The sequence below is a fragment of the Mytilus edulis genome, chromosome 9 (assembly GCF_963676685.1).
Source record: "Mytilus edulis chromosome 9, xbMytEdul2.2, whole genome shotgun sequence".
NCBI classification, from domain to species: Eukaryota; Metazoa; Mollusca; class Bivalvia; order Mytilida; family Mytilidae; genus Mytilus; species Mytilus edulis.
Window position 1 is genome coordinate 48,323,940 of NC_092352.1, and position 72,089 is coordinate 48,396,028.

The window sequence follows — 72,089 nt, forward strand, 5'->3', positions numbered from 1 at the left end:
ACAAAAGTTGCAGGCTCGACAAAAATGATCAAGACAATTTTTTTTTAACTAATCATTTATTAAGAGAAAAAACTTGCATACATGTACTTACTATACATCTTTTTCTAAAATAAAATTTTACCCTGCTAGGTAGAGAATAGGTAGGTAGATTATGTTGGACATTGTTAAACTTTGAACCCCTTAACTAAGAAACATTGACTATGAAGATTACCTCAGTACCATAGTATTAGTGTGTTAAAATATGGCCACAATAAAAAATCCTCAATTCTCATCCCCTCCCATATTGATTTTTCGAGTCTCAAAAAAACAAAATTTAGATTTTTAGCCAATTTTATGTGATTTTGTTTTAAATTGACATCTCTTTCCATTAAAATAGTTGACTGCTAAGCATTGTACAACTGACCACTTCAAAATGCCAAACCAATCTACAGCATTTAAGCTAAGAAAAGTGTTACGAAAATTTTAACATTTTATAGTATCGGCAAACAAGATGAAGTTTGTTGATCATGCCAAAAGCACTTATACTTTACAACTTGTCACAACAAAGCTGAAGTAATCTTCATACCAAATATTAAATCAATCTGATGCAAAGTAGCTGAGAAAATCTCAGTTTTCAAAGCCATGACGGCCATGTTTTTAGACAAAATAGAAAATAAAACACAAACTTTATTTTATACACCCTACTAATCATTCAGTTGAAGTTTGGTTGAATTTGGTTGAGTAGTTTTAGAGGAGAAGATTTTTTAAAGTTACCAAATATGATGAACAAATTGTAAAAAAATTGTCATTAAAGGACAATAACCCCTTAAGGGGTCAATTGACAATTTTGGTCATATTTAACTTGTTTGTAGATCTTACTTTGCTGATCATTTCTGCTGTTTACAGTTTATCTTTATCTATAATGATATTCAAGATAATGACCAAAAACTGCAAAATTTCCTTAAAATTACCAATTAAGTGGCAGCAACCCAACAATGGTTTGTTTGATTCGTCTGAAAATTTCTGGGCTGATAGATTTTGACCTAATGAACATTTTTACCCCATGTCAGATTTGCTCTAAATGCTTACGTTTTTGAGATATAAGCCAAAAACTGCATTTGACTCCTATGTTCTATTTAAAGTAACGGCGGCCATGTTTTTTGACGGATCAAAAATCGAAGCACACACTTTGTGCAAGATAATCTAAGGAACTATCATGCTAAGTTTCATCCAAATCCATTCAGTAGTTTCAGAGGAGAAGATTTTTTAAAGTTAGCAAATATGATGAACAAATTGTGAAAAATTGTCATTAAAGGACATTTACCCCTTAAGGGGTCAATTGACAATTTTGGTCATATTAACCTATTTGTAGATCTTACTTTGCTGATCATTTTTGCTGTTTACAGTTTATCTTCATCTATAATAATATTCAAGATAATGACCAAAAACTGCAAAACTTCCTTAAAATTACCAATTAAGTGGCAGCAACCCAACAATGGTTTGTTTGATTCGTCTGAAAATTTCTGGGCTGATAGATTTTGACCTAATGAACATTTTTACCCCATGTCAGATTTGCTCTAAATGCTTCCGTTTTTGAGATATAAGCCAAAAACTGCATTTGACCCCTATGTTCTATTTTAAGTAACGGCGGCCATGTTTTTTGACGGATCAAAAATCGAAGCACACACTTTGTGCAGGATAAACTAAGGAACAATCATTTTAAGTTTCATTTAAATCCATTCGGTAGTTTCAGAGGAGAAGATGTTTGAAAAATTGTTAACGACGACAGACGACGACGACGACGACGACGGACGCCAAGTGATGAGAAAAGCTCACATGGCCTTTTAGGCCAGGTGAGCTAAAAAGGCGTTTTGTTTATCAACAATCAATATCAATGTCATTCAAAGATTCTTGTGTCCAACATTCTCTTGGTGAAATTGGCCGTCCATATCCATTTTCATTAACATCAACTGGTGGCTCTGAAATGTTTTCGACTTCGTCTTCCTCTATTGGGTTTTCAAGAGAAAACGAATAGCTTACTCGAGCGGTTGAATTCTCACATACATTAAATTCAAATGATTTGTTATCATAATTGTGGGTAGACTTTCTGAAATGAAGGAATAAATAATATCAATTTCAATTGAAAATTCAGTATAATGTAATTATTGATATTGCCGTACACATTTTTTTCATACTTGTCATTAGATGAGATATATTAATGACAGAAAAACATACAAAACGGGTTGGAGCATTGAGAGTTGTCTTATTGGAAATCATACAACATCTTTTTTATAGAGCTATAAGTTTTTGAAAATTTATAGTTACAGACAATTCAAAAACACGACTGACGCCATATCTTAGAAAAATAATTGTTTACTACAAATGTATATCTTACGATAATATACAAAAGAAAATAGAAAAAAATATTGTTTCTGTAACATGGAGTTAGGTCTATACTAAACATCAAAACATAGTGGAATATGAAATGGAAAAATTAGAAAAAAAATCTTTTTACTTCATGACGTTAAAATATAAGAAGTTTAACATGGTTACAATTTATGAGTTTAGCCAAATTCTTTAGACTTTCAAAGAGATTTTAAAAAGCCTTTTAAGTATATTGCTGAAAAAACAAACATCCCAAGGGCGGACAAATTTTAAAACCTTTTTCCATACTAGCAGGTGCACAATTTGAAAATATGTGCAATTTTTCTGGGAAGTTTCCAGAACATAGGTTAAAAACTGTCAGAACAGTTGATAGCACAAATTAGGAACCCTCTTCCATGAATTTTAATGAAAAGATTAATATCTAATTTGTGGAAAAATGAAGGAAGAAAAAAAATTATAAGCAGGTGCGCAAATGCAACATATGTGCAATCTACGTGTAGAGTATCAACGACCTTTGTTAAAAACTGTAGGAGGTTTTATCGTAGGACGTCCATGTACTCTTTGGAGCAAATGCTCGTAAAAGTAGAATTCATGTATATCAGAGAAGTGTTTATTTCGGATTGTAGAAAAGCCAGAACACTCAAGTAGGAACTTTTCAATATATACATTAACGCATTTGGAAGGGCGTATGACATTTGCGCCGATTTTATAAAGTTTTGATCTTTTATTTGCGCCAATTTGATTCTTTCATTCGCGCCGATACGATTCGTTCATTTGCGCCGATTGTGCACAGGTGAATTACAGGTGAATGTTATCATTATAAACCTCTTCCGTTAGACAGTTGTACATATTTGTTATGAATTGTCAATTATAACATGTATATAACTGTTGTTCTCTGCAAATAGATTGTTGTTTTCTGGCTCAGAAGAGGTTTATAATGATGAATTAGAAATAATATTCACCTGTAATCTACCTGTACACAATCGGCACAAATGAGAGAAAAAATCGGCGCGAGTGAAAACAAATAGTGGACGCAAATGCAAAACGCCGATTTGGCAACTTGAACTCTCACTAAGATTCATCATATATTTGACATGGTTCACAGGTAAACAGTTTGTTCGTGTAATATCGCTACTTTTTAAGAACCCAAAGGAGAATATCATCGTGTTTTAACCAAATATGAGCAACACACCAGGTGTCAAGAGAAGAGCATGAACTATCCACGCATTAGTTCTCACTCTGTGTTTAGATGGGGTCGTGTTGATCATCCTTAGGATGAAAGAGTCTGTAAGAGTTTCGTTTTCGTCATGATATTTTTGTTCAAATTTTTGATATATTACTGCCTACATCGGTTCAACGAAACCATTTTTTTCTTAAAATGTCCTGTACATACCAAGTCGATTCGTTTCCCTCCGTTTTATTTTATAAATCGGATTTGCTTTTGTTTCAATTGATTTATGTCTTTTGAACAACGGTATAAAATAAAATCACAAAAATACTGAACTTAGAGCAAAATCTAATCGGAAAGTCCATATAATAATCATATGGCAAAATCAAATATCAAAACACATCAAAAACGAATAGACAAGAACTGTCATATTCCTGACTTGGTACGGGCATTTTCAAATGTAGAAAATGGTAGTTAAACCTGGTTTTATAGCGCTAAACCTTTCACTTTGATGACAGTCGCATCACATTCCGTTATATTTACAATGATGTGGGAACTAATCAGACATAATAAATGAAATAGTCAAAATATGGGTACAGCAGTCATAGTCGTGTAAACACAATTTAACAGAACACATTAACATATATCTACAAACACAATCATTGATTCGTGTGTCTGACGTCACATAAAATCACACGTCATAAAATTTTATACGTCACATATATTTGTCGTTCAATGTATATACTTACAATTTTAAAATTTCACATGGACAATGTTAGCATACAGGGTTAAAAAATCAAAAGTATGTAAAAATTAATTTAAGAAATAGACCGAGATTTAAAATAGTCCAAAAGTTATATAGAATTTATAAGAATCCACAAATAGTTCATTCCACTACGCGATTGAATAATTTTGACGTTTGTGGTTGAACGTATTTTGTAATTCATAATAGAAATATATCATAATGACATATAATAGAACAATAGCATACTCACGGAATCTTTTAAAGTACAGAGTCACGTTATTGGAACCAAAGAAACACAAAAAGTCGCATATACAAAACACACCAGCAAAAAATGAAAGATAATACACATTATCTAAGATCAAGATCTAAACACATTGACGGGCCACGTTAAAAAGATATCACATAAAACAATCCAAAAGTAATATAAATAATAGAAAAACACCAGATGAAAGAACAATATAACACGTTGTTAAGATGATAAACAACATCAGTACGCAGAATCTATACATCAAGACCATCATGTATTATTTGTCAAGTTGATACGGAATATTTATCAACAATACTACTGTTGCCCTTATTTATTCTCTTTTTCATTTAATAATGTATATGTGAAAAACATCTGATGTTAACGTTGTTACTTACATTGTTTTGGTGTCCAGTCGAGGCTTGCGTACTCTATCACAGTTAATATTGAGTGTGTCACTTTTATTGTGTTTGTACTTTTTCCCATGCGACTTAAAATGACTGGAAAAAGGAAAAATATTGAGTGATTAAACAATGACAAACATGCAGTTTACTATATAATATTTTCAAGTACAATCTTATTGTTATCAAATACATAATTTGACTAACACTGCATGTGGCCACGCATAACTTTCTTGTAATGTTTTATGCAGGGCAACATATGTGATCTACGACAAATATCAAATGTCTCTTGTAAAAAATCGCCGGGTTTCTGTTTGCATATGGAAAGCGTATCTTGAAAAATCGAAATAGTCAAGTGATTTGGAAATTTAAAAACAATAGGAAACAAAATTGAATAAAAAATGCGAAGACAATGTAACTATATGAAAATTCGTGATTGTATGTAGTATGAAATCTAACTAAAAGTATTCACACATTACATCTCTAACTGTGAAACGCCAAAGATCAGAAAAGTAAGCTTTATAAACTAAACAGACATACATTAGATGTATGTACTGCAAATCTAACAAAATGTGTTGAAACGATATGAAAACCAGCAGAGCTGAAGGAAACATAAACTTGATATAACTCATCATGGTAGTCTCACATACAAACAATAGAAAAAAGGTCAGTATCTCTTTGATCTTCAAATCTCAAGGCAAAGTCAAATCACCATAATTTCGTCAAAAATCAGCATATTGATTGAAACATAAGCTCGATCTGTAACGCATCATGGTTAAACCAATTACCAAAAGTCAGCCTAACATCTGAAGGTGTTTAGAAATAAGTATGGACAATTGTTATTTACAACAATTTATCAAAGTCTTGAAAAGCAGGAAAAAATAAGCAAAGCGGATCGAAGCGTAATCTTGAGCTATAACTGATCATGGTTACCTCACATATATACCCCCCCCCCCCCCCCCCCCCCAAAAAAAAAAAAATCAGCCCAATATCTAAAGGCGTATATGGAAAATTCACATGACCGTGATTTTTTACAATTTATCAAATTCCATAGTCCGTAATTTCGGCAAAATTAGAAGAGCAAAACGAAACTTAAATGTATCTGTAACTCATTGCAGTTAACTCACAAACCAAAAAATAACCCAATATCTGAAGCAGTTAAGAAAAATCGTCCGTATAACTGTAAATTTCAACAATTTATCAAAGTCAAAAGCCCTTGATTTCGACAAAAAATAATAGAGCGGAACGAAACTTAGGTACTAGCTACGAGATATATAAAAAATCTAAAATATGATTTCATGTTGCTCAATCATTAATGAAAGTGAAATAGTGAAATAATACTTCCCTTTTAGCGACTAGTATGGTTCAATATAAAAGCTAAGAAACATTGATGATGTAAGATACACTTACAAGTGAATAATTCAACCTCATTGAATCAGTATTTATGTTTACTTCAATTTAACCCCTTAGCTAGAGATGATTAACGCATGTAATGTGCGTCTTGACCCAATGTTTCTGTCAATTGTTTATTTTAGACTGTCATACATGTTTTAACTCGTTTTAAATGAAATATGAGAATTTGAGTCAACACCAACATGAATTTGACAGATAGGGCCCCTTTAACATTGTGTCTAAACCACACCGGCAAAATTTGTTCGGACTCGATGGTATCTAACATCCGGCACAATGACGGAACATTAATAGACAGAAGAAAGCTAGGTTTCTCCTTATTTTCTTATTTTTTTATGATATCGAAGAATATATATACATATACAACTATTTTCTATTGTGATATGCAATATTTTCTACAACCGTTCTATATTAACGGAGAAATAAGTAAAAATGCACGTCAAAATGACGAATTGAGTGAACCTTGCCTCGAAATTGCTTAATTTCTCGTTAAATTGTTCACATTGTACGGAAAGAAAGGTACGAGAAGATAGATACTGACACGGAGATTGCAAAACTTGTTTTTATGAACATCTCAATACTTGTATTTCTGAGTATGGAACGAAAGAAATTGGTCATGTCAAAATGGAACTGGCCGGTTTCGTCAATGTTTACCACCCGGTTTGGTCATAGATTTTACAATGCATAACCCGGTTTGGTCAAATAAAAAAAAATCATAATCGCATTGCATTATAATTGATAATTTAACTTCAGTGTTAAAAAGGAGTTTTGTGACTGGGTCGTTAGAAAACAAGTTCTTTCACAGGACAACGGCTTATCATTTATATGATTAGTCTCAGATTCAAATAAATAATAAGCAAACACTAGAATTCCTACTCTTATACAACACAAATAATTTTAATTTTACTTTGCATTCAAAAAATTTTAACAGCAGAATACATATTTATAAATGAAGGTTATAACGCAAATTGAGGTTAAAGCTCTCAAATATGCGTTTCTATATGAATTATGGAAAATATGTTTAAACTTGAAATTAGAGTTAAACTTTACGGTCTTAAAAAATCGAAACACACAATTGATATCGGATTTTCTCGTACAATAGGATGGACACCTTTATAAGTAATCTAATCATTCTATGTATGTAATCTTTTCTAGGATCGTTAAAAGTAAATCTTCTTAAGGATAAACGTTGATGATAAGACAAATGTATATATGCATGCATAATAGACATGGAAAATGAATGTTTATAGGAAGAAAAGAAGAAAAGGATTACAACTACCATGCATCAAAGGTGGGGTCGGGGGGGGGGGGGGGGGGGGGTGCAATCTATACGTCTTCTAGATTCGCCACTTATCTTTTTAAGTGTATACCGAATTAAAATATTGTAAGAAATAAGAAAACAGGGACACCCGCGAAATCGGATTATGTGAGTTTGATTATGTTTATTATAAACATTCTCATTGATATTTTTAAACAAGCGACACTAAGTGATTCGAATTCATAGAGTTTTGAACTATTTGTATAAAGCTGCATATGTCAAAAGTTAGATGGTTTGACTGTAACATATACAAGTATGGAACGCAGATCTAACGATTTTTTTCCTATTTGCCATATGTCCATTGTCCTTGCCCTTGACCTCATTTCTATATTATTTTTCCTTCGGCCACAGACCTTCACCATAAATTGAATTGTCAGTGCGTACACTTAAATATAAATAATATGTCTTATTTTTTTATTGAAAAAAAAAACGTCAGTGAAGTTGTTTGCTATGTCCGATCCGGTTCGTGAAATTTGAAATTTTCAGTTGTTACACATTTTTTTTTTTAATTCAAGAACGGTGTAATTTCGTTTGGAATTCTTGATTGTTTTTAGCTCACTTGACCCAATAGGAAAAGTTTTTTTTTTCATCACTTGGCACCGGTCGACCGTCGTTCATTATCTTTCAATACAATTTTTTACATAAATGTTCACATCTAAAATTACTAGGCTGCATTTAACAAACCTTATTTAAAATCATATGTCTTTTTTAATTATAATTAGGGTATCTAGTTTTAAAAAATTTACTGTGACCCGGCTTGTCAACCAAGATGGCCTTCATGGCTAAGAAATAAACAAAGGGGGGCATGCAAGTGCATGATGTCAATTTTTTAAAACCAGCCGTAGACATAGACAATTCGAAAGGGCCAGATGATTATCTTCAAAATCTTGAGCTCTACCATTTGTCCATTTACTATAAAATTCTCACATTAGTTCTTAAAGGAGTTATTGCATTGCCCTTAAATAACAAATTTGAAGTTCTTTTTATCAATTTCTATCTATTATTTTCAAACATATATATAAAAGTCATATAGCAAAAATGACTTAGGAAGTCAAGAAGATATACAAATAAATCGACTTGGCCGATATCCTAATAAAACGTATTGACCTTTAATTAAGAGTTTTTATTTCATTTCATTGCGTTTTTACACGCCCGTCACAATTTTGACAGGACGTATTATTGCATACATTCGTCCGTCCGTCTTTCCTTCCTTCCATCCGTCCGTTCCTCCATCTATCTGTCATTCTGTCCGTCCGTCCGTCTGGCTATCCGTCTATCCTTCCGTCCAGCGTAAACATGTCGCACCGTTACGTGATAACAGCTTACATGTATCTAGTTTTCATGAAACTTAACAAAGTTATTTCTTGAAATGGTCAAACGATCTGTAAACCTTTTAGTGAAAATCAAATGAAATATTTTTGAGTTACAGAACATTGTAAAAAAAACAGGAGTGTGTTTTTTTTAACATGTCGCGCCATATCTCAAAACGATTTATCATTATTGCATCAATCTTTACACACTTCTTAGTAATATAATCTTAACTTCTGCATACTTGTTGGTGATGTTTTAAATTTTGTTTATTAAGCGTTATTTAGGTTTTTTTTGTTAAAAAAAAAAAGGGGGTCACATATTGCGATGTATCTCAAAATAATAAAAAATAATATATAAAAAAATATCATAATGTTAATGTTAAAAAAATAATTAGATATCAGTGTTTGCTATTGAATATGTATATTCCATTTAAAATTAGTTTGAAAATCAGTGAAATAACGGATACGTCTTTCATTAGGAAAATGTGTAGTACTATAATTACCTATGTAAATAAATGTAAACACGCCAAGTTTACTTTATAATAAATATATATTTAAATTCTTTCGAAAGACAATGTTCAGATCCGTGTTAACGTTGCTTTTCATAAATTGTTGGTTTTAAAAAAATATAAAAAAACCGGGTGATATATATAGACGAAACCGGGTGATTGTGTAGTAAACAACAATGACGAAACCGGTGTATTTTTATTTGACATGACCCATTTCTTTCGTTCCATACTCAGAGATACAAGTATTGAGATGTTCATAAAAACAAGTTTTGCAATCTCCGTGTCCGTATCTATCTTTTCGTACCTTTCTTTCCGTACAATGTGAACAATTTAACGAGAAATTAAACAATTTCGAGGCAAGGTTCACTCAATTCGTCATTTTGACGTGCATTTTTACTTATTTCTCCGTTAATATAGAACGGTTGTAGAAAATATTGCATATCACAATAGAAAATAGTTGTATATGTATGTATATTCTTCGATATCATAAAAAAAAATAAGAAAATAAGGAGAAACCTAGCTTTCTTCTGTCTATTAATGTTCCGTTATTGTGCCGGATGTTATATACCATCGAGTCCGAACAAATTTTGCCGGTGTGGTTTAGACACAGTGTTTAAACTCGATCCGATATCATGGTCAACCCATATACCATCAAAGCAGTCAAATATATGAAGGCGTATAGATTAAAACACCGTATAATGGTTAATGCGTAATGACGGAATTAATTTATTATATTGAGGCCGTATATTAAAATGTATCTTTTAAGATACATCAATATGTTAATTGTCTATGTTTATTATATCTCTTTAGGAGTCTGTTATAAAGTTTGGGATTTGAAGTGCCAATAGTGACCGTGGATGATAACTTCTACGCAAGTTGATCACTGATGGAAGATTTTCCTACCGGCAATCATTTAACAATTACTTTATTTATTTTTAATTTTATTCAGCTTTTACTATAGTTTTTATTTATCAGTTGCAGTTACATACGTGTATACGTGTATACGGATTGCAAATTACCTAAAGAAACTTCAAGTTCAAACAATAACTATTTTCCTTTAAAGCAATTGAAAGTCGGGGCAATATCTTCCTTATTCTACGATAATGACAAAGAAAGACGTCTGCTAGCTATTGCTTATAATAAACGAGATTATTTGAAATCTCAAAAAGTGAATTTTCCATTTTTCGATAGTAGCATATATTCTGTCCTATCTTATCTTTATACCTAAAATGAAGTATGACGCATGTGCTCACACTTTGGAAACTTTATTAACAGGAGTATGTATCTGACACAAAACTTTCAAAACAAATGTATTTAAACAAATAGCTGAATTAATCAGTTCACAAATATTAAAACGAGAAAAAATACTCGCAAGTTAGTGTATTAATTTGGTATCTTTCGCCTCTCCCTTATGAATATTTCAGTAAATCCTTCAATCAAAAGTCAATCTTATTCCTAAGATTTTGCTGTGAAAAGGAACATCTGACTCGGAATTGAACTATTGTATCTTTATAAAAAAATGTGACATTTAAACAGAATGTAGGTTCACGAGGAGGTTAATAAAAGCATGTCATGGAGATTCTAACTTGGTCAAATAACATGTCTCACGTCTTTTTGAGTTTATACGATTACCCAGTGTTCGTGATTTTTATGGTTCTTTATCATTTGCACATTATTATGAAAACTTATGTAGCCAAACATTTTTTATGTTTAGTTTATAACAGAATTATTATAAGTAGTTACGTCTGGAAGATTAGCAAATACCTTTCCCACAGTGATACAATTGTAAATACTACAAGATAACAATTTGTTACCTACCCTTTTTGTCTCCAAAATGCCACAGTAACAACCACTAAAATGACAAGGATTGGAATGCTAATACACACTCCTAAAATAATGCTTACTGAAATAGAATAGTAATAATCTGTTAATTTAAATATATTTTACTCTGCTCTGTCACGCATATTATACATTGTAACTTTAATAGAGACTTGTCTCGTTGGTTCTAATACCACAACTTCTTAATTATATAAAACAGATTTATTTAATTGCTATTTTGGACCAAATTTCATTATATATTATGGTTTTCTATCAATTGCAGTTTTTGTCAATAGTTATCATAGGTACCAGGCTTATAATTTAATACGTCAGACGCGCGTTTCATCTACATAAGACTCATCAGTGACGCTCAGCACAAAATAGTTATACAGCCAAACAAGTAGAAATTCAAATTATCCTGGAAACTGTTGTACACATACTTTGTGAAAGATTGATGAAACGAAAAGTTATAGATACAAAAAGAAAACTGAGGTGTTACATCATTCTTTTTTATAAAACAAATCAAAATTACATAGTGATTAAATTTGCTGGGAAAAATTATTCCCCTAAACATTTAAAATTTAAAGAAATTGTTCAAATTGGTTTTAGTCTTTGCTGCATGATTTGTTTTCATTAATTGGTTTTGCAGTAATACTCTCAAACTGCAGAGGCGGAAACATTTGGTTGATTATACAGGGAATCACTAAAGTATGACTGGAGCGGGACTCGTCTTAGGCAGTCAGTTGGCCAACACTTATGACCATTACTAGATCCGCAACTGAATCGTTCATTCATACTAAATTGAACTGTGAACATAACTTGTAATACATTTCTGTATTCCAATATTTGCTAACTGATTCAGTGCTATAAAACGTTTCACTATTTTTTACATGTACCATCTTTGATGAGAATTTAATATGACGAAATTTTTCACTTTTGTACTCGTACTGCTGACATCATTTTAACCCAGGTCAGAGTTGGTTTTATTTTAAACTGTTCCAACATCTTTTTCTTTTTTTTTTATTAATATTGTATTAATAGTGTCAAAGTTCATCGTTTTACCAGACAATATTTTGTTTAAATGTCTAAGAGTTTTAATCGAGTTTAGCCATTTCAATTGAAATTGTCTATTGCTTCTATTTATGTTTTAATGTAAAATTCCTTTCTCAGTTTACGGTGGAGGTTGGCGCTTGTTAAAACGTTAAAACCCGCTGCATTTATAGAATCTGTCTCAAGTTAGGAACCTATTGTTTAATTGTTGTATTTTGTTGGTGTTGTTCATATGTGTTTCTCGTTTCTCGTTTGTGTTTAAAATAAGACCGCTAGTGTTCCTGTTTGAATCCATTTACAGGTCAGTCTGAGGGCTCTTTATAGCTTGTTGTTCGATGTGATTCAAGGCTCCATGTCGAAGGCAATAATATGATCTATAATTATTAACGTCTATACATTGTGACATTGATAGAGACTTGTCTCGTTGGTTCTCATACCACATCTTCTTAATTATATTAACAAAATCGACAACAGAAATTCGATAATTTTTAAAATAATTAGAAATGACGATAAGAAAATCTTTTCAATCAATAAAAACAATGATAAATTTACACATTTATTACGTTGTCACTTTACAAATATTATATTAGTGGATAAAACCGTTACCATGATACAATTGTAGATAGGAACATACGATTATTTAACCTTTCTAAATCCTGTACACCTCTTTGTGATTGTAAAAACTTGTGTTTTGTCTTGTCAATTTTTTTTTGCGCGAACAAAAAGACGGATATAATGTGTTTACCGATCCAAAAATTAGAATGCATCATTCATCTTTGATAAAGAAAAAAAGCGTTAACGTAGAGGTGCATCTAAACGCCCTTATAATTGTTGTAATGGAATTTGTATGTGCCGACAAGAATTTTGTTTGGTGCCACATATTTGATAGTAATCGGAAATAAGGACAATACTTACAATTACTCTCCTTAGCAGATGTAGGTGTTGGCACTTTAATATGAAAAATATAGAAATACACTTTTTAATATGATACATTTTGCAGAATAGATCAAATGTTAATTTTAGATATCTGAGACAAACTACACTTTTTAGAGGCTTTTAACATTTGACTATATACCCATAGTTGGTGTTCTTAATAACCAAATCTATATTTCAAGGTATATTATTATATTCTTACGATCCTTACAGACCAACAGTTACGGTAACCAACTTAGCTTTAATAGAACATGAATAATTTCCTAAACATATTATAAAAGACGTTTGAGATGAACTCCAAATTGTTGATTAAATATAATCGATGTTTTATATACTATTCCATCTTTTTTTTAGCTCACCTCGCCAAATTGGCCAAGCAAACTTTTTCATCGTCCGTCGTCGTCCGTCAACTTTTACAAAAACTTTCTCCTCTGAAACTAATGGGACAAATTTAACCAAACTTGGCCACAGTCATCTTAAGGGTATCTAGTTAAAAAAGATATGCCTGATGACCCCGCATTTTTTTGTTATTATCTTCAATATTATTATAGATTAATAAATGACCCCTAATGGATTTAATGCTCTTTATAATCAATTTTAAATAATATTTCTTAAATGATAGTTAGTTTTAACAAAAATCTTCTGCAATTAATCCACCTTGTGAAACATAATTCAACTTTGCAACAATTTGCAATAGGCTATCTTAATTAAAAATGTATCCGAAGACCTTGATATCAAATCAACATGGCTGCCATGAACATAAGGGTTTAAAAAAGTTAAGTAATTGTTTTAATTGATTTCATTCTCTGATGCATGCATTTTTAGCATTATCTTTTTTTTTCACTAGCTTTCCGTTATACTCTCAAATCGAACATTTGATTAGGGACTTTCCTTTTTGAATGTTCCTCCTAGTTCTAGCCTCTGTATTTACTTTTTACTATTAAAGTTTATGGGGAAATTGTAAACAAAATAGTTCAACTAATCACAACTTGAAAACTAATTTAAATAATGATAAGTGATCTTCAGTAGCTAGATACAGGTAAGCGAAATAGGGGTTTTAGAGCCTCTAGTTTATACTACATGCACTCTTCTCTCGGAAATGCACATATATGTCATGAAGATAAAGAATGTAGAAAACCGTACTGATGTGCACAAACAAGACACAAACACCATTTAAGGACATGCATTTCTGCATTCATGGATTTCTTAGTGACTTTTATTAATCTATAAATATACCATTTATTCTGTAAAATACAAATGAAACTTATTTTAGAATTACATTATCTGTAATTTTATGATTTTTTCATTCTGTACTTCTTTCAAATTTGATTTTTGAGAGCTCATAACTAAGTTTTTTCATGTTCCTCAGTTATTCTTTATACTGTTGCACACCATTACCCCATTATTCTATTTTTATTATTCTAATTAGATCAATTCTGTATTCAATAGATGTTTCTGTTGTTATTCTGCATACTTTCATATTCACTAAGATCATAATATAATGAAAGTATATGTATACACTGATACATACCATTACAGTCACCAATAGATACAGAGTCCGTTCCTTCCGTTGTCATTCCATTGGGACATGAAAAACAGAACGTTTGACCTGTTTGGTCCTGGTAAGATCCTTTAGCACATGATAGGCATTCTTCATTTTTACAGAAGTGACCAATGCTACAAGGTACTGCAAAATAAGGGGAAGGAAATGAAAAAAAAATACTTCATTTACATGTTCATGTGCTTTCGTCTGATTACTCTAGTTTTATGATTGATATAAGAAAACGAAAAGCATCAGTCAAGTAGAAGATACAAACCACAATAGACCAAGGAAAGTTTCAGAAAAAAATCTGCTTTGCAGTGTTTTTGCCACTCTTGCTGCGTCAAACATTATATTTCATATAACATAAAATATAAGGGAATTGATCAATAGAAATACCAAGCTAATAAGATTATTACAATAAGCTTGATTTAAAAATATTTTAAATGCTTTAATGAAACATAATCCATAAAATCATGTATAAAAACGCGGGATCTGTTTTAAAAAAGACAACAACTTGAACAAGGAGAAGGAACACAGCCAAATGCCACTAATGTGTCTTCAACACAAGGCGAAAATCCCGCATCCGGAGGTAGGCTTCATCTGTCCCAGTATTTTATACACAAAACAAAATCAAATCTTTTCATTGAATTTCTACATACATGCTTATTGCATATATTGCATATTCGTTTAACATAATTTCTCTTTAAGATCAAAAGACTGATTGCCAGGTATTTAAGCACTTCATAGATAACAGTACATGTATGTAAAGGTAACAGTAGTATACAATTGTTCAAAAGTCATATGTAACCGATTGGCTATTGAGTTAATCAAACTTCATGTTTAAATTTGAAGGATATCATCATGTCTATACTAAATAATTACCACAGTATGCAATGAATGGTATTGTGCCTAATGGGCAATTTAGACTGCTGCTCGATGAAGAACTATTAGGTAAAATTGTATGTGTAATACTATTGTGTGGTATATCGAACTCATTTCCGTTTTCCATATCTATTAATTCTTTTATAGCATCTTCTAGTCCATAAAAACACGTCTCTGTACCGTCTATAAAAGTAAGTGATTCAAAAATATAACAGAGACATTCATGCAAATTCAATAAATGTTCTATATCACAATGATATATTACCATGTCTTGAAGTTGATCTATTGTGTTGGCAAGGAAAAATCTAAATCTATAGCCAAACATTCCATGTTTTTAAAGGTATGGAAAGACATAACATACAACCTAATCATTTCCATAGCTACATTTTGTACGAGTATTAACTTTTTAAAATAAATTCATCATAGATACCAGGCTTATCATTTTGTACCACATTTGTGCATTTCATCGACAAACGAATTATTAGTGATGCTCGAAACAGTAAGAAGTAAGATGTTAAAGAGCATTGAGAACCGAAATCCCAAATATTTTTGCCGAAAACAGCTACGGTCTGATTTCTTGTCCGAATGTGGCTTTACTTTTTGTCCCTTTTTTTGGTTAATAGCTTATCATTTTTTATGAGCTTTAGAATTTCCTATATGTTGGCATGGGGAATCACTGAAGTAACAATGATTGTCGAATTGCGCTTCTGGTACCGTTTACGTTATTTATTTCTGAGATATACAATCATAAGTATTTCTAAAAATTTTGTTTTTATAACAGTTTTTTTTTAAATTCGCTGTTCTGCGCTTTTCACCAATGTCTTCAGAAACTAAAATGACTAACTTACGTTTTAGTATATCACATGTAAATTTCACTGTAAAACCAACAAAAGTGCTATTATCTCGTTTCCTTCTTGAATTATCGCAATTGATAACCTTATTGCTTGACACTATGCAGATGTTGGACGTAACACATGTAAGTTTCTGTGTAGCGGACTCAATTCTAGTAGTTATCTTGTTTTTGATACCGGAACTGAGTAACGTACCACATCCCTCGAAGTCGTAATACGCTGAATGATCGACGTGGATTTTGGATGATTGGACAACTTCTGAAAATGTTCATACCGATCGATTAATCTTTTAAAGTATTAAGGAGAACAGTTATAGAAGTTAATCTTGTATACTGAAGACTTTTGTCATACATAATGCATGTAATGGTGGGCTATAAATAAATGTGCACAATTTTGACACAGAGTTTGTTGGAAAACCTTAACGTAATTAAAACCTTTATTTTGTTTAAAGAATAATTGAATACAATACTGTATAAAAGAGGGACGAAAGATACCACAGGGACAGTCAAACTCATAAATCGAAAATAAACTGACAACGCCATGGCTAAAAATGAAAAAAAAGACAAACAGACAAACAATAGTACACATGACATAACATAGAAAACTTAAGAATAAGCAACACGAACCCCACAAAAAACTAGGGGTGATCTCAGGTGCTCCGGCAGGGTAAGCAGATCCTGCTCCACATGTGGCATCCGTTGCTTATGTGATAACAAATACGGTCAATAGTCTAATTCGGTAGGTCACATTCATGAAAGGGAAGGGGATTGTAGTTACAACGTAAGGAACATATCCGATATAATTTCATTTACCCGTACATCTTTTTGAATTAACCTTTATCAGAAATGCTAAATGCCGAATAATTGAAAGCCAATGATTTAAAGGAAACCGATATAGTTGAAGAACTATTTAAACTAAAAGGAAACAAACATATAGTCAAATCCCTCTAAGATCAACTTTGCCTCAGGGAGTTAAAACTTCTTCAGTTTCTATATCATTTCAAATATTAATAAAATTGACATATTGCATATTTTCGACTTTTATGTATTTTTTTTTATTAGTTGTCAGTTACTGCGAGTATTCTCAAATCTGTACATAGTGTCTTTTTGTTGTTGGGATGTTCACGTACCCGGCCACGTCCACGATGTATGCTCACATTGAATTAAAATATTAGATTAAGAATAAAATTTTCGTTTTGGGCATGCATCCGTTTCTCTAAAAAGAAATAAAAATGAAAATGAAAAGAAATTTGATGACCATGGAAATCACATTTTTCGTAAATTGTCTGTTTCAACTAAGAAGCTAAAGATCATTTTGGTCAATTTGAATATTCGACTTTTAGCGTTCTTGATTAAGATTCATCAAGAAAATCGCTGGTGCATATAATTTGTCATGTATTATTATATGTATTTTTAACAAGGAGAATAAAAATATTTGTGTTCCCATTGATAAATGTTTAAAACTTATTGATGTATTGATTGTTCTAATTTTGATATGCAGGTGCATGTATTGATCAGAAATATCAGGTTTCTAAATATATAAAAAACTGACAGTAAGTTAACAGCTTATTACGATGCAGTGGACCACCCTTCATGTTAAAAACCGTTTATTTTGGATTTATAAGATGTTATAAAATTTGGATTTTTGATTGACAGTGCATCATGTATTAAAATATTTCTGAAAATGAAATTAAAAAAGCTTTGTAAGTCGGTTTTGTTTTGTCTGTAACAAGATACCGTGTGTAATTACCTAAAAAACTGTCGGATGGTTTACAAAAAGAAGTATTTACCAAGGGTTGAAAATTTAAATTGAATTTTTCTATTTGTAATTTCCATCTATTAAATAAAGGCAACAGTAGTATACCGCTGTTCAAAACTCATAAATCCATGGACAAAAAACAAAATCGGGGTAACAAACCAAAACCGAGCGAAAACATGTCACTTCAATCATATTTTTCTAGTCATATCAAATATGAATACTACCTGTACAGTGGGGTAGCCGACCGTACGGGTTATCGTTTGTCTGAAAATCCCAGTAGTAGTAAGTTTCATTTCCACATACATATTCTTCTTTCACATCGATGTCAAAGGCAAATCCGTCGTCGCAACTTAGTACACATGTTATTGTGTCACTGTTGTTTACACATGACAGTGAAGTGTTACTTGGTTCAATTAGCTCCTTGCATACTATACCAAAGGTAGAAATATGATCATTTTATCAATTAAATGAATAATTTCAGGACATCAAGACATTTTATCATTCATGTACAATCAACAACTAAGAATGCTATTAAAATGACCCTACTAATGAAAAAAATGGAAATACACAACATGCATACAAAATGGAATACACAACATGCATACAAAAAACTCATACTCAGCCAGGAATATTAGGAAACGTCAATAAAATGTTATTTTATTTTCGGTGTTAATAATTTCATATTAATAATGTTTTTGTTTATTTTAAAAATGTATTGTGACGACGTAAACATTTGGATGCTGTATGCTATTTGGTTAAAATCTCTTTCATTCTGTCCTGGCATTTCGGCTTCCTCCGCAAATAAATTGTCACCATTAAAAAAACACAACAAAAGTGCTTAAAGTCATGTTAAACACTTAGTAATTAATCAATCAACCAACGATTGAATAAGAAATGCTTACCAATATACTTTCTATTCAGAGAATTATTTTTAGTATTGAAAACCAGAAGAAACTGCTGAATATTTTTATTATCGTAATTTTTACGTTCTAAGGTGAAAAAGATCAGACAGTACCTCGACAAGGTTCTAGGCTGCATATGTCATTTTCTGTATCTGGCCCTTCACACACATGTCCTCCATTATCTGGGAGAGGGTTCGAGCATGACCGCTGACGTTGAATTGTTCCATTTCCGCAGCTTACAGAACATTCCGTCCAGTTATCCCAGTCCGACCAACTACCGTCAACTTTTAAAATGTTTAATTTATCATAAAAGGTCGCTGATCAAAATCATGCATTCATTACATTTTCTGACATATATGATCACATGATGTTTTACAAACCCATGAATATCAATCTATACAGTCCAAGAATAAAATTTTGATAATAACCAAGGCCTAAATATATAATAAAGAAATAAAAGAAATAAAGAATAAAAATCTATTACTTAAATTTACTTTTTTTTGTTGATATTACTGATATGTATGTATATTCAAATTATTTTCCCTCCCTGAAAAATGGATGTATAGCTTACAATATAGAAAAACATAGAGTCTATGAAAAAGTACTTACCCATTGCAATTTCACATAGCTCTCCTGTATCTCCATAGTCACACGAACACGAATAACTGTTTACTCCATCTATGCAAGTTGCATTATTTTGACAGACATGTGCAATGCAGTCATCAATATCTATTTGACAGTTGTTTCCGGTGAACCCAACAAAACAAGCACAATTATATCCCAAAAGTTTGTCAGTACAGCTTCCATTCACGCAAGGACTCATTTGACAATCATCATAATCTATAAGACAATAGCTAAATAATTCAATTAAATAAATAAAATGGCCTATATAAAAAATAACATGCAAATTTTTTTTTTACATCAGTGGACCATTTTATAACTTTACCACATCAACTAATTTATATTACTGATGTAATCATACGATACTTACTTGTTTCTGAAGAAATCATAAGCAATATTGCTTGACTTGCATAAACAACTACATGTTATACGCAATGTTTTATTACTTTTTATTTCAATTATTATATGGCCATTTTCCTTTTTTAAACAAAAAAGTGCTTGTGTGTGAAAACAAAATTTAAGTGAAAACATAAGGCTAATAATTTTGTGGCCAAGACGTGCATGTCGCCGAAAAAGGACACATCATTGATACTCCATTCAAAAAAGTTCTAATATCAAATCAAGTACGACGTTGAAGAGCATTGCAAATCCAATTTGCCGATACGTTTTGCCAAATACAACAAGTGTCATCTATTACTTGGGTTAAAAATATTTTGTATTTCGAACAATATAAAGCTTCGTAAAGTTTATTAAGGAATTATAGATGGTCAACACAGGAATACATTTTGTTCATTTTTAAAAACAGGCTTTGTTCGGATTATAAATGCAACGATTTTTTCAAAAGTTCCTTTGTTGTTTTAGCGTTACTAATAAACAATAACAAATAATTATGGTACTTACCATCGCATTTGGACGGTATGTTAATGTAAGCATTAATCAAATTGCTATGAGCGAATTCATTCCAGTTGGTAAATCCGACAGGCGCACCTTCACTGCCACATTTTGAATATAAATGCGTATTATTCAAATACACATGGAGTGGAACTATATTGAACTGTGAAATGGCGCCCATAAAATGCTTTCCTGTTATAAAAAGTAACGGATTTGGTAATGATAATAATCACCACCAACTAGTCAGTTGAACAAAAGAATATATCAATGTTGTTGTTTATAAATATTCAATATCATAAAACATAAATAGCAATTTAAAAATCTTTCTGACTGTAGAAGCGGCAAATGGCTTTATTGTGGCACTATTGAGAATGATACATACTAAAGCATTATTTAGATAAAATGACAATTTATTGATTTTAATTTGTTTACATGTGACTTTATTAGTTCTCTTCGGTCGCGAAGTCTTGGTTGTCAATACTTGTGGTATAGTTAAACATGAATACTTTTTGTGAAGATTCACATCGTTATAATAGTGTAATATTTATAAAATTTTCAAAATAAATTCATTATGCTTTAAAAGAAAGCGTAAGGTGTTACATTTTTTTCTCTTGTGTTTTATAATCAAAGTGAATGCATACATAAACGGGTATAAGCTGTTAAATTTTGTCCCCCCTTTTTGACCCAAATTAATAAAAAAAATCTTAAATAAACGGTATGTTTCAGGTTTCCTTTTTATTTTATTCTAGACTAGACGCCATCTAACTAATTATCGAGGTGACCTCCGAAGACAACAGTCGGCCATATAGTCCGATATAAACATAAACACAGATAAAAAAAATAGATTGCGAACTCGTGCAATCGAATTTTGTAGGTCTGTCTTATTTCATATTAAAGGTAAAAAAAATGTTAATAATCGTTTTATCCTGTGAAAGAATGAGTATTTCTAGTTCAAACCATTCAACAAATTGGGTTACCTTTGTTTCAATCTCAATATAATATGTTTCCTTTGATAACTGAACACGCCTAGTTCATGCATAACCCATCTCTTTCTATAGTGATCTATTAAAGTTTACATGAATACAGATTTAATGAGTTCGAAATATCCGCTTGCACGTGAATAATTCATAAGCGATGTTTCTGTGTTTATTTTGACAAATCTGAAAACAAACTGTCTGCTTGAAGCAAATATTTATTTCTTATTTCAATTTCATAATAATTGAACCCAAAAATAAGAACCATACTTTATTTTGATATCTTTATCTTATGGCTCTTTTAGACAGTACATAGCATTACAGGGAGATATCTCTGTAAAAATCAGCTGGGGGTTAAATAACATTCCATTGTTATGGAAATAGTAAGCTTCTCGATTATCAAAATTAGTGTTTGTCTAACGGCTATAAATCCAACATATTTTCATATTTTTGTCAAAGGGTCAAAGAAATTTATGAAAATTAAAAGAGTCGAAATATTTTTAGTCAAGGACCTTAGTCGATAAATTTCATATTTTTTTTAAATGTTTTTATATTTGCGGTAATTTCTCTGATTTGATTTATTTCGAAATATTCAATCTTGTCATTCTTTCCATTAGTTCAACTAATAAAATTAATGGACAATATTGGACTAACCTCCTAATGTTATATTTACGTCAGCAGCATCTGCAAAAAAGACTTCGTTCTTGTATAGTGCTTGTAATTCTCCATCGGCAAATAAGGAACTTTCAGTTTTGCTGATATGTATGGCAATGTGACACCACTTCTTTGAAAAATCAAGATTTTCCAAAATTTGATACACATGCCTATTAAGTTGAAGAAACATTATCACAGTTTAACATCTATTATATTGAAATAAGCACAAAAGACGTTTATTGAACTGGTCCACATTCGTTAAACGTTTTTAACCCAAAATAATATGAGTTTTTCACCCATTGAATCGGTGTCATTGTTGTTGAATATTTCGTCCGAAGTATATATCAACACTTGCGTTGACATGAAATACTACTATATATCAATTAGAAAATTTACATGTTAAATTACTTGAAAATGTCACTACCCCTCCGGCATATATGTACTTAGTCCTTTTGGCATAATGTTTTTTTTGGTTATAATACTCTTCAACTTCGTCTTTGTTATGAATGACCAACTTCTTTTCATTTGAAAACTTCTGATTAGTCGTGAACAGATACTGTTTAGCCTGCTTTTTCAATCCGATTGTAAATTATCATTCTCAATGCCAAATGCGTAATGCAATGCTTTAATTCAAGCTTTAAGTTCGACTTGTCTTAAAGCTTTGTTTTACTAAATATTAATAAATCAACTTTTTATAAATCATTGACGTTTAACCGTACAAATTCTTGGTCATTTTATTATTCAATATTATATATTAGATGCAAACATACGTGTTAATGATAAAAGAATTTGATGTCATTTCGAAATTCTCAGATGCAGAAGAAACCAGTCGAAAAAAGGTTCCTTGACAAGCAGGATGACAGTGGATATGGAAAGTCACAACAAATGGGGTTTGAAGTGGTATACCAGTCATTTTCAGTTCAGTATAAGAGTCAGTGCTACTAGAGAAAACAAGATCATAATCTGAAAAAAAGTAATTGCATTACACATAAAAGAAACTGTTCTCTCTGATTATTAATATTGAATTTCTTTGGAATTATAACTTGACACTTATTTTATGACTACCCAAAACAACATCAAACAAATTTAAATTTTTAATTCTTACCAAAACAATTGGATACATTGTCACTCCTCCCCGTCAATGTAATCCGATTCCCAGGACATCTTTTACAGTCTGTAGAACCGTAATTATTCTCGTAATAACCAACATCACATTCTTCGCATGGTGGGATCCCATTCCAGGACCAAGTACCAGGTCTACAGCCATCTACAATTTAGCAGCTTTGGTAAATTGTATTTGATAATATCATATCGTTCTTCTACACTACTCCAATTAAAACTAAACTCAAAAGTTAATAGTCTGTATGCCAACCTATTGAGTAAGCAATAACCCGTTGCACATCTATGTTTTCTTTTTTAACCTTTCTGGTTGTAACGAAAAAAAAATTACCAAATAAAATATTCATGTAAAAAAGAACCTGAAGATAATAGTAGATTAATTAAAGACTACGTGTACACATTATCAGCGGTTATTAAACGAAGGGAAAACAAGTGTTTTTAATTTGTTTTAACCGAAGCCTGCATCTTGAACATATCGGTGTCAATATAATGGCACTTGATGCAACTGTCATACAGGTGAGAGGTTTAGCTAACTATAATACCATATTTAATCCACCATTTCTACACGAGAAAATGTTTGTACCAAGTCTGAAATATAACAGTTGTTATCCATTCGTTTAAAAAGTTTGAGCCTTTGATTTTGCCATTTGATTAGGGATTTTCCATTTTGGATTTTTCTCTGCGTTCAGTATTTTTGTGATTGAATTTTGTTTTATAAACATAGTTAGAAATGCTCATATCCAAATTTTAAAAACCAGATATCCTGCATACTTCTTGCATTCTTGAGAAAAATTATTCAAAACATTATAGCTAATAGCCTGAGTGATTTGGAAATTAACAACTAACAATGAAACGCACGCTTGTCGACCTTCAAACCAAAAAAAACTGCTAATGCCCTCATATCCTTTTTTCGCTTTATTCATTACCTTCACATTCCAATACATCAGTTGCCCCCTTTCGTGCTGTTTTTTGATAATTGGGACAAGGAATACACTGATTCTGACCAAAATGTGTTTGGTAAGAACCCCTGGAACATGTACTACATGTTTTTGAACTGTCGTCATAGAAAGTGCCAGGTTGACATTGCACTGAAAATTAAAAAAAAAAAACCAAATACAAAAAACTATTTATTAAGGGAGACAAATATATTCCAAAATTTAATACATATGTAAGCTTGTCAAAGAGCATATAATTACATGATTTTAATAAGGGAATATCTGGAAAAAAGATATCACTACAGATTTTTACAAATTCATCAAAAAACGAAGTTCTTGAAACATTGTCATTTGTCAATATTTGCAACTACCATTAGTAAGAGGACAATTACCACGAGTGGGGCCGGATCTGTATTCTTCCAGTGTCTGGAAGACATGATATCTCCCCAGTTTTTTAGTGTTGCTATGTCATAAATGTTTTGTGTAGTTTTTTGCAACCTGTATATCTTTGCGACTTCTATCGAATTTCGAAAATTTATTGTCAAAATCTTTTTAAATTATTAGCTTTCAGTGTCTCTTTTGTATCTGCAATCTCTAAATAACTTACCACAGGAAATGATGTTGTTGTACACAGCAAGAGAGTTATCAGAACAATCTATTTGTATATCACTTGATGTCAGCTGGAGAAGATAAGTATGCTGACCATTTAAAACAAGAGAAAAGTTATCTGATTTCAAATCTGCTTCTAATGAATTAGTAAGCTCTATAATAGTATACATTTCAGTTTCATATTGATGTGATGTAAGTGTACCATTTCCGAACTCGAAAGAAATATCTGTATTCATTATCATGTTATTTGTTGACCTTTTCCTAGATTTTTCTGGACATATTACCTGTATTTAAAAACAAAAACAAGATCAATCAGAAATATCTGAAAAGAAAAAGTTACCTCCTATGAGTGAACGATAAAATTAAATTCTATTATATCATCTGTACCTAAAATAACAATTCAAAAAATTAAAACTTACCTTTTATACTTCGTGTAGAATGTACTGGATTTTTCTTAAATATTTACTTAAAATCTGTTTAGGCTAACTGTTTCCCATTAAATACTACGTAATTGAAAATAAGGATTTCAGTTATATGTAATTAAAATACCTGCACATTTCCAACATTGCATTCAGTTGTATTGCAATGTTTCGTTACTAGAAAATTTAAAGATCTTTCAATTGCAGTCATAAATGTCTTCTTTATCTCTGCCTGAGTTGCTGGATCGTTGCAGTTACCCGTGAAATAAAATTCAGCTGTCATCGACGTATGATATCTACCACTGTGGTACGTTTCTATAAAATGAGGTAATAGATTCTTAATTAATGAACAGAATAATGTTAAAATGATCAAAAGCCAAATATGTAAAAAAGCATATTTCATATTGTATATAATATATATTTCAGTCAGAAAGTCAAAATTATTAATCTATGTATTAAATCTTGTTGTTTTGAATTTTGAATTTTATTTGACTTATTCCTTTATAATTGTCAAAGCATTTTACTCATTTAGATTTTTTTGTAAAGCTTTTATTACCATAACAATCTGATATCTCATTGTGGTGTAACCAAATTCCATTAGATTGGCAAATCAGGAAATTTGGCAACTGATATAATACAGAATATCCCAGGGAACAAAAAGGATGACAAAATCTTCCGCCAACCCAAACGTCACATGCTATAGCTCCATGGGCCGGTGGTACTATATCTGGACAACCATTTGATACTGAAATTTGATTTCAAATGTTATTTCATATAGCAGAAAATTATTCTAAAATTAAAACAATCATAGATCAAAATTAATAAAAAGACTTACGTCGTTGTTTGTCAGATTTTCTTTTTAAATATGATTTTGATCTTGTGTGTAATACATTTTGTAATTCAGTGTCGGATCACATTATTACCTTTTGACTCCAAGCTAACTTGTTTAACTCAATAATTTATTTCAATTTGCATATATGATTTTATTTGAATAATAAAATGCAAGCTTGCATTCGTTTTACTATAGCAAATTCTTACCGTTACAAAATGGATAAAATTCCATAACCCATTTTGCGTAGGCATCTTCTTCATTTCTTTGGCAGAAAGTGTTTCTGTTACCGACTAATTCCATGTTGTATTGACATGAAAAAGAACATTCGGAACCACGTCTTGTCCCTGTACAGTTCAAGTTCATATAAGGCAGAGGGTATAATTTGGGACATCTTAATTCTGTAATGACCAATACAAAATCAAATTCATTCATTTGCTATTCTTGGTTTACTTTGACAAAAATGAAACCTTTTATACTGAACATTCGTGAAAAGAAATCATTTGGGTTAGTGAGAAAGTCAAAGAGTGAAAAGAGCAGCTGAATCTCTAATGGTTAAAGTTTATCGAAAACACAATGGGCAAACGAAAAGATGTTTAGCACTAGTTTAAGGAGCATACACATTTTACATCTTTCTAGGAGTTCACTATAAAAAAAAGAGATATGACTGATGATTGACAATAAGACCGATATCCATCAGAGTTCAAATAAAGTGGATGTAACCAATGAAATGAAACTTTGAAGCCTTCAACTAGAAAAGAAAACAAAACATTAACGTATAATGGCTATAAAGAGCTCAGTCTTTGAAAATTTCAAAAAATGCAAACGAGAAACTAACGGCATAATTTATAAAAAACACAACATACATGAACCAAACACAACCCGTGAACTACAGACTAATGTCTTCATTCAACACAAATAAAAACTAAAACATGACAAAATGGAAAGTTATGACTTTGGAAATTTTAATATTGAAAACAATAAAGTGGTTAATGCTCTCAGTAGACTCCTTACAATGTATATTGACAACAATTGATATGAAAATTTATTATGAGTAGCTTCTTACACTTGCACAATTGCAACAAAAAATAGCTTGATACATTGTATAAACTAGAAAACATTTACTGGACATACCCCACCTCATGCCTTAACCTCCAATGTTTAAGGTATGATAAGTTTTGAAGTTTGTGGTTCTTGAAATCAATGTGTCGTATGGTCATTCAGTCTTAATGAAAAATACCACTTTATAGATATTTGCATCCGAAGTGATTTTCGTAGTATTTTGACTTAAATGTACAAAAGGATAGAAAACTGCGTTCAATCATGGGAGCACTGTCAGATCATGAAAACAGACACAAAGAATTAGAAACCATCTCTAAATATGTTGCCTAGTTGTAAATCTTTTATATATTGCATATTGGATTTTCTCAAATATAGTAAAACAAAAGACACTACTGAAAGGAAACAATTATCCAGATTTGGCTTTTTAAACAACCCTAGAAATATAATAAAAAAATGCATTTTAATCAAATACTTATATCCAAATATTCACTTACGTTTAACCACAATGTCAAACGAGCACTCCTTTCCTTCGTTGCCTGCTAAATCTTGAACTGTATATATGACAGTATACGTATTAACCCCTTGTTCGGAGGCTGGCGATGGACCTGATACTTGCGATGGTTCCAATCCCTTGTCTTTGTTGTCTGTAACTACTGGTTTGTCCCAGGAAATAAAAGCAGTGTCTTTATTAGCATCAGGATAGAATATTAAAGTAGTTGGACATTGTTCGAAGATCGGCGGTTCAACGTCTACAAAAATGAAACTTCATCATATTTTGAATACATTCCATTCTTGTAAATACAAAAACACTTCTTGCACGTATCTTTTAAAATATTGCATTGGTTTAACTATTTGTAAATGCTAATTAATATAAGTTATCTGATTTTTTTATGCGATTGGTCTAAAAACATTTAAAAATGGAGGTAACTTTAGTATTACTAATTGCTGTACATGAATATAAAATAAAACAAGTTGTTTTAGCTTTCTAAAAAGCTATGGACTGCTTCGCTCTACACTAATTTAAGGTTATATATGTGCATGTGGTTGTTACATTAGTATTGGAAATGTGGTATTTAAATATTGATTGATGTAAAATTGATGTACTGTAGAGTGTGCGACACCAATGCTTTAAAAAAAAAAATTCCTGTTGAAAATTAAAACAATTATAAATTTAGACACGACTCTTGAGTTGTGCCTTTCTTGGAGGTGTGCCTATATTGTCTGAAGCTATAAAATACAGATATTGCATTTTGTAAACATTGTATAGGAACATTGTTTAGCAAAGCAAATCGTGCAAATTGCAGAGTAACAAAGCAATTAAACACGTTTTAATTATTGGTATTTCAATATTGATTTATCTGTGAAATGTATGCATAATAAAACGAACATGAATTATTGACAATTGATCGGAACTGAAATACACATAGTTGATTTTCCGGCATTTGATGTCTTATCCTGGATGAGAAAAGTCTGTAATTCTTTATCTCAATTAAGCCAACAGCTGTTGCTGCATCTCAGCCTCATTATAATGCAACCGATCAGAATCTATTCGTGATAAGTTATTTATTCAAGATGGCGTGTATTTCGAAACTAATAGCTCCGCACCGTGATACGAAGCAAAATTTAATTAAACGACTACGAAGCTCGATTTAAAACCAGTTTTCGGTCACAATCAGTCTATGTGTTAAAAACGGGGATACGTTATACTTTTTATCATAATTTATTCTATAGACATAGATTATAGAAACTCTTTTCTGTGTTTTTGGCGTTAACTAAGTTCATTTTATGCATTGTCGAATTCACTGTACGCTTTGTGCTCAGTTAAAAGAGAAAATGTTTGATAAATATAATAAAAAAGACTGGTGTACAAGAATGTTTTCATATAGTACCGGTTGTAAATTGAGAACATGTAAACTTTTTAAACATACTTATAACACTGAGCAATATTTGCTACAGAAAATTCCACAGCGCCATCGTAGTGCTTTTTCAAAGTTTAGATGTGGAAAAATCAAGACGAAACTGCAATATTTTAGAGGATGAAAAACATGTACTTTTAAATTGTCCCTTGTATGAAGATCTAAGACATGTTCTTTTTATTGATATATTGTGCCATAATGATATGTTTTTAAACTTGTCTGATGAAGAAAAATTTATATATGTTTAAAAATACCAATATTTGTAATATTGTTGCCAAAACCTGCAATAACATTTTAACAAGGAGAAACAGTATTTTATATCATCAACTACTGTATTTGTAGTATTTTATGAAATGAATAAGTATTATTTGTATTTTAATAATCTCTCATAATTCTTTTAAGAATGTCACATACATGTATTTAATTGTTTTAACTATGTTTACTGTATAATTAATTTTATAATTGTATCTTGTTTTAATCATGTTGTATGTGGTGAGACTTTAATAAACTATTGAATCTTGAATAAATGTGTATTGTACACAGATATTTTATTAAAAAAAAAAGATGAAGATTTTATAATTATTGTGAAGCAGGATTTTTTTTTTTAAATGCCACCGCAATATTAATTGTTGATATATAACACACAATATATTCGATTAGTTTTATAAAAAAAATACTCTTTATTTGGAAGTTTGGATTCCGATAAAAGGTGATTATAGTCTCGAGAGTGAAAATGAACCAGTTATATCAAGAAAAGCGCTTCGGATGCATGATATTAAAACATGATGTTTGCTCTTTATTTCCCCAAAAATAATGGGATTGAATAACGATAGGAAATCAAAATAATTAACAATCGAATATTGACCAAATACATGTGCAATATGCGGAATTAGTTTGAAAGAGATTGCAAAATTATTGTTGTTTCTGGTTTGACGTTTAATATGTAAGTCCATTGCACGGGATTTGATTATCGATGATTTAGAAGATACCCAACACTTGTTATTGTTAGGAGTATAGATTTGTCATTTAAAATTTTGAAACAAACAACATATTCAATCTCATACAACTGAAAGCTGTAAATCCTTATTAAAAGATTATGAATTTTGATTTGCCTTATTTTTTGAAGACCTGTGTCAGTAACAAATTGTCGGGGAGAAAAGGAATGTTGATGGCACAAACCATGCCTTAGTCTGTAAATTACGAAGACAGAACATACTTTCCCTGTTAAGTTAAATCAGGTGTAGTTTCAGCTAAACAATGACTTAGACCTTATTAATCTCAAAACATATTTCAAGGTCGTTCTGTTTTTGAAAGGTCAAACATATTCTAGAGAAAAAGCACACATTTACACCATTGGGGGACTAATCGAAGGCAAGGTAGATATCAATGAGCCAGAGAACATAGTAAGCAATTCAAAGACAATGCAAATAGTCTAGATGCAGATAGCAGAGTCGTTCAGAAGACAACACAGTTTAGATTGTCATGGCTTAAACTGCAAATGGTAGAGGGAGCAGCGCCTTGACAGCAATAAAGGACTTTAGAAATTTTACATGTATTTAAATAGAAGAATTAAGAGTTACGTTTGGAGCGTGAGCCATGTTTTCCCGATCATAGTTAATTGTTCTCTGAGTATGTCTATACATATTTGATTAACTCAGATGGAAAGGTGTGTTTGTAAACTTGAATCACTTGAATCTACAAGACATTTGATTTTGAAGGCAAGGTATTATAAGAGCCTGTGATAATATATCTAGCAGATGTTGATTCGAGTTTTTGCTAATTCTAGATTATGGTACGGATACAAATGTGTAGCTCATTGTGATGTGTATACTCAAAGACTGGATGCAGCATGAAGTAATATAAATTTCCAGGTGGAGAGAATTGAAGGCTGTTGAACCGTTTATACATAGATTTAAGCATTTCCTTTCAATACGTTCGGTTAGTCTTTTATTGACCCTTTAAGAAACTGCTGTTATTATTTAGAAAGGTAGTAAAGTACGAGTGTATCAAACGTAAGCTTTAACATCTTTTATAATTTGTGTTTCTTGTAATAATTAGTTAAATCCGCAATTGATTCCAAGAGAACATATTTCTCAATAAAAACAGCACAAAGCTTAACAAACTTGATTCCTTATTTTGGGATAAATATCTAAATCTATTGAAGTTTTAAATTGTTATTTAAACAGAAATACTTACTAGTATTGAAAATTCCCACTGAATGTCTGGCAAGAGGACATTTAAATCATTTGGTTATATGTTTGATAGGATAAACATCTGTTGCTTTCTAACAAAACTTTATGTCGATATAATTTTAGTTGCAGGCAATTTGATTAGAACTTCTTTGTATTGCATGTCTGTTTTTATGTATCAAAACAACCTGACGTGTTTCTGTTATCACTTTAAAAAGATATTTAAAGAATTGTTACCGCTTGGTGTGTTTACATACTCTGGATTTATATACCAAGAACGTACAAACTCAGAACTAATTCGAAGGTCACTAGACATAAGCACACAGAATTCACTGGACCTTAGACAATTAGTGGTCACTTGATCATTTTAACTTTGTCACATCACTGATGTTTAAACAGATATATTTAAGACATGTAATATTGGTCACTGGACCATAACGAAAATATATCAGTGTGTAATAATTTGAAGAGTTAGTAATAGAAAATATTTCTTCTAGGTGTTAGTCAAAAACAATAAAGTGGCACATCCAGAGCTACGTATGCCTCACATATTTCAACATATAAATAACACATAGGTGAAAGGGTGATAGAGCATATTGGTACCCCGAAAAACCATTGTCGACCGCAGCGAAGTGGTGAATGATATTTTAAAAATGATATTCCGGATGTTATATAAACCGATTCAAAAGATTTTTATCTTCAAGTTTTTTTCGTATTCAAAACATGCTTACTCGTATTTATTTGTGATTTTGCTTACAAATGGCCAACCGGTTTGAGCTGGTAAAAAATAGACAACTGGGACAAGAATTTTGCAAGTTTTGAATCAGGAAAAAACAAAGATTATATACCTAAAAGTATAGCAAAAGTACAATGATCATTTGTCAAAATTAACCTTTCAAAATCAGAAATTAAGGCAACTATAGGCTATAACAATCTAAAATGTTATGACAATTGTTTACCATTTGAGGTTTGAAAGACTGGTAACTAAAGTGAATGAGAATTATGAGGGAAATAACAAAGTTTATGTTTTTCTAGAGGAAAAGATAAAATTAAAAAAAATACCGAATCCGAGAAAGTTTCAAAACGGAAATTCCCTAGTCAAATGGCAAAATCAAAAGCTCAATCACTGTCATAGTCCTGGCTTGATACAGAATTGTATAGTATTTTGGGGGAATGCATAAAGACACATTTTAAAGCTGCCCATAATTATTAAAGACCGTAGAAATAAACAACCAACAATGGTTTTGCAAACATTTTCCTTGATTCCATAGTGCAATTATTACATTTTTGGAATAGGAGAAAGAGATTGCAGAAGAGGACAGGTTTATTTAATCGATTTTAAATTAAAGTGGGATTAAAACTATATTTTCTTATGCTGTACCAAGATCACCTAAAATATTAATAGTAATAGCGTTCTAATGCAAAAACAATGCTTCAAATGTGGTTTCTTTTCTAAAATATTTCACAATATTTGGTGTGCCACATAACTAGCAAAGTGACAAAGGTTCTTTATTTACAGCTAAGGTTATATCTAAATTATTGCTAATGTACAGAACTAGTTATTGTTCACGGGAAGCAAAGATATCTTCAATCACAGAGTAGTATTGTGTGGTCAAATTCAGGACATGCAAACTGCAAGAATTTGGAAAAATGAATTTACTATGGTCAATTGGAAATAACTTTTTCCTTATGAAAAAGAATTCTGCTCTACACAAAGGTATTGGACGACTATCAGGTACAAATGATAGCAAAACTATCTGTTAACACGTATGTGCCTTACCTTTGCACCAATTGGTAACAAGTAAATTTAAATACCATTTTATATCGATATAAAAATAGGGACACATAGTATGATTGTCAATTAGACCACTTTTAAAAAAAACACTATAAAACAAGTTTACATATATTCTTAAAGATTTGAATAAATTTCTTTATTTTTACTCTCATTTTTTTCAAGGGATTGACATCATCCCTAGACATGATTGTCAGGACGTTAGTTTAAATCATAGGAAATGTTTAACATTTTAATTTATTCAGGAAATATGTTTACTGCCTATGCGTTACCTTATTCTTTAGGATGTAAGCTTAATGCCTAATTTCACTTATTGCCGATAACATATACCAAACAAAATAAGAGATATAAGATCATTCCGTATTGTGATATTTCAAATTATACATTTCTTTTTATGATTTACCTTATATAGTGTTGGTGCATACACTGAATATCTTGACTCAACTTACTATAAATATGAATTTATCCTATCTATAGGTTGCACTTTGTAAATACAGCTGTTCCTCAAAACACGCCTCTTTTGGGGAGATCTTGAATATTCATAGAAAGTTAATTTTGTTTACACACTGGTTCCCAGTTATGCTCTCTGTGTTCCATCTCACAGAGACATAACTTGGGAATGTTACCAGTAAATAAATATGTGCATATTGTTTACATTGAAATCTGTGGAAACCTTTCATTCGAGGTAGGGGTAGTTAAGAAAATAAGTGTTAGTTTAAACTCTGAGAAGTTCAGGACATAATAAACGTTGAACTTTTGTCGCACAGCCCTATATTTTGACCTTTGAAAAAAATTGTGGTGCATATTAACTTTCAATTCTAGGATAAGATTTTGTTCAAAACTTCATAGTAAAAGTGTAAAAGTTTTAGCCGTAAAAGGAGTTCCTATGGGAAATTGCATTGTCAATATTTATAGAAATGCAACATTAAATTACAGTGACTGTGCAGTTAATTTAAATCGTCGTTAGTGTGTACGTCGTTTTTATTTGGTTTATTTTGTTAATGCTGTTTAACTTCGATATGCTATACATCATTTTTCCTTTGTTATGGGCTTTTAACTAAATATTCATTGTTATGGAAAAGGGGAAAGTTCAGACAAGATACTAAAATAAAAGTCGCTCAAAAAAGAATTGTCGTAAAAGTGTTACTTCTACGATGACTAGATACAAATATAGCGTTTGTCTATTTAAAATTCTTTTACTACAGGTCAAAATGTGTTGATGAAGTATACATCACGTGAAAAACGCTAACCTACATTCTAGCTCCTAATAATAAAAGGTATGAATTTAGGATTAGACCCTTGTACATATCGTTATTTGTTAGATAGTTATCAAAGGTACCATGATTATAATTTAGTACGCCAGACGCGCGTTTCGTCTGCATTAGACTCATCAGTGACGCTCATATTAAAAATTTATAAAGCCAAACAAGTACAAAGTTGAAGAGCATTGAGGATCCAAAATTAGAAATTAGAAACAGGAATAAGGTTTGTTTTTTTATCAGTTTTATTAGTGATTACAAATGAAAGTAGATTAATCCTTTGCAATCAACATATTATCGGACATCTAGCTCATATTAGTTTAAAGTTCAGTTATTTACCAACACACTGTGGATCAGTCCAGTATTCAGTCCATCTTCCTGAAGCCAAGCAAACTTTAGTTCTCCTTTGATCTTTAGGAATATCAAATCCTTCATCACATTGAAATGTACATATAGATCGGAAGTTATTAGCTGCTGTGCACGAAACCTTTAACAGACCACGTGGCACAATTTTTGAACACTGTTTTTCTGTAAACGTAAAGTTATATTGAAACAAAGAAATACTAATTTACTAAACCTTAAAAGCTTTCTTCAGAGAAGTCATTATAATACATCAAAATAAAATGTGATGCATTGCGTTACAATATATTAAAATATATTTCTTAACACAATAGATTTATCAAACAAGAATGTACATTACCAAAATCAGCAGAGAAAAGGTAAAGCAAATTAAATGTTAACTTTACAAAAAGAATTGATCAGTAAAATTGGTTCAGTAAATGTTAATACCACCATTGGTCATATTGATTTATACACATGCTAATAAACTATAATACCCAGTAGGGGTTCACCAGCCAAATAGCATTATAGTTATTACTTTGAACTGTCATTAAACTACGGTAAACTGTTCTTTTGAAATTCAATGTCAAACAATTTAGAATCATTTCATATATTATATAATGTATATCTGAAATAACAGATCGCTGTCCTGGTTTGATTTAACTGTTGTGCTTTTTTGTTGCATCATCTGTTAAACATTAGTATTATTTTTGTCAGATTTTGCCTTGCATACATGTACATTATGTCTTTAACATTGGTGAAGATACATTAATTATCAGAATGAAACTCTGATGCAGTGAAATTGCGACCGTTAATTTTATTTTATAACACTAAAGAACATCAAATAGAATGACTGTTATATTCTGAGCATCAAGTGGCATTGAATCATGCATAATTTGAACAAAATAAAGAACATGTTACCAACCTCAGTATATAATTTGCGTTCCAGCGTTGTACAAATAATGCCTAGATGAATTCAAAAAGTGTCTCTAATGAACACGTTTTCCTGCTATACACTTACTTTCACAATATGGCTCATTTGGACTTGACCATTGACCTGTTTCTAAACATTTTATCCTTGATGGTGCTCCTTTCAATGTATGTCCTTGGTAACAACCATACCAACAGAATGTTCCCAATAGTAAATGTGTACCACTGCTAGGATAACAGTTTCTATATCCATTAGGTATTGTGATCGAACGCAGTTGACATCGTATGACTGGAAAACACAATCATTCTGAATATTTTGAACATGTTGTATGTAGTTCAAAACAGGAAAATGCAAACGATGTTTACACTCTATGATTTAAATTGTTGTCTTAAAAAATGACAAACATACATATTCGAAGTTAAGACACAATGTTAAAAGACACAATGTTAAATAAAAGCTCGAACATTTTGTACCAAATTTGGTATGTCTGACTTACTCAAATATGCATAAGAGTAGATAAACCATTTGGGTTTCTGATAGTTTATTTTAAATAGTGAAATATTAAATTTATGACATTTTCATTGATATTTCTAATCATCACAAACCTTCTAGGCAGATCATACCGACGAAAGCCTTTTGTGGACCTACAGTTGATTGCAGCCATACTATGCTGTCTCTAGTTAATAATTATCACATATACAATAATATAAAGTTTCTATTGAAAATAATAATATATTTCAACGGAAGCGTCTACTTTATAACTTATTAGCGGCGCCTGAATCAACTCTTTTGGAAAGCATTGACACCCCAAGATTAAAACAAATACACCCATATCATATCTGTCCAGACCAAAACATTCTACACTCGTACAGGTGCACTCGACTCCAATCTCAATTGACTGGGATTTTCAGTTCTCATATCGAAGGTCGGTGGTTTTCTCCGAGCACTCCGGCTTCCTTCGCCAATAAAAACTGGCCGCCATGAAATAGCATAAATGCGGTGTTAAAAAATAGTGTTAAAACACCAACAATCAAATCGAATCAAAACACTCTAAATGGGTTTATGAAAATCATGGTATGAATAACATCTTGTGTTAGAAGGAACGTAAAGAAAACTGATTGTGGACATGAATGTAGCTTTCAGAGAACATTATGGTAAAATATCAAATATATCTGTCAGCGAAACCAGATACTTTTGATGATACAAACTTCAAAATTTCGGAACCATACCGTTAACAGAGATATCTGACAAATTGAAGCGAATGGGAATAAATAATAATATGTTTGAGAGCAGTATGAGCTCTTTTAGTATGCCAACCCTATGGTAATTGGGGTGATTTATTGTTATTGTTCCGAAATGCTCTTCCATCTTTTTTTACCAGTAGGAGCTCTTTTATTATGTCACCCCTTTGGTAATAGGGGTAATACATTGTTATTATTCCGAATTATTCTTCCACATTTTTTGCCCAGCTTAGTTCTCAGAGATGACTTGACATTCATTGATAAAACTGCACCGTAATGACAATCCCCATGTGCAGATGTGCAGTTAGGGTCTGTAATTTTCAAGATGGACGCCGTTACCATGAAAACGGCAAAAATATGAAAAACCGAAAAATGGTGCAAATTAAATAAAACTTTCAGACATTATAACTCATCATTCGAAAGCGTTAAATCAATCTTCAAAACTTTCAAAATGGCTACCGTTGCCATGGAAACAGTCTAAACGTGAAAAAACTAAAATAATTCCTCAATTTATTCATAGTTTATCAACCGTTATACATACGACCCCCAAACCTCCTCCTTCGTAACAATAATATGAACTGTAAAATTCATTGCCGTTGGAATTTTTGGGATTACTTCTGTTATCATGGAATTAAAGGCTAAAAGCGCAATATTGACCCATATGGGAAAAAACATCAAAGTACCATTTTTTTCTTAATTTTAAGCTCTTTCCCGATTAAATGCTATTGAAATGTCATCTGTACTTGAAATTTTCAAAATGGCCGCCGTTGTCATGAAACACATAAAACACTCGCAAATTTGAAAATTCTTAAATCATCAGTATGTGCATACGATCAAAAACAAATCTGCATTGAAATCATCTTATAGAATATGCTAGAAGAATACTTATATATAATGTAACGTGCTTCTATTCTATACAAAAATCGTGCTTTGAAGAGAAAATCACCACTGAGAGAAAGAGAAACACGAAGAGTACACATAAGTGACATTTCTGCACTTTTATTTTACAATATATTAATATTAATATTAATAATAAATTGTACAATATAAGATACATGTATCGTTTGATACGCGAGCTATTGAAGAACAAAATGAACAGTTAGTATGCCGCTCCGTCAATATATACACATGCTGGTTTTTTCGAGGTCCCCTCTAAAAAGACTATTGATGTAATTAGTCCACGATAATAATTATACTTGAATATCACGTGACACCACCTTTCTCCTAGCGCGTGTGTTTTATTTAAGATTCAAAAGAGTTCCCTAACTATATATAGACATCAATCTTATTCTACGTGAAGAGAAAAAAGGGGGTGTCAAAGGCATGTATATTAGACGTGCCATGAGTCTTCGGTACACTCAAACTGGTTGCTGCTACTGTGACAATGTCCAGTACGGGGTGACATCCTCCGCTATTGCTTGCAATGGCAAATCTAGTTACTTTTGTTTTAAAACTACTTGACAAAATATATTCAAAGAAATCAGGACTTGTATGAAAATGCGGATATGATACAAATTTAAACCTTTTGATTATGGGTTATGTTTACCTGATGCAGAGCTCTGATTCCGACCCTGCTTTGGCTATAATTTTCTTTTTTATTGAAAAGCTATCCATTTCCTCATATGCAATATATTTTCAATTTCCTTTGATAACTTTAATTTTATAAAGACGTTAATTGTCAAAATATGGCTATGGTGCAGAAAAAAGGGTTCTTCAATGTTGTTAAAGATGTATTTAGGTGAGATTTGGGAATAAGTGTCAAATATGTTCGGACTCCTTGATGTTTTGCCATACGATACAAAGTAAAACATTTTGCCCGATAACACATATCTTTTAAATAAGACTTGATAGCTCTTTTAAGGTCATTTGCTAAATTTTAAGCAGATTCTTGATTTTCTTTCTTTGATTTGAGACCTAAATAATACCAATGCAAATAGGAGGTTAAAGTCCGAGTCAGCCTTTTCCAGCCATATTTTATAAATCAAATATCTCCAAAAGTAGCTCCATGACCTATCTATGTGTTAAGTTTACTTTGATCCTTAACTAATACTCTTCTAGTTTAAAGAACATTTTTGAATTCTTGATTTATTTAATCTTACATTAGATAACCTAAGTACATCCTTAATACATGTGTAATTTTTTCTTAGCATTTTATTTTTGTATACAATTAGGCATCCGTTACATAATTGACAATGTGTTTACCTTTTACATAAATGTTGAAGTTGCACGTTGCCATATTTCCCGCTTTATCTCGAGCATAATAGCCAACTTTAGTTGGAATACCACCATGATGAAAAAACTGACCACTGGGATTGTATGGCTCACTTCGGAAAACGCTGAATAATATTGTAATAATTATTCAGCTATTTTTAAGTTTGCATGTATGTAATTTCAATTTTATTACATTACATATTCAAAATACAGGTGCAAAACACTTAAATATTTCCAATAAAACTTATATTAATTTACAAAAGTCGCATGAAACCTTACAATAATGAATACAAAACATGATTTATGGTATCTGGTTATAATTATTATCAACTACGACATTTTAAAACTAATAATCGCCGTATAAACGTACCGGAAGGCGTCACCTATGACCGACTTATGATCTGAGTTGATAGCATTTGATTTTGTCAGTTCTTAATTTGCCTTTGAAATTTTTTTCTACTTTTTCACTTTCACTATACACGCTCAGGATTTTGATTCTTGGAAACCAAGAGGAGTATTCTACAAAACAGCTCGTATTAGATGTTTATTGATATTTGCAATGAAAATTAGAATTGACATTTTACCAAAAAGTAACAATTCAACAATTTATTCAAATTTCTTGCTTAATGTGATACCTAATTGATCCGTCTTTGTTGTCCCATGCTGTAGGGGGTGTAAATGTAACATATGCATAGTACTGCATTGGAAGTGCTATAACTGTCCTGTCATATGGACAATTGTATATCAACGGTTTAGTTGAATCTCCTGAAAATTAATTTAAATAGCAAAATTGATGTATTAATACGTTTTTTCCTTGAAAATAGTTAACTGAAAGTACTCAAATAATCTATACTTTATGTCTTTATATTAGTGGTATCGTTTCGTGCCTCATACGCCAATCATAACTGATAGTTTATATTTTGTTCTATGTTGTGACTTTACTCCAGTGTTCCATGTTAAAGAATGATCGGTCAAGCGCTCACAAACAAGTTTTACCCGCAACATTCTATTCATGATTTTTCCAGTTTTTGGAAACTGTATTGTATTGCAGTGATTTTCAATGTAATAGTTTGTCATGTTTTATTGTTTTGTCATAAATAAGGCTTTTTCATAATTTTTTGCCACAAGTGGTCCTTTAAAGCTCTCTATTCTGTACAATTTTGGGTGAAAAGCTGAACCATGATCTGTAAATGCTTTCATCCACATCATTTTTCTCTGTTGCAGTCCTATCTGTTATTTCATACAGACAAAGAATAGTAATTAAAGCTTTGATCCTATAAAATGTAAAATCACAAAAATACCGAACTCCAAGGCAAATTCAAAAAGGAAAGTTCCTTATCAAATGGCAAAATAAAAAGCTCAAACACATCAAACAAATGGATAACAACTGTCATACTCTTGAGTTTGTTACAGGCATTTTCTTAGGTAGAAAATGTTGGGTTAAACCTGGTTTTATAGCTAGGTAAACGGCTAGACTAACTCCTACTGCCAGTCATATTCTATTGACAACGAATGTGAATAAATTGAACAGATGTGCACAAAACAAACAAGTGTGAACAAAACAACCAGGTGTGAACAAAAGAACAGACGTTATAGATATAAATGTCAAACATAGGATCACAGCAGTCAACATCGTGTTTTTATCCCTATTGCCATAAAACAAACAAATATTCAATGGTTGTCGTCTGTTTACGTGGTTCCTAAGTGTTTCTCGTTTCTCGTTGTTTTATATAGATTAGACCGTTGTTTTTTCCGTTTGAGTGGTTTAACCCTAGTAATTTTTGGGGCCCTTCATAGCTTGCTGTTCGATGTGATCATAGGCTCCGTGTTGAAGCCAGTACCTTGACCTATAAAGGTTTACTTTTATAATTGTGACTTTGATGGAGAGTTGTCTGATTGGCACATATACCACATCTTCCTATATCTGCATAAACACCAGGTTTTATCCACCATTTCTACATTTGAAAATGCCTGTACCAAGTTAGGAATATAACAGTTCTAGTCCATTCGTTTTTATGTTCTTTGTCATTTGATTTTGCCATGTGATTATGGACTTTCCGACTAGATTTTCCTCAGATTCGGTATTTTTGTGATTTTACTTTTCACATCCAATACACACCTAACATAATTACCTTGTGAACCTCATGATATCAAACAAACTAAGTAAGAGGAAACACAGAGCGCAGGTATCGACAAACTGAATACTTAAGATAGGCATGTAAACTTTCAACATTATATGAACAGCTTTTGTTTGTCAACGCATACACTCTACGTTTATCGTCCAAAAAATTTTTGTGGCAAATAAAATAGAGCGCTATTTGCATAGAATTTAACGCAAGAACGTGAGTTTTTAACAACATCAAAAAAATACACACATACCATTTGTTTTCTACATTGGCTAGAGGTATAGGGGGAGGTTTGAGATCTCACAAACATGTTTAACCCTGCCGCATTTTTGCACCTGTCCCAAGTCAGGAGCCTCTGGCCTTTGTTAGTCTTGTATTATTTTAATTTTAGTTTCTTGTGTACAATTTGGAAATTAGTATGGCGTTCATTATCACTGAACTAGTATATATTTGTTTAGGGGCCAGTTGAAGGACGCCTCCGGGTGCGGGAATTTCTCGCTACATTGAAGACCTGTTGGTGACCTTCTGCTGTTGTTTTTTTCTATGGTCGGGTTGTTGTCTCTTTGGCACATTCCCCATTTCCATTCTCAATTTGAGTCATTGTATTTGCTATGATTCGTTTTGTTATTGGTCAATAAGTCTTACTTTCAATATGTAGCTAGACAGTTATGGCCATATAGAACTTACTCTTTCGACATCAATGATCTGCATATTAGTTCTTTTTCTAAGAATTAATTTATGATATATCTTAAAAATGATGCATTATCTTTAAACACACATCTTTACATAATTATGGAAAATATTACTTACGTGGGGTTGGTCTAGGACAGCTGAATATACTAGCAATTAAGGTGACAACCCCTATTATCACCCAAAACCATCCTCGCTTTCTTCTTTTTAAAGGTTTTGCTAATGCTTTTGTATTTTCTAAAGAACCTAGTCATTGATTACAAAAATGAGAATAGTGAATCAATGAATCAAAATAACATTATGTTCACGATTTATCACTATGAATAAGGTAGAAAAATGCTATTTTGCAATATGTTTTGCATATGTATGAATAAAACGCCCAAGATAATGAGACTGATTGTGACGAATTCATTGGAAATCTAACAGATTTTTTAAAGTGTCTGAAGATTTCTTGATACGTTAATAATGCGAGAGGGAGATATAAATGATGTCAACCCATGATGTCTTTTAATATGTATAACGTAATATTTTTCCAGTCTTCTCCATAAGAACTTTTTACAACACTTCGTTTTCTGCAGTAAGCAACATTCAATCAATCAATCTCTTTGAATTTTGTAGCTAGACGAAAATCGATAAAGATAAACTTACAGTTAGTATCTTCTACTGTCCATTGCCCGTTTTGACAAAAAGCCCAGGAAAACTGACTCGCTGATTTGCAATTTAGTTTCAATGATGTTCCATTGGGAATACCGTCTGTCTCTGTAGGTTTATTTTGATGCACATGAAAATGTTTCTTCAAGGCAGATACGTGACACTGTAGATAATAATAGAAACACGCATACAGTTATGTCTAGTAATTTACCCCGTTCGATTATAGTATATGTATTCAATATTGTTTGGTTGTAATCATTATTTCTGAAAATAATATCCTCTTTGTTATATTTTTTATTCAAATCAAAGTGAAGAAGTCCATTTATTTTAGATAGCGACATTTCTTTGTCTTACCTTAGAGTGATTTTTACACTTGTTATATCAATGAAAACAGCGAGTGCCATCAGTCAAATTCATTTTCAACAGTGCCAGTTTTAGAACCGGTGAAATCTCAGATTATATATTATATCGTTTAGTTTTATTGCAGAAAATATTAAACCTATCATACTTGACTAACAATACGATATATATTATTAGTATAACTAAAACGTTTCTGATTTGAGTGTTTAAAATATTTCAAAAAAATAAATTTCGAATTTGAGATTTAAGTCTGGATGTATTAGACCGTTATCCTGGTTACCATTTATCGAATATTATAAAGTATGTGGTAACTTCTCGAGAATATGATTTAATTCTAAAATTACTTACAGATGTCTCGTTTTCTCCAAAGACACTTATGGTACAGAAGGTTATAAAAACCAAAAGCATGTGCGCTGACATGCTGTTTAATGATATAAGTGACCTTGAAGCAAAACTATTTTGCTTTTCTTAAAATTACCACTGGATTTGCACCTCAAAACTAGCATCGGATTTGTCTGGAAAATAACATAAAGACAAAAACATATTTAAATTACGTCTTTCTTTGGGGTTAACAATTATTGATCAATGTACTACGAGAGACTACTAGATCATATAGTGATTGTTGATTTTGAAATACTGAATTTTAGAAAATTACTTTATTATTTGTTGTTTGTTTTTAACGCATTCTGTTATATACATTTCATTGAACAATTAATTGTGCAGATGCTGCCATTTCACCACAACTAAAAAGATTTTTTTCCTAAGCATTTAAATAGAAACTATGAATTTAGATTAGGTACAACCTTATGTTAATCTATATCAACTAAAATAAAAATAAACGGACGTTACAAGTATTTACAAAATTACCTTACCCTTTAATATGTATACGACTTGTTGAACAGATTGATATATGTCTGTATAATGGAAGTTTTGTACCACATCAAGTCCAAATGGGAATTGCTAAATCAAGTACGTAATAGTAGGTATTTAAATTTTCTGGATGCACCATTGGGTTCAGAAATACATATTCCGTAACCAATAATGGTAAGGTATAATTTATATTAAATTGTTTTGTACTAATGTAAGATAAAATTAAATATTTACCAAGTTAAAAAAGATACAAATACATTTTATAGAAATCAAACCTGTATTGCAATGTACTGTGATATATTTTACAAATGATAAGTTTATTTGTGTATCTATTAACAAGAATAAACAAACTTATATGGTTTTTTAAATATTTGGATGATTCATTTTATTTTTAATAGTATATCTTTGTTTGAAAGTTCTCTGACTAAACAATAATATCGATCTACAATTGGATTGAATAAATCATTTCAAGGCTGCCTTTTGTGCTTTTAGAATAATAAAAACATATATTTCAGTAATTTTTGTCAATATTTTCCCTAAAGGCAATTTAAATACTTCTTTCAGACGTTCAGTCTACTATTTTTCGTTTGGGTTAATTCGATAATAGGAAATGTGGAATGTGATTTAATCGCAGATTGGGAACAGTGTTGCAGATGGGAGACATGGGAAGCATGGGGTATTTGTGAGAGCGAATGTAATGGAATACGCTCTCGTTCACGAGAATTGTTTTACTTTAATAACCTCGACTGTGTACCAATATGCCAAATTCCCGGTAATAAGAGAGAAATCGCCAGATGCAATGAGTTTTGTCACAATGGAGGAACTTCAGATGGCTTGTCCTGTAGCTGCGTAGTAGGATTTTATGGAGAATGCTGTGGATCTCGTAAGTCTTTGTCATAACGTATCTATTAAACTCGATTTTAAGATTATCTTATAGGTCAGCAAAAACCATGTATCATGATAAAGTGAATATCCTATATGGCGGTTAGTTTTATGGTTCAATGTAATCCCAAAGATTTCGAACCTACGATTCAGATAACCAAATATCATAGGTACGTAAAATAGTTATCAAAGGTACCAGGATTATAATTTACTACGCCAGACGCGCGTTTCGTCTACATACGACTCATCAGTGACACTCATATCAAAATATTTATAAAGCCAAACAAGTACAAAGTTGAAGAGCAAGCGCGTGCATATTTTTACTATGCAGCACGTCAACCAATCAACTTATCGTTCAAACACGATTCAATTGTTCTTGTGTTACTCATTCGAATGGTCAACAATTCATTTAATCCATCAGACGGCTTATTACGTTAAAACTTTTAAAACTTTAGGTAGAATTGATAAAATGTGTATATTGTCAGTATTAAACATAGTTTTACTAACATGTCAGTGAAAGTTAAAAAAATTTATAACGTTCTATATTGGTTCGAATTCACTTATTTTCATTATAAGATATTTCATTTTCTGTCATACAAAAACATTTACTGTAATTTTGGAAATTTGAAGTGTTGTCAGAAAAAGTAGCAGTTTCTAGCAATTCTTCCATCAATAGGGTAACTGTTGTTATTAGAATAGTATTATGTTTAGAAATATTTATTCTGAGTTCGAAAAAAATTCGAAGGAGTATGAAAGTAGAAAGTAACAGTAAAACTACCAAAAAGGTTTAATCATATAGCATCATATTTCAACGTTTTTCAATATCAGGCAAATGAAGCTATTGCAATTGAATATAATTTAAAAAAATGGAAAAAGGTAAAGTCAGTGATATCAATTGGACTGTTATAATCATCCAAACTTAAAATGAAATAATAAAATGATACAAAGACAATGCATGAACTGTTAACTTTGTAGTTGTGAACTGTGGAAATCCTGGACCTATAGCAAATGGTGTCTTAACTGGAGGTACCTATACATATAATAGTATAGTAACATACATCTGTCAGAGTGAATACATTTTGGTGGATGGGTTGTCTAGTAGAATATGTCAATCGGATGCAACATGGAGTGGAATAAAACCCCGATGCGCATGTTAGTAATATAAAAACTTTCAATAAGTTCTACTTTTTTTAGCAATTCCTACAACATAATACAAATACATTGAAATCAAAATAGCATTCAACTTCAGACATTTGTCTAAACATTTTGCAAAGCTCTACATTAATAGAACTGTGAATGCAACATGGAGCAGAATAACGTCACAAGGTACATGTAAGAAGGTACTTAAAGTGATTTATATTTTTGCACTTTAGACACTTCTCTTTTTTATGTTACAATAGGAATCTTACAACTTCAATGTGAATACAGACTAAAGATTATTAAAGGTAATACAGTATTAAAAGAGTATAGAAATCAGCATACCGCATTCAACACTATAAACAATAGAGAGCTCTACATTTCAGGAATAATAATAAATGTAACAGAGAATCACAAATATGTCACCGGTATAAAAAAAAAAAACTCAAATTCGCAATATCAATACTAATTGACGAAGCATGCTCAAATTATAAGATTATAAAATAGTATATCAAGTATCACATCAATTAAAAGTTGCCTGTTGCAATATTTATTCATTTCAGTTTACAACTTCTGCGCTAGTAGTCCATGCAAGAATGGAGCAATATGTACAAACACAGTGGACAATTATCAATGTTCCTGCTCTAGTGGTTGGACTGGTAAAATGTGTGATGTTGGTAAGAATTCTAGTTAAGTCGATACGGTTTTAGGTTTATTGTAATCAGGAATTAGCAGGATGGGGGTCAGTTCAATATTTAATTGATTGGAGTGTTACTGGGTTTCTGTTACCCCACCCTTTTCATATAATGTAGTTCTTAAAATGGTATATCTTTTCATTTATTGCGTAGCTAAATTTGTAACCTATTCCCTTTTTGGTTGGATTTCTTGGGATGTGTTTGAATAGTTATCAAAGGTACCATGATTATAATTTAGTACGCTAGACGCGCGTTTTGTCTACATAAGACTCATCGGTAATGCTCATATCGAAATATTTATAAAGCCAAACAAGTACAAAGTTGATGAGCATCGAGGATTCAAAATTCCAAAAAGTTGTGCCAAATAGTGGAAGATTTAAGAATAATACTCTGTGCGTAATGTATATTTTTGATAGTTTTCCCAATCTATTCCCATATTTTCAAGCTGGAAAAAGTTACCTATTCCAACAGCAAGTCCTATCACCTTGTGTATACTCCCCCCTCCACCACCACCGAAGGTATTAGCGACGCCTTCTTGAGCACTGTCACCTAAAACTTATTGATGTTGGCTGCTTCCTAACAAATGGGTTACAGCAAATACTTATCGGCTTGGAGTAGAAATAATGTGTTCGAAAGAGACTTTGTATACAGTTTTGTATTTAAACAGATGTTGTCCAACGTTTCATAGAACTGTCATTATTGATAAAAACAAGTGTCTAGTACATACAATTGTATCGAACATTGGTATTGTTTTCATTACTAAAATCATTGCAAAAAGTTATTAAAAACTTTTAGATCTTGTTATAGTATTCGTTGAATTGATACACTTTAACGTTTGGTTTTTTCGAACACATTTTTTCCAGACATTCAGCCACCGGAAATGAAGAGTTGTCCGAACAACAAATACATAACAACATCAGCACTAACAGGTTTAGTTGAATGGCAAAAACCTACATTTGTTGATCCACATAATTTTGCGATGCAGGTTACAGCTAACTATCCCTCTAATAAGTTTACATTTCCATGGGGAGATTTCAACGTTAGTTATACTGCAGTTAAGCCAACGAACGGTTTAAGTACAAACTGCTTGTTTAGTATCAGTTTACGACGTAAGTTGTCTTTTATGTAGAAACATTCAGCTAAACGCGGTCCTATTTATTCAGATGAGAAAGTCTAAGCGAATTCTGTAATTAACATTAGTTCAACAGAAAAAAGTGCTTTTACTCAAATGTATGTTTCTGTCGAAGGCAGATTGTGAGCTTAAATGAACGGTGACCCCATTTTTTAGCTCACCTGGCCCACAGGGCCAAGTGAGCTTTTCTCATCACTTTCCGTCCGTCGTCCGTCGTCTTTAACTTTTACAAAAATCTTCTCCTCTAAAACTACTGGGCAAAATTAAACCAAACTTGGCCACAATAATCATTGGGGAATCTATATTAAAAAAATGTGTCCGGTGACCCAGCCAATCAACCAAGATGGCCGCCATGGCAAGAAATAGAACATAGGGGTAAAATGTAGATTTTGGCTTATATCTCTGAAACCAAAGTATTTAGAGCAAATCTGACGAAATTAATTTGTTTATCAGGTCAACATCTATCTGCCCTGAAATTTTCAGATGAATTGGAGAACCCGTTGTTGGGTTGGTGCCTCTAAATTGGTAATTTTAAGGAAATTTTGCTTATTTGGTTATTATCTTGAATATTATTATAGATAGAGATAAACTGTAAACAGCAATAATGTTCAGCAAAGAAAGAGCTACAAATAAGTCAACTTGACCAAAATGGTCAGTTGACCCCTTAAGGAGTAATTGCCCTTTATAGTCAATTTTTAACATTTTTTTGGTAATTTTTTTGTAATCTTTTACAAAAATCTTCTCCTCTGACGCCACTAAGACAAATTTAACAAAACTTGAACACAATCATCATTAAGGTATTTAGTTTGAAAAATGTGTCCGATGACCCTGCCTGTGAACCAAGATGGCCGACATGGCTAAAAATAGTACATAGGGTAAAATGCAGTTTTTTGCTCATATCTCTAAAACCAAAGCAGTAAGAGAAAATCTACTAGGATAAAATTGTTCATTAGGTCAAGATCTATCTGCCAACGTGTTGTTGGGCTGCTGCCCCTGAATTGGTAATTTACGAAAATTTTGCAGCTTTTGGTTATTATCTTGAATATTATTATAGATAGAGATGAAATGTAAAAGCAATAATGTACAGCAAAGTAAGAACTACAAATAAGTCAACTTCACCAAAGTGGTCAATTGACCCCTTAAGGAGTTATTGTCCTTTATAGTCAATTTTTAACAATTTTCATAAATTTTGTAAATTTTTGTAAACTTTTACAAAATATTTTCCACTGTCACTTCTGGGACAATTTTATTATAGATAGAGATAATTGTAAGCAGCAAGATTATTAAATAAAGTAAGATCTACCAACACACCACCAACATTAAAACACAATTTTGTCATGAATCCATCTGTGTCCTTTGTTTAAATTTAATATGCACATAGACCAAGGTGAGCGACACAGGCTCTTCAGAGCCTCTAGTTTATTTTATTTTTTTATTGATATTTATATGATAAAGTTCATTTATAGAAAAAAGTAGCGAGATCCTATATTTGAAAAATAACAATTGATTTATACCTGCGAGCTCCTTAAATGATAAAAACCAAAAGACCTACTTAAACTCAAACAGTTGAAAATAAATTAACAACGTATTGGAAAAAGGCAAAAAAGAAAAAATTCAGCTAGCTACATGTATTTAACGATGTTGAATCAACAATGCAATGCCTGTTCCAAAACAGGAATATGACGTCTGCTTTCCATTCTTCCGTTGGGTTACAAGCTTTATATTTGATTTGTGTAAGGGTTCTATGGACTTCTCCTTTTTTAATTTACATTCGAGTTCAGTACACTATATGATACTATTTTTCTGTTATTTATTCTCCCATTTTCATGACATTTTATTTTCACGGTAAAGTTTGCATTTTATCTATCTATTTAAGCAAATCCGTGTCCACCAATTAGTGTTCCGGTGAACGGAGCTTTACTATGCAATAACTGGCGGACTGATTACGGTCAGTTTTGTACATTTGTCTGTAAAGAAACTTATACAGTTGTACGTGGTGCTGTTCTAAAAGACTTTTATGTTTGTGGAGCTACTGGATCGTGGACACCTACAAATAATATTCCAAATTGTTCAGGTAAACGAGTATGTCGTGTCAACCTGTTTTTTTCACAATCCCTGTAAATTAATATGGAGCAACAGTTATTCCACCGGCGTGTGTTTATGAAAAGTGTGTCAGAATGATTGCTGATAAAGTTTTCGATGGTAATATAATTATGCTCATTCCAGTTGACTTAAATATAAGGCATGGCTACACAAAAAATACTAGATATAACATTAAACATATTTCAGTAAAAATATTTACTCTAAAGATGTTTACATTGTTCAGACTATTCAATATTTGTCATTCATCTTTACAGAATAACGGCATAACTAATTGTCTACAACGTTACTAGACAACACTTAATTGACTGCAAACAAATTGTTTGAACACAACTGAACTAATCTCGGTCAGTTAAGTAATCTGAAAATTAAACTGACTAAAAGACTGAATAATTTATTGTTAAGGATTTTGAGGTGATATTTAGAATGACTGGTTTAGATTTGTTTACAACTGTTATAAAAACACTAAACAATAAAAAAAAAAATAACTGGTCAAACATCAATAGTATACTGTGGATTTATTTATATTCGTGGGTGTGCGACAAACTTGCCTTTACGTATATATGTGTGTTTGTGGTATTGCAAAAATATGTATACTGTCTGATAGAAAATTTGCAATTCGTAGAACATTAAATTTCGTGGTTAATTTGTGCCCATGAAAACCACGAGTATACAACGAATAATCATGAATCATGAATCAACAGTTATTTAAATACAACTGCGGTATTCAAACCAAGTAAGGTGCAGAATTATATTCATATCATAAATTTGTCTACAATGTATCAAGGAAAATAAAAACGCAATAACATTAAGACAATGAAAACGAGCAAACTCGGTTGTGTTCAAAATAATATTATGACATGCATATCACCCTCCTCCTTTAACATTGTTTAACATTGTTTTATCCTCAACATTCACATCTAAATGATTTGTCAGTATGTCAAATCTAAAATTGAGAATGGAAATGGGGAATGTGCCAAAGAGACAACAACCCGACCATAGAAAAAAAACAACAGCAGAAGGTCACCAACAGGTCTTCAATGTAGCGAGACATTCCCGCACCCGGGGGCGTTCTTTAGCTGGCCCCTAAACAAATATATACTAGTTCTGTGATAATGAACGCCATACTAATTTTCAAATTGTACACAAGAAACTAAAATTAAAATAATACAAGACTAACAAAGGCCAGAGGCTCCTGACTCAGGACAGGCGCAAAAATGCGGCGGGGTTAAACATGTTTATGAGATCTCAACCCCCCCCCTATACCTCTAGCCAATGTAGAAAAGTAAACGCATAACAATGCGCACATTAAAATTCAGTTCAAGAGAAGTCCGAGTCTGATGTCAGAAGATGTAACCAAAGAAAATAAACAAAATGACAATAATACATAAATAACAACAGACTACTAGCAGTTAAATGACATGCCAGCTCCAGACTTCAATTTAACTGACTGAAAGATTATGATTTCATCAAATGAACATCAGGCACAATCCTTCCCGTTAGTGGTTTAGTATCATACCATCATAACATATATGAGAAGAACATAACCCGTGTCATGCCAAAAACTGTTTTTTAAATAAATGTGTTTAGTTCCGATGCAAAGACCCTATAAGTGAATCAATTTTAACGCGATAATATGCAATCTTTAATGACCTGACAACAGTATCGTAACTATATCCCTTCTTAATAAGTCTATTCAAAGGTTTTGTTAGTTTTTGAGGTGAATACTGACACCTTTGTGCTTTATAAAGAATATTTCCATAAAAATTTGGATGTGAAATACCTGAACGTATAAGAAGTCTGAATGTTGAGCTATATTTACGAATGATGTCCTTATACCGATGATAAAATTTAGTAAATGTTTTGACTAGTTTGTGATATCGAAAACCCTGGTGTAATAATTTTTCAGTAATACATAAATTTCTCTCGTTAAAATCTAAAACATTGTTACATACATGAGCGAATCGTACAAGTTGAGATATATAAACACCGTAAGATGGTGACAAGGGAACGTCACCATCTAAAAATGGATAAAAAAAAATCATCTCTTTTATCATAAATTTTAGTATTCAGCTTTCCATTATTGATATAGATATCAAGATCGAGGAAAGGACAGTGGTACATTTATTATGTAGACTGTACGCATTTTACATCGATCTCCAGTCTAAGCACAAATTGCGCATTACATATGGATAAGCTTCAAGCTTAAATCGCATGAATTATATAAATAGTTATTAATTTGTTCTCTAAGTTAACATAATGCTTCAATAATATAATTTTTTAAAGAATATTTACCTAATAAATAACTGGAAATTTTGTCATAGAAGACAGATTTAAATTCTCTTTTTTAATTTCATTAATGACCAACAAGAATCTTTTTAAAAAAAAAACACTTTATTGGGATAAACACTCTTTCTAAACAAACAAGGATGATCGCGTTCCTTTCTTATAATAATAATGCCGTCATTAACAAAATTTCTTAAGCGACTGTCATACATTGATAGGTTTAGCTAGCTATGAACATCAGGTTTCATCCACAACTTTCTGCATAATAATTGTACCAAGTCAGGAATATGGCAGTTGTTATCCAATTGTTTGATGTGTTTGAGTTCAGTATTTTTGTGATTTTACATTTTATGTTATAACCAACATTTAGAACGGAATTTGAGCTTACTTTGCAGTCGACATTATGCAAAGAATTCAATATCTTTTGTTATCTTAATTGTCGGACTTCTAGCATGAAGCAATTTGTATTTTCTTTTTAAAAAATTCAGTTTCTAAAATGGCATTCCTCAAAAACAAAAACAAAAATATCTTATTATTTAAATCAAAATTATTTATGACGCTTTCACGTAGCTAGCTAACAAACTAAATCCTTTTTCACATATTACACCTGCCTCATATTGAACACTGTTTGTGAGACGTAAGAGTACGATTGGTGAACAAAATAATACCGTTATAAATATTATACACTTTTATCAAACCATTGCGTTCATTAGTGTTTAAGTGAAAGTCGTTTATTTGCATGATAATATATATGTTTATGCTTTTTATATATTTTGTTTCAGTCACGGTTAAAAATTTGCACATAACCTCTTCGAGTAGTATTGGTTCGACTTATTCTAGCTGTTCTACTGATCGAAGAGTAATGCAACAATATTACATAAAAAAACTAAGGCAATCAGATTTCAGTTATTTTTGTAAAAAATTTGAACAAGAATGTATCGCAGAAAATGTTTCTGTACAATGTTAAAACAAAGTATGGATTTTTCATTATATTTGCTTTATTTAGTGTTTCATTAATTAAACAATATATCGTTTCCATTGAGTGGCATATTTCAAAACTTTTTAGAAAGAAACTATGTATATAGGCATTCCTTGATTATTTGTTTGATACCTATGTTCGTTGATTAATAATAACACTTCTGTGTAAATAAAAAATAAAGATACTAATTTAAAAAGGCTGTTTTTGGTTTTTTTTTGTATCAAGAAAATGTCCGAAAAGTCTTATTTTGCTGTGTACATTTTTACAGTTTACAAAAGTTATATTGTCCTAATGAAAAAAAGTTGTTTTCAAGGTCGTTTATTTGTAACGTAATGACAAAAACATGAACTAATGAATTAACCGCAAAAGTCTTATGCCAATTCAACTTTTTATACAAAAAGAGGAGATATATAAGAGATCCGTGTTCAGGTGTGTTCATTCAAATGAATCAAAGTAATTAACACAACTTTGACAAAAGTACATCGTTTTCATGTGATGCCAATTTTTTTTCTTCGATTAATGCATTTATGCATTTTATAGAATATTTTAAACGAAATACTTGTGTACTGCAATACATTTCAGTACTATTTGTTCATAATAAACTAATATGAACTTATCTATTTTAAGCATATAGTCCGAGGTTCCAAAACAATTAATAATAAAGAGAACAAAGCAAAAGGTTATTTGTTTTATAACAAATTATAAAAAAAATCCAAATCATGGACGATCTCTTGTCATGGAATGAGGTGTTGTAATGTATTATTGCCAATTTAACTTAATAGACAGATTAGATAACATTATCAAAACAGTAAATTCACAAACCTCAGCCAAAAAATATTATAAAACTTTAGATACATGCGTATACAAAGAAAGAATAAAGAAATATTAAATAATCGACAAATTGAAGTCGCCAATCTTATAAAACGTAAACATACCCCAGGTCTCAATTGCTAGCCAAGATATTGTTTTCTGCATTCCATTAAATTGGTTAACAGACAGATATGTTTATAAACGTACGATAGCTTTTTCATTACATTCAGTAGCTTGAATAGAATCTGATATATCATTGGAAACTTTTCAAAAGCTTTAAATTATAACACGCACTTAAGAAGTTATGAAAATGTTTTGTCATCAAGAGCTCTGTTGGACCATATTCAAAAATGTTACTAGTTTTGACAAATGGACGAATTTGAAACATATTTGATCCTTAATGTTTTCAAAGCGGGTTTGTTTTAAATGTTGACACCCTGAATGCTCCAGGATGTCAAATGTCATTAAATGTACAAATACGAGGCTGCCTATATAACGGAACTGCATGGGAAGGACAAAATGATTCTATATATTATTATCCTTTAACTTTATGTTCCACTATGTCGAGGATGGTCTATGACTAAATCAATCAATGTATGATAACTATGTTACTCGCATTAATTTCTTTGATTTTGAATAGAAGGGGATACAACATATCAAACTAAATCTGTCTCATATCTTGCTTCCATCTAAGAATTCACAATAATGGTCTGTTCAGAAAAAAAAAGATGACTTCAGTTTCCAAATTGTGAATTTTCCATTTAAATGTTGCGTTAATTCCGCAGTCCTTGTGTATTGGGTATACATTTGATCAGAAAACACGACATTTCAAAGCTTACATTAACAATCATGTTGTCTTCAGTTATGAAATGCTACTTACAATGAAATGAGTGTCAAGTTCAAAAGCACAATTCGATTGTTTGCTATGTAATATTGGCGTAAAATATGACGACTTATCGAACTAATCTTGTGATGAGTGAGTAATCACAATAGAAACACGACGAGTGACACATGTAGAGCAGGACCCTTTTGTAAAATCTATTAAAAACCAGTAAAAGTCTATAAATATATTTTTGACTGTACTGATTTTTACTAGACCAGTCTAAATTGGTCTGAATCTTACTTGTTATTTCTCAACTATAGTCTGAAAAATACTAAACAGTCGGAACTCCTTGACCTTTACTCGACCTGTACCATACTCGACTCTTTATATAAGACATTTGTTATCAATTTTAAAGATTTACAAATTATTCAAGATTCAAATAATTTCTGTTTAAATGTAAAAAAGTTAAAGACGTGAACAATTACTCAGCCCATAATACTCTCACATGCTCAAACAAAGGATGCTTTTTATATTAAGAAATGAGGTTTACTGTATGGTCATTAAATATAAATGTTGTAGTGTGTTTCAATATTAAATTCTAAATTATTGTACAAGTTATGAGAGAACTATAGTCAAATTATGTACAATTTTATGTTGTACATGCACTTTTTGGACAAATTCGAATTTGATAAAAATAAAAATATGAATTATACTTTGTCCAATTTTTAACTTGTGAAATAAATATCTAACTTGTACACAATATATATATATATTCTAAATTATACTAAGACTACATTATATATATTGCTGATTAGGTTCAATTGTCAATGCTTTTACCAGTTGTTGTTACCTCAGTAACAAATGTAGGTATACAACTATTGTTTGTCACCATGAAACCTATCATTTTCAAGTAGTAAAAATTTAACTGTAGACAGGTACCATTTGTAAAATAACACATATTAGTCATGAAGGCTTTCTTTGGCAACACATTTTTGATAGATGTTCATCAGTTTAAGGTTGTAGTAATATATCATCATTCGCTTTGTTTAAAAGGGGCACTAGCTACGAGTTCACTTAATCTATTTATATCTATATTTATGTATACATTGCTTATATTGTCATAGTATTTAGTTTTTATTCAAGAATTCATATGAATGAAATTGTTTTTTTCAGAGACTTTAACACTAGATAACTTGACTTTCGATTTCATAATCCTGTAAGAATGTAAAAATCGTTTTATATATCTCTGTTGTGGCTTTAATTTCAATTAAAAAGAAATTATTTCAATTGTTAAATAGCTAAAGTTAAGGAAGTTTGTTTTATTGGTCAATATTGGTTCAGACTGGTCGAGTATTGTTAAGACCTTTACCAAATATATGCCGTGACTGGGTTTAGACTGTTATAGACTGGTCGAGTAACAGTTTTGACTCAGTTCAGTCGAATACGGATCAGATTATGGTCCAGTAATATGGTGTTAAATGCAAACAAATTCAGACTGGTCGAGTTAAAATCAGTATACAGTCGAGTATAGATATTGGCAATTTCCGACTTCAGGAATCACCCCAAGTTTTTGGCTGGGTTCGTCTAGCTTAATCACCTGGTTTGTTTTTTTTTTGTTCTTTATCATATTTATGGTGACGGAGGAAAAAATAAGAATATATCTGAATTCATATACCTTTATACCGGTACGTTTCTTAACGAACATAGAAATATATAATAAATAACGTATGAAGATGGTGTTTTTAAACGGCACATGTGTACTAATTTTTTGTGGTCTTATGGCTGCTACTGATAATCTGGAATCAACATGTATCTGTATCTAGGACATAAACAAGCAAAACAAGTTATTTTAACTTTGGTAAAGCGTTAAAAAAGCAAATAAAGATAAAGAACAAAGGGATATATGAACACACTGATACCATCGTGATGCGAGGTAGCATTTACTTCTTATTTCCCTTTGACTTACATATGAAGCAGGCGTTTTAGCTTTTACCTATTAATTTCAAGTTCATTTGAATATATAAGAAGCTAAGCATTTACTGAAACATGGTTTATTGATTTACAGGGCTTTATTTGGTATCTAATAATAAATTTGTGATAAAAAAAACTACAATTGTAGATTGAAATTTGTCTATGCTAGTAGCTGTCAGAAAACATTTAAATTCTATTGTTGACAATTTGCGGGTAATTTTTATTACACGTATGAACAATAATACTTTTAAGAAATTACGACGGAATGTTTATATGATTTAAATAATTAATGATCACTAACATCTTTGTATCAAATATAAGTGCAATGAACTATAAGATTAGGTTATACAAAACCGTTATCGCAAGGATCATTAATAAAAGGATTAATCACTCCTGTTTAGAAAGAAAAAAATAAAGCATTATGAATAGTATAGTCAATAAAATCCCATGGCATTAACAGTTAAACAACTATTCTTTTTTGTGTAAACGGGGTTTAAAGAACATTACTGTTAAACCTTCCAAACTATTAAAATACGTTAAAGCTGGTTGGTTCTAATTTAGTTCAAAAGACACGCATGTTGGCAGCCTTGGGCCCATCGAATCAAAATGTATGCACAGAAACATCACTAATTATGATAATAATGTCACAAACTTTTTTGAGGCCAAAAAAATCATCAAGTTGTGTCAAATATTACTTATGTGGTCAATCTTAGTATTTTAACGTTGATAACACGTCAGACAGTCAAAACTGATTTAAATTAATTATTTCGACAGCGTAAACCGGTACGGTTCATAAAAGGCTACAGTATAGATAAACAAAATTATCAAAAGTAAAAGATTTAGTTGATCTTACTAATCCCTTACTAATAAGTTTGTTTAAAGGTTCGATGAGTTTACACGGATCACATATTGATTTCCGCGCTTGTAGTACAATATTACCGTACAATTAAGGATGTAAAATACCCTTTTATTAATAGGTTTTCTACAGGTACAGCCAAATCGTATCTTTGTATCTAGGAAAGAATTTAGTATAAGATTTAAATAATTTATGGTAACGAAATCCCTGACTTAATCATTTATCAGTGATGCATTGATTACGTTCGTTAAAATCTATGACGTCACTACACACACGGGCATACTGAACGTAGTCTGTTTCCCGGCCGTTATTGAAATTCTTGACAATACTTGTATATTCCGAAGGCATACTGAATGTTTTACGGAGGGGAACAACCTATACTGAACGAGATGGGATATTTAAGGTAAGGTTTGCGTACACAGGGAGATAACTCGAATTCAAATAATTGAAAAAAGGAGGGATCCGCCATTTTGAATTGCTTTGATTAACCAATGTTCGAGAACTACAATATTATCGAAAATAAAACAACACCTACCTCAAAATCGCCGTTTTGATGTAATTTTATCAAAATTTGAATCGTACAAGTAACGTTATGACCTTCAGTTTGTTAGTTTTCATTAATATGACGTCACGTTAAGCCGTAACGTCTTTGTGCAAAAACCATTCAAAGTTTCGCGGAATTTTATTTTATTTCATTTCATAAATGTACATTTTCATGCCCCCGCCGTAGCAAGGGGGTATTGAGATTTATCCTTGTCTGTTTGTACGTCCATCCGAATGTATACGTCCGTTTTTACAAAATTGGTTTCCGTTCTCTAACTTTATAGTTTACCTCAACCAACCGATATATAAAACTTATGCATAATGCTTTTTTTTACCACAAAAACACAGAATAAATTTGAATTTTGATGTCGTCACTTTTACAGTTCTAGATTTATGAGGGGACGGACAGGGTACACATTTCTCCTTTCTCCCGTCCCTTTGCTCTTGTCACCCGCCGTAAAACCTTTAAAAAAAACTAATGTATGGGAAGCTCATTTCAACAGAAATCGATCTAATATCTTGTTTTTGATGGCTTGTCCCCGTCCTGTTCTTTCACAAGATAGAAGTGTTGTTTATTCTGCTTCAAGAACCCCGATAATTTTTTCACTGACTTTTAAGCTGTTTCTTTCATTGAATTTGTAAGTCTGATGCACGCCGTTTCCGATTTTTTATAAAGTATAAATACAAATTATAGAAACGCAGGATTGAGTGAAAAACGGCACATTTTTTGTGACACTTTTAGTCAATTTCGTTTAAAATTGTTGGAATTTACATAATGCGCCACTGATGTGTTTTACTTATAGAGAATGCATATATATATTCTCAGATATTTTTATTGCATGATTTTTACGAATGACAGAATGTTGACTTGGTCTTTCAAATGTACAGTTTGCAAGGTTTATCCGCAAATACGCACACAACCCACACGTTTACATCATTCGAAATATAGGTTATTTTATCAATCACTTTTACAACTGACGGAATGTTTCTAATCGTAATTTTTTTTATGGATGCATTAAAAATGTGTCTTTCAGACACAACTATTGTATTGTGTCGTCCTGAACATACCTGAAGTATTTGCCACCGGACATTTTACAACCCCTAATCAAACAAACTTGTATGCATATCAGTCAACTTTGAATTAATTTATCTAAAAACAAGGATGGTAACATGTGTCTCTACACATGCACGGACTCACTACAAAATCCGGGAAATTGTTAGTTTTTAGTCTTTCTCCGTATATATAAGAGATCATAATGAAGTAGTGACGACGCTCGGAGTATTTTTATGAGGTCGTTTTCTGAATTTTTCGTTTCTGTTCTCTACCTTTAGTTTGCTTCAACCAAATGTTATAAAATGTATACGTAATGCTTTTTAATGGTTTATATTTATGCAAGAGGGGGCATCATCAATGTCCCATGGACACATTCCTTCAAACTCAGAGTCTTGTACATGTATTAGTACACAAGTATGACCAAATTTAAACACCTCCCCTTCCGACTGATAGTTGTGGACATAAAAGTTAAGGGACGACATCAAAAGTTCAATGTAGGATAGAACAAAAAACTTAATTCACATAGTTTGTTCACTGACCTCCTCCCCCTCTTAACTTAATTTGGGAAAAATTTGATTGACCAATATGGATATATGTAAAATCGATGTCAAATTAATATAAAACTTGCAGCAATTTTTATCCCCCCCCCCCCCCAACTATTTGAATTCAGTTTTTTTTATTCTTCATTGATCTTTTGATGTCATCCCTAAGTTAATCACTGTTTTCTCTCATTGACTATGGTCAGTCCCAAAGTGTTACAAGACAAAATGTTTCTTTGTAAAAGGATGCTATTAAAGATGACTCTCTTCTTTGGAAATCAACAAACAAAATATTTTTGTGTTTTACAGAAATGACAAGATGAACACATAACGCCCATTTCCGTAAAAACGAGTTCGGGGACATACCAATTTTATTAGCTCATTATAATGCAAATAGTTAAATCCTAAAGTTCACAGTTTTTTACAAAAACGGTGGACCCGGAAAAAGGATATTTTTGGCTTTTTGTTGCCATGGCAACGGTTTTTTTTAACCCTAAATTTAAAAAATCTTGTTTTTAGGAATTTTTTATGATTTTTTTTAATTAAAATTTATTATTAATGAATGGACCACAATTATTTATACATGTTTTGTTCAGTTTTATTTTTTATAGTCACTCGCATACATTAATATTTCAGAAGAATTCAAATACAATTTTCCCTAAAAATCGTCAAAAATCGGAATTTTGAGCTTTTCACATGAAAAAACTGGACGGGCGATGTTTGATTTTTTTTCATTAAATGATTTGGTACTCCTCCCTGAACAAAATGATGTATCATATTGGTGTAATATCACTAAGAAAAAAATCCAGGTTTCATGCAAACCTTGCCTTAAACCATGGGATTTAAGCTTATATTCTAAAAAAATATGCAGAAACATTATTCTAAAAAATATGCAGAAACATTATTCTTCATGCCTTCAATGTAAGGTATGCGGGTGAATAACAAGGTATTTTTTTCAAATTTAAAATACATTACTTTGGTACATTATATCGTTAAAATTAGTGTTTAGAATGTCAACTACTAAGAATGAAGACTTCTGTTTTAACAACTTAAGTTTCGTCTCAGATATTTCCAAAGCTTTTAATTTACGGACTGTGTCACATTGCACTTTATGGGTCGCACTAAATAGTGTGAAAACATCATTTAAATCGAAAGTACCCTCATGCATATTTGGACAAACTTTGGATAAAGGCCGTACGGTGACCTATAGATGTTAAAGTATGTGTCATCCTGTCTCTTGTGGCAAGTTGTCTCATTTGCAGTCATACCACATCTTCATTTTTATGTTTACTGCTTCTCCCTTCACTAACTGTTATTTTCGTTTATAAGTAAAAGAAAACAATTTGATCGCTGGATATTTGAAAAGCCATGGTATCAAGGCAAAAATTAAAATAGTCATTATTAAGAGGGCTCGAGGATATAAATCTTTTTTTTCTGGTAAATATAGAACTTCGCTATTTTTTTCTTTTTGAACTTTATCGTATATTTAATTGAAAAAAAATGATTCGCAGTTCATTTAGTCTCACAATCTGCCTTCAAATGGAGCATGGATGTATTTCTGTTAAGGTAATCTTTTTTTCTGCTGAACTAATAGCAGAAATAGAGGTTATATCGAAATAAGTTTCTTTTACAGAAATCGTCTAAATTTTGTTATTGTTTAGTTTAAGTACCACTTATTTGAAAAAAATAATAAAAATTAAGATTACCAAGAATTAAAAAAGCTATCTAATTTAAAGAAATGTCATTTTTTCACCAAAGGGAGATAATTTGGAGCTTTTTTAAGTGTTTAAAAATTTTAAATGTCATCTGGGGCCAACACGAATTGATTTGTTTTGTTTATTTTGTACCATATCATAAATTAACAACTTTTTGTAATGAAAAAAAATCTTAAAATTTTTGTATCCACGAGGCTCCTTAAGGGGATACCCAACGCTTTGACTTAAACACATTTTGCTCGTTTAATTTTCATAAAGTTTTGACAAAGTATTTACTTTGACCTGCTTACAAAAATATGAAAATTTAATTTTGTTGGCAGTTTGACAATTTCTAATTTTGATCGTTGAAAACTGATTTCATTTTATTAATACATGTAGTATGTGATTAAAACACTTAGCCAATTTTTAAGAGTTTACTCCCTGAGGTGTTTTGTGTCCCTTAAGCTGTTGAATTTTACAGTATATACCACCAGAACGAATTTCTGTCCCTTTTTCTATACAGTTCCTTGAAAAAAAAACCATAAATTTTCGAATTGTCTGAACATTCTTCTCTACTTTAATTTGAACCTTTCAAAGCTCCAATAGTCAAAATATCAAGCCTGTGTTATTTGTGATATTCTATAGTTACCATTTGTTCTAGGGGTTCCTAAAGTTAAAAGATATAAATTTGAAACATATCATTTTTTGTAATACTTAAAAGAAATACAAGTAATTTTTTTATGAATATGGAAAATTACTGAAATTTGAAGATCAGTTAAATAAGTGTAAATTAATATTTGAAATATTATTTCAACAACACTTTTACATCAGGAATATTTTAACCGATGGTCATATACTTGGGAAAATAAAACAAAAATCCTAATGTCCAATGTTTTAATTATTGCCTGAAATTAGGTTTGGCAATAGGTTCATTAATTTTCGTCAGATTTGAAGAAATTAGCCTAGTACTTAAAAATTTCAGGCAAAAACTAAATACCTAGGAGTTAGCTCATAACCTAGGATTTAAGTTTAATGCTTAATTGTACGCTAACATAATAAAAATTGAATGGAAGAAATAAGAAAATATAAATAAAATCCGCAATTATCAATTTATAAAAGGTAAGAATTATCTTTTCGTTGTACTTATCATTTTTAGAAATAAAGAATAACTATTCCAGATATTATAGATAAACATTTATATTTTTATATTCCCCATTTACAAAATTGGAAAACAATCAAATCCATTGGCAATACACCACTATATATTTAAAAGGCAGTCTTGACACTGAACTAGCATACCGTTCTACTAACTTCATTACATACTTCATCGGCTTTTACTATTTCGATAAGACTTTTGAGAAAAGGTAAGTTGCTTTTATTTTTATAAACATTAGATAAGCGAACACAGTTATAAAACAACTCCAGGCCTTTTAGTATACTGTCAGTATTGATACGTTCGTCATAGACGATACGTAAAATGGTATAAAAGTAAAATTGTTCGTTCGTCATCCGTCCAACCAATCGACCGTCCTCTGTGCTTTATGCCTTTAGGACAAAACGATAGCAGACATTTGGTAAAGACAGTTCTCATGAGATATAACTTTTTTTCATTATAGAGTTATTACACTTAATTCATTAAAACTCGAATATTGATCAGAGTGAGCTCTGTTGAAATTTTCATGAGTTTAATATACCATTCTAGAATTTTTTTGCAGAACTGGTTTTGATTTTGACAATTTTCTGGATTGCTGTTACAGAATTATAATACTTTTCAACGGTCATGCATATTTTAGGCAACACTGTGTATATTTAACGCTAGTTTTTATACCGAGCAATGTTTTGTAAGATCTGTAGTATATTATTTGTTTTCTTTTACTTTAATTGGCAGGGAAAAGGAATGCGTAGAATTTAACCACGATGGCGGCACCTTTTGCTCCTATAATAGTTGGAGTTATAACAATCTTATGCGCCATTTTGTGCCGGAATTCTGAAAAGAAACGTAAGATTGCTTACTAATATATATATATTTAAATTTGTATTCATATTATACTTGGGCGGAAGTGACTTTGTTTTATTTCAGAAATTGAAAAACAGTATTTTATCAAATGACACCACATTCCGGACTTGGTAGAGACATTTATTTATGTAATAAGTTGTGAATTTTACATCATTGCATCAGAGTCGGAATTAGAACTACGCCAGGAATTCGGAAAAATATAAATGATAACTTGAATTTCAATAGCTTTTGAGCGTCATACTCTGAAGAACGAAGACATTTCAATTTCTGAATCTCATTTTGTTCCAATAGCTATAATGATTTTTTAGGGTCCAACGTCGTCAAACTCAGTATAACGTATATGATTGTCATGTTTGTACTATTTGCGATTGTATTAAGTACAAACCATCAAGTCAAAAAGTGTGGACATGATTTTATTCAGAACAGACTAGAAACAGCATGTTTGATCATCAGCATGGAATGATCATCTAAAATATCAATCAGGCTGTGTTAACTTTTGTTTTTAATTTAACCATATGAGGGTATGAATAGTTACACGATTTATGATAATGATAACTATTTTAATCAACATCATCAAGCGAACTAAACATACTGCATGTGGTAGTTGGTATACATCCTGTTTTCTTGTAGTCACACATTTAGAAAACATAGAGTTTCTATAGCAGTTAAACATGAGAGGTTTGACGATTTCAGTAGTAGTGGACTACTTAAAGTACTATGGACAATAATCAGCTCCATTTTGACTTTTACTGTTGAAAAATAAGCATCATTTTCTTCATTTGTAACTCCAGTGTAATCGTTAGTGCATGTTCATATCCTGCCGACTTCATATAATGAAAAGATAGATGCTTCTGACGGATAAGTGCAACAACAGAAATATAAAAAAAGGAACAACTATAGTACACACGCACAACGGTCAACACCATACATGAGTGGACCAATACGACGTGTCTGTGTCCCAACTCAATAGAGACATGGTTTACAGTGCAGTAAGAGACTTGAGCACTAGTGTCCAATTCCTGGTTGAATCATATTGACATTTTAAGAAAGTAGGGATGCGAATAGTGGTTGATACATTGTATTGCAGGAGGCGCATAGCTTGTGTTTTTCATGCAGTTTGCTCACTTTGGATGTCGATGTAATTTTTTAAACTTTGATGAGTGTTATCTCTATTGATATATTGTAATTTTTCATTGTCTCTTTATCTCTCAAACAATCGTAAATGATAGCGGGAAAACATTAAACGTTCTTATTCATTTGGTCAGGAATATTTATATTAGATATACTGTTCCAGAGCTCCAGATAAGCTGCGTATATTTGCGTGATCACGCAATACAAATATTAAAAAACCCAATGCAATTACAAATTGCAGGGTTCAATAACCCAATTAATTCAAAGGAAAACCCAATTATATGCCAAAACCATGAGTTGTCAACACTTTTATTGGCTACCATTTGCGTTATTTACCCTTATCTGTTTACAGTCGTCGCGTTAACTATTTTTATAATATTTATAATTGGAAATTTCCTTTCGTTCTAAAAATAGTTCCCTGCATCAAGAAACTGAAATGGGTCCCTGTTAGAGTTTTCCGTTGTTCGATAGGTACACGTGTTTTTGAAAACATTTCGATCGGCGTTTATCCAATTAGCGTGTGTCATGTAGTCAAATTTTTTTCGCATTGCTCGGGATTTGTTATAACATACATTGAATTGAAACGAAAGTGAATGTCCGGTAAAAATATTGAATAGAAGCATGTTTTCTGCTTCTTTTGAAAAGCTGAGGGAAAGTTATGATGATAACAAGACTCAGTCAGTGTTTTTAGGAAACATCAATCGAACACATGGGGGTGCGTGTGTGCGTATCTTAACGAGAACATATTGCTGATAAAAACGGTGTTTCCTCAAAAACGAAATCAGTTGGAAAAAGTGAAAGGCCAAATCAATTATGACATGATAAAGCATCAGAAACCAAAAGTTCTAATAAAAGACAACTAAACCCAGATTTATGAAAATTAGAATAAAACAAAAACATTCAAGTATAATTAGAGTTTATATACTATTTTTTTTCATTTTACGGTTAATTAATGAATACACACACATGCACTGGTCTCAGAATTTATTATATAAAGGTATAAGACGAGTTCCTGTGAATACACATATCCGTTTTGTATCAGTTTATATGAGAAAATACAAAACTGGCAGAAGGTTTGAAACGGAACACAAATTAAACCTACAATTGCTCCTCAGTGAAAAAAAAACAAATGAAACAGCTTAGCAAATAACCCTAACCCTAACCCTAAACCAAGTAAAACAGCTAAACAAAGAAAGAAACATATTTAAGATGGAAAAAAATCTGGGGTTGAGATTCCCTAAATATTCAATATTGGGTTGATGAAAAAACCCAATACATTACAACGCATTAAGGAGCTTGATGGTAAAAAACCCAATTTGATATTTACATGAGGGGTGAATATGAATTGATAATGCAATTAAAAAACTGTATCACCCAATTGTATAAGAAACTGGTGGGTAAAAAACCCAATTTGTGAATTCTTATCTGGAGCTCTGCTGTTCCCAGGTCTGATATACAGTTTCAGCTTCATTTGCATTGAAGATTACGAATACTACATCCGAAATACCTAAATGAGTATGGAAATTTTCCAATTTGAAATATAACAAAAAGTATCAGAAGATCATACCGTTTCGCTGCCCTATTGAGCACAGTGGAACATGGTCCTTCATATAAAGAAAGAAACATTTTGCTTTTAAAAAACTATAAAAATATATATATATATTTATCATATACTTGAAGAAAACAATGGTATAATTGTACTTCTTGATAAAACTAATTTGTAAATGTATGTATTCATTAAATTTGAAGAATTGTCTTAGAAGTAAGTTCCCAACTGCTCACGGTATATATCAACTGCTACCGGTTATTATTACATGCCTTTCTTAATAAACGTTATCGCAAATCATTTCGACGTCATCCCAAAAATAAACCTCAGTGGTACATTTTGGTGAAAAACATTAAGAAGTAGGATAAGAAAAACAAATATTAGGAAACAGGAAAATATATTGTTAACAATGCAAAATAAATAATACCATAAATGATTTTTATAGCGTTTTAGAAATGTTCTAGTCCGAGGATGTCTTTTGTTGAAGTATATGATAAAAACAACATAACATGTAATTTTTCATGTCAGACCCACTATCAGCCCATGGTCAAAATCATCTCACGAGCATGTCGGCTCTCGTGCTTATTTTAGGACATAGGCCTGATAAGGGGTCTGATATGAAAAACGCCATGTTATAATCGATATATATCATGGTGCAAGATTTTTCACATGTTTTTTTTTTTAAAGTTTCCTGCTTTATCATCGACTTTAAATCAGACTTACAATAACTTAATATACATCCAAAACTTGTAACATCTTTTCTCTGAAATTATATTAGAAAGATGCTTCAATTTTAGCCAACAGACCACCAATTATAACATGTGGATCTCCTCAACCATCAGATAACGTTGTAGCAGAAGCTTTGGCTACGAGTGCTGTAGTAACTTGGAATGACCCTTCTCATTCAGACCCGGACGGAGACAGTGTGAGGTATATTGTAATTTCAGACATTTAAGAAGACCACAATATATTCAGCCTTTATATATGCTTAGTAAACGATTAATTTGAAGCTGACAAGAATGCTTGATCATATGGTTACGAACTGTAAATAAACAAGTAAAGCATTGAATAAACATTCAAAACTGTGATGAAAACAAGTATATACAAGGACCCACAGGAACATTTGATATCTAACATATTTTTACTGCAAGCTTTAATTTTCTATTTCCAAGCTGATAGTGTTCCATATTGACATTTCTCAAATCCAATTTGCTTTTCTCAGTTCTAACTTTTAAAATTAAAAAAAAGTTAAAATTGAAATGAGAAATTCTAAAAACATACTTTTCCTATTAGTCTTGTATAGAAATATGAGATGTTATTCTATAATATTGTTAATATCCATATGTGAACAAGAAGTAATTGTAACAGGATGCTGTTACGAAGTCTCCCAAACAAAGCTCCCATAACTCGCCATTCATATGGTCCCATATTCATTTGATTTGATTTTTTGTCCCATACAAGAATATATATGGCTTAGGGGTGGGGATCTCCACCATTTACAAGTATTTAAACAGGAAGGGTGGTGGTGACCCCCAGGTACTTTACGTTCATTTCATTTGATTTGTTTTATTGTCCCATACAAGAATATATATGGTTTAGGGTTGATGATGTTAACCGTTTACAAGTTTTCAAACAAGAGGGGGTGGGGTGACCCCCTCAGGACTTCCCTTTTATTACATTTCATTTGTTTTATTGTCCCCTATAAAAAAATATATGGTTTAGGGGTGGGGATGTTGACCGTTTACAAGTTTTCAAACAAGAGGGGGTGGGGTGACCCCCTCGGGACTTCCCTTTTATTTCATTTGATTTGTTTTATTGTCCCCTACAAGAATATATATGGTTTAGGGGTGGGGATCTGGACCGTTTACAAGATAATAGCACATTCTCAAATTGAACGCGGTGGGGATGACCCCCGGGGACTTCCCTTTAATTTCATTTGATATGTCTTATCGTCCCATTCAAGAATATATATGGTTTAGGGGTGGGGATGTTGACCGTTTACAAGTTTTCAAACAAGAGGGGGTTGGGTGACCCCCTAGGAACTTCCCTTTTATATCATTTCATTTGTTTTATTGTCCCCTACAAAAATATATATGGTTTAGGGGTTGGGATCTGGACCGTTTACAAGATAATAGCACATTCTCAAATTGAACGCGGTGGGGATGACCCCCGGGGACTTCCCTTTAATTTCATTTGATTTGTTTTATCGTCCCATTCAAGAATATATATGGTTTAGGGGTGGGGATCTGGACCGTTTACAAGATAAAAGCATATTCTCAAATTTAAGGGGGTGGGGTTGACCCCCTAGGGACTTCCCCTATATTTCATGTGATTTGTTTTATTGTCCTATAATCATTTCTGAAGACTGCATGTGTCTATCACTTACAGTTTTAAAGTTATATTCATTTGAAAATTTTAGAAAATAAAATCCCATAGGGTTCTATAGTAAACCCCTCCCTCCTTTCTACCTCCCAAAATACCCCTTAATAGACCCCAATGCACAAACGAAAGATTGATGGCTCACCTAGACATATTAGTCTACCATTCTATGAAACCCTAAGTAAATCTGACAAGCGGTTTTAGAGAAACGCTGCGGACAAGTTCATTTTTAAAAGTGGCGGAAGAAAAAGAAGAAAAAGAAGAAGAAGAAGAAGAAGAAGAAGAAGAAGAATAAGAAAAATAATAAGAACTGACTTAATAAACATCTTTTGAATAATATCAAATTTTCATTTTAATGATACGACAAAAAAGCGTTTTTATCACAAGACCTGTGAAACGGTTAATGTAGGTTTTTTGAAAGTCAAACACACTTAAATGTTAAAACAGAACATAAAACCCCATAAAACACTTCCGATCATTCTATAAAACATTCACTTTATAGTTTGTTGAATGTGTTATGATTGTTCAGTACATCGGATAAATGACTTATAAGGAACTTTTACATACATATTTATGTTCTTATTCGTAGCCTCAAACGCAAATAAAGTATTTATGAACAAAAACTTAAACACATATCTATGGGAAACAGGTCGCCTAGACAAGTGCAGCATTGTTTTAATAATGATACAACTGTCCTCAATAATTTTCCAAGCACATATGTATTTTACCACGACTGACCATTCCTTGCTATCATATAGAGATACTTTAAACTTTTAACTTAGGCCACACCAATTTAATTTCTTGTTCAACGGGTTTTTGGAATCCAAAAATTGGGGCGAGCGAGCGATTCGAAAATTTTAATAAAACAATCTTTAATTTTGAAAATTTTTTGAGGCGAAGCTTAAAAAGTAAAGGCAAGCGATTTTTTTTTTTTTTTGTAAACATAAAATAGTAGGTTTTGACTATATTAAAACTTGATTTATCACTTGTTCTTTGATATTTCTTTATTTTATGAAGTATGTTTTCCCTGTTAACAAGAAATAATTGATTAATTTAATCTGGTCTATGTATGTGTGGCTGACAATGAGACAATTCTCCATCCAAGTCATAATCAGGTTCAGAACAACCCCTTAATGTTATAAATATCCCTTTTATGAGGGGTCAATATAAATTCTAATATATTTTTTTTGTAATAGCACTTTTAAGTACAAAAGGGCTAATATTTTCCCAAAGAACTATAATATCTATATGGTATTAAATGGTCAAAACATGTCCAAGAATTGTGTAATATTCCTGGACTTTAACCATGTTATCACATTTACTTTAACAGTTTAATGTTATTCAAAATAAGTGGACCCCTCTTTTAGAAGAGTTGTTTAAAATGTAATGTATTTCTCCTCTTTTTGAGTAAAAAATTCTAAGTTTTCAAAGGCTTTGTATAGTAGCACTATACAAATCCTTAGTATTTCTATTTTCTTTTCTACAACAGTAAAATTACCCCTTGTCTGAGGGAGGGTTGTACCCAACCTGATAATAAACAACATAGGTCAAAGTACGGCCTTTAACACAGGGCTTTGATCCAGACCAAACAGTAAGCTATAAAGGGCCCCAAAATTATTAGTGTACACAATTCGAACAGGAAAACCAACGATCTAATTTATATTTCCAAACGGGAAAATACTGATGTGATTTTCGAGTATTATAACTTAATACTGATATTCGTCATACAATGCAATACTCCTAATTGTACTAACTCACCGAATATCTTCTACTATAGCTCTGCTGTGGCAATATCTCTTGCTCTATATTCCCGCCAATACGACAACTCTCGTTACTTGGTAACTATTCGATATCTTATCCTGAGTAAGGTAGTTATCAATGGATCATCCCGGGAACCGGACTACGCGGTATATCTAACTACCGTTCTGTCTACATAGTAATGTAACGTCCATTATACTATATTACAAAACACTCCCCCCAACTTTGAAAAGAGTGAGTTTACTTCCTATTTGAATATTCACTATATTCCTTTAGTCCACCCCGTCTGGTCGCACCACGGGGATAAAACAATTAATCTCCAACTATCATGAATGTATATTTTCCAATGTTGATCGACATATTAACAACACACCTGTATATATATATGATACAACTCGTCTAAACATCAACCCAACAATGTTAGATCTGTAAATTTGCTTTCGCAAATTTTTGGTTCTTCCCTCGGCGTGATTCGAACCCATGCTACTGTGATATCGTGACACCAAATCGCCTGCACTGCAGCCGTCCTGCTAGACCACACGACCACCTGGGCTCTAAAAAAAAAGAGCTTTCGCTGGCCGTGTGTTACCTTTCCTCGTCAGTTTTAATCTAGCGGTGTACTACAGTACATGATATATAAGGCATGAAGATGTTATTGTTACAGATCAGCTAAATTATCTATAGTAAAGGATCCTACAAATTAATGTAATATACAGTCACAGAAAATAATTATATTTATAAGTACGTCTGAGTCAGTGACAACTCTACAACAGATGTATCCATCGGATCGCCATCAATGATGGTGATACATGGCTGTGTACATAATGTATTTACAACTCGTCTAAACATCAACCCAACAATGTTAGATCTGTAAATTTGCTTTCGCAAATTTTTGGTTCTTCCCTCGCCGGGATTCGAACCCATGCTACTGTGCTATCGTGACACCAAATCGCCTGCACTGCAGCCGTACCGCTAGACCACACGACCACCTGGGCTCTCAAAAAAAGAGCTTTCGCTGGCCGTGTGTTACCTTTCCTCGTCAGTTATAATCTAGCGGCGTACTACAGTACATGATATATAAGGCATGAAGATGTTATTGTTACAGATCAGCTAAATTATCTATAGTAAAGGATCCTACAAATTAATGTAATATACAGTCACAGAAAATAATTATATGTATAAGTACGTCTGAGTCAGTGACAACTCTACAACAGATGTATCCATCGGATCGCCATCAATGATGGTGATACATGGCTGTGTACATAATGTATATACAACTCGTCTAAACATCAACCCAACAATGTTAGATCTGTAAATTTGCTTTCGCAAATTTTTGGTTCTTCCCTCGCCGGGATTCGAACCCATGCTACTGTGATATCGTGACACCAATATATTCAAAAATTCACAATTTCTCCGTTGTCGCTTTGCGGATTCACTTTATAACTAACATATCATTCCTTGATATATATATATTGTAAACAATTCCACTTATGATCTAATATCCAATTAAAATTTACAGCTGATTTTCTATGTCCACATGAATCTGATCTATACATCCTATAAATACATCTGATTTAACCTGTCTCCTGCAGACTGTTACACTTATACATATATATAACACAGTCCACTATTTACATGTTCATTTCTGATGGAAATTTATCTTGCGGTACCAACATCCTGGCACCGTGGACATCTAAACTTTACCATAGTGTCAGCCAGTGCTGGTGTCAAATCAATACAAGCTCCATGGTACCACTCATGACAAAAATCACACTGTATCATAAACAGTCCATCATCTGGTTTTCTGCACAAACAGTACAAGTTTGGGTTAGTCGCCTTAGTCACATCTTCACCGTCCTGTAA

The 72,089-nt window shown here is 31.7% G+C and overlaps 1 protein-coding gene across 1 annotated transcript; it reads right to left on the reverse strand.

The window, feature by feature from the left end:
- Positions 1–1,857: 1,857 nt before the first annotated feature.
- LOC139490002 (sushi, von Willebrand factor type A, EGF and pentraxin domain-containing protein 1-like) lies at positions 1,858–40,693 on the reverse strand. The gene is made up of 23 exons (XM_071276855.1): positions 40,678–40,693; positions 39,833–39,962; positions 39,189–39,322; positions 35,836–36,033; positions 34,815–35,003; positions 27,814–28,068; positions 26,467–26,658; positions 25,985–26,173; positions 25,559–25,743; positions 25,008–25,293; positions 24,392–24,553; positions 23,452–23,613; positions 23,117–23,309; positions 22,347–22,516; positions 20,728–20,910; positions 19,816–20,046; positions 19,320–19,490; positions 18,529–18,732; positions 15,696–15,878; positions 14,802–14,957; positions 13,138–13,285; positions 4,920–5,021; positions 1,858–2,086 (listed from the first exon to the last, which is right to left on the reverse strand). The coding sequence occupies exons 1-23, from the start codon at positions 40,691–40,693 to the stop codon at positions 1,858–1,860; spliced, it is 4,068 nt and encodes a 1,355-aa protein (XP_071132956.1).
- Positions 40,694–72,089: the final 31,396 nt, after the last annotated feature.

Coding starts and splice junctions, on each gene's coding strand:
- LOC139490002 (XM_071276855.1), bottom strand. Junction 19,491..19,815: donor GCTATGTGAAATTGCAATGG/GTAAGTACTTTT, acceptor ACATTTTAAAAG/TTGACGGTAGTTGGTCGGAC. Junction 5,022..13,137: donor GCGTTTAGATGCACCTCTAC/GTTAACGCTTTT, acceptor TCCTTTTTCCAG/TCATTTTAAGTCGCATGGGA.